This window comes from Hippichthys cyanospilos, chromosome 5 (genome assembly GCF_059441005.1).
Source record: "Hippichthys cyanospilos isolate Australia breed blue-spotted pipefish chromosome 5, RoL_Hcya_1.0, whole genome shotgun sequence".
Classification (NCBI taxonomy): Eukaryota; Metazoa; Chordata; class Actinopteri; order Syngnathiformes; family Syngnathidae; genus Hippichthys; species Hippichthys cyanospilos.
Genome location: NC_142373.1, coordinates 1,584,509 through 1,645,456, shown reverse-complemented (window position 1 = coordinate 1,645,456; position 60,948 = coordinate 1,584,509). Strand labels below are relative to the sequence as shown.

At 39.4% G+C, this 60,948-nt stretch overlaps 1 long non-coding RNA gene across 3 annotated transcripts; it reads left to right on the top strand.

Annotated features, from left to right (window-relative positions):
* Positions 1 to 13,165: 13,165 nt before the first annotated feature.
* Positions 13,166 to 49,877, top strand: LOC148423116 (uncharacterized). 3 transcript variants are annotated; one of them, XR_015865728.1, is made up of 7 exons: positions 13,249 to 13,265; positions 13,379 to 13,406; positions 18,939 to 18,999; positions 19,979 to 20,114; positions 35,904 to 36,073; positions 47,286 to 47,355; positions 48,438 to 49,877. It is a non-coding gene; the product is annotated as an uncharacterized LOC148423116 (long non-coding RNA). The 3 variants fall into 3 exon arrangements; XR_015865727.1 differs by lacking the exon at positions 13,379 to 13,406 and having other exon boundaries at positions 13,166 to 13,265; positions 18,946 to 18,999; XR_015865726.1 differs by lacking the exon at positions 13,379 to 13,406 and having other exon boundaries at positions 13,189 to 13,265.
* The last annotated feature ends 11,071 nt before the right edge of the window (positions 49,878 to 60,948 follow it).

The window sequence follows — 60,948 nt, the reverse complement described above, 5'->3', positions numbered from 1 at the left end:
GCTTATTTTATGATGACAATCCACAGTAACAAATTTGAAAGTGAGCCTCTCAACATCATTTTATATTATGTGAGCTACCATTTTTATAGTCTATGTAGCTATCTTATATAGTGGTATTAGGTTGACAATTACCTTGTTTTTAGTTGTTTTTTTTTGCTTGATCATGAACATGAATGAACTTCTGCAAAACAGGGTTAGGCACTTCCTTACGATTTCTGTATTCGGCGGGGCATTGTGGAATTAGATCAGGAAAATGCACATCTCAAAATATCAAACTTTGTCTTTTGCTTTGCAGATCTATTATAGAGCAGCTAGCGGTGATAACTTGATCAGATGTTGAGCCATCTTCAGTGTTCACACAGAGTGTACCGAACAGTTGGACACTTATTGTTCACGGATGTTAAAGACTGGGCCAACCTAAATTGTGAAAGTCAGCATATCTTTGATGTGCATATATTTGTATTGTCAGAGTGAGCCAAACAAAACAAACAAACAAATGAATACATTAGCGGATAAGTGGATATACGTCACAAATTAGTCTATTCTATGAAAAACCCACCCCTGCAAAAAAAAAAAGTAGGTTAATCCACAGGTGCTGAACCGTGCATATGCAGGGAGATCCACTGTACATATGAATAAATCCTTTACTTGGACATGTATTTAAGCGGCAAAAAAAACAGATCTCAGGCAAGCTTCAAACTATCGTATTATCAGCCCATAGTTATCATAGTTAGGCTGTGCAAGGGGAAGGTCGGTGCAACCTTTTTTATGGTTTGGTTACGTGATGTCCTACATAAGAATGATTGCAAAAAATATCAATTTTTGGTTACATCGATACTCTATCGAAATTGGAGATACTTAGTCCTCGCTGATATTTTATTACCTAGCTTCTTTTGCTAGTCTGCTCAACAGTTCCATACATTGGTCTCACAGTTCAGGGCTTCTTCTGCATGTTTTCCGAGTCAGATTTTTTTTTTTATGTTCTGATGAGCAGATCATTTGCATCAGGTATGTCGGGGAAAGATAACTAGAAAACCGGCCCTCAAGGACAAAGTTTGGACACCCCTGGTCTAAATTGTTCAGAGGTGTTAATGTGAGTGTGAATAGTTCTTTGTCCCTTGTGATTGGCTTACAACCATTTGAGGGTCTACCTCAACTCATGCCCAGTGTCAACACCCGTGACCCAAGTAAGGTTAAATGGATGTTTGTCTTTTGACCAATTTGGACATATGAGTATAATTAACAAAATAACAACATTTGGCTGTAATTTCTCTAAAATGCACTGCAAGAAAATAGTACTTCTGTTGTATTGTTGTTAGAACGCTTTTGAATTTTTCTGAAAGACTTAAGATGAAAACCTCCTAAATGAAATTGTACAGTTAGAATGCAAAACATGAGTACAATTTACAAAATAAATCAAAATCAATTGCCGCCCTCAGTTATTAAAATGGTGCCTACCTCTGCGATAAAGAGGAAAAAAAAGGGAGTGCAAGAATTGCTTTCATAAAGGCTTTTCGATTACAGTGCACTGTGATTGTACGCTGGGAGGGGCGGCTCAATCCAAACGCATTCACAGGGGTCAGGTGGGTCACATTCCTCAGGAAGAGAATGTGGAGACAAGGCAGAAAACATGGGAACTCGGAAACCCACCCTGTAGCCCCTCGCCGCAGCACCGCGTTCACTGTTGCCTAGAAACCATACAGCCATTCTCACATTTTTTCTCTCGCTTTCTTTGTGGCTGCAAAACCTTCAGCTTTCATTATGATTTGCTGTTAAAAAGAGAGGCGTTGAACTGGTGAGGGCGGCAAGTGATCCACAAAAACACTGCAGTGACCTCAACCGCTCCACCCATTCACTGAACTCAGCCACTGAATGCTTGTGTGAAATTCGAAATAAATAAAGACTACCCTGTACTAAGTGTATGGTAGCAGAGAAAATGTCATGATGGGGCAGTCCATCTGGAAGTGCGCAGAATCCAGCAAAGGTGATATATTGCCGCAATTGTGCGTTTTCACACAGCAACACCACAACCCACAATCAGATTATTTGATCACGTCAGCGCCAGTCTGGTGTGATAGATTTTATTCTTATTAATAACCCCAAAAAGCTCTGAATTTGCTCCATATATTTGGATCGATTCGAGTTGGACTGCCACCCCTTGTCAATAGCCAGCGACAGACAGCCTTTGGCAAATATCATTATTATCGCTATCATAGACACTATTGAGAAGACATATTCCATGTTGCAGGTCAGTGTTGGGTGTCACGCACGAAGTGTCCCTAACGATTATATTTTTCTTGTCTCTATCTCTGGTGAACTAAAAGTACTGTAATGGTCTTATGTTCATCTTGTGTACACATTGTCCATATTCAACCTGCCGTTTCATCTCAGCTGTAGTAGATCAGCAAGTAAATGTTTTTCCCAAGAATTTTTTCCTCCAATCTCGCGTTTTTTGGGTGGATTTGGGAGGGAAGAAAAACACCGTTTTCAGGCTAAAAATGCATTGTAATGGATTACTTTACTCTCATTTGTAATGAGTACAATATTACTAATTTTGTGTGTGTAATCTATTAAATTACCGTGTTACCGTAAAAGGTAATGCATTACAGTAATTACATTACTTTTGTAATGCATTACTCCCAACACTGGCAGATGTATTAGATGTTGCAAAGTCAAGCTATTTGTGAAGTTTGTTCATTAGCTCACTAGGGATGTGTCATCAAGCCAGAATTCAGCCACAATTCATTAATATATAAAACAAAATGTATTAATACCAAACCATTGCTTTTGATTGCATTACAATGCATGTCATCCTAAATTGATTTTACAAATAATATACAGTGATTCCTCGTTTTTCGTGTTTAATGGGGACCTTATAGAGTAACTAAACAGTTTTCGCTTTCCATGCTCTGAAGTCTCGTGGCAGCCGCGATCATATTAGCGGCGCCCGGAAGTCAAATTAACGTGAAAGTTGTAGTTAAAGAAACATGGTAACAATGTGAGTTATGATTGAAATGCCATTATATCACAGAAGTAAACTAGGTAAGAGATTTCCAATGGTCCAGGTCTTTGCTCCTCTGCTTTGGCTTTTTCCAACAGCCAGCGTGTTTTACAATTGAGACCGACACTGCTTCCTCAGTCTACCTAAGAGCGAGAGTTGGGGCGGGAGTAGATTACAACTTCTGTCTTCATTGGTGGATGGTCACGCCGGTAGCCAAGGAAGCAGTGTCGGTGTCAGTGTTTGTGAGAGTTATAGGAACATTTTGTAAATTAGATAGGAGCTATAAAATTTAATCAGCCATACTTTTCTGGGATTTTCAGAAATAATTTACAAAAAGTGATAAATGAAAGTTTGACTCCATCAATTTGCATTTCCTGCTAGAGAATACAGTTTTTCGAAATGTGCAATAATTGCCAGAGAAGCAGCATCTCAGGATGAATTTAGATAAAAAGTCACTCATGTACATGCCACTAATTCTTAAATTTAGTGTGGGATACAGGAAAACTTGAATTTGCCCTTGTTTGCCTGCCTCTCACTCTCAAGGAGCAGCCATGTTTCTCAGTACCAGAAATTTTCATCCTCATCTCGGCATCTATTGCAAGCACGTCCAAGCAAGAACAAGTTTGTCAGTGAGAGTCTGACAAATGTTCTCTCAAATATACAGCTACAATTATGTAATGTTACATAATCTAGAAAAGGAAAAAAAAGGAAATGGTGTTTGAAACTCTCATTTTGGCTCAGCCAAACAATAAAAGAGTCATATTTGAAATAAGATCATTGGTGTCTTTGATGTGAGGAGGATGGAAAGGGAGGATGGAGCAAAGGGAGCAGGAAGGTGGACAAAACGTAGGTGTAGAAAGCAGCTGGGAGGAGGAGGCAAAGCTGACACACAAAGGTGGACCAGGTTTTGTTTCCACAGAGAAGTCTTCCCCTAGGTCCACCTCCTCCTCCGCGTCCTCCTCTCCCTTATCTGTGTGCATCCACACAGCTGCCACGCAGCCTCTGCAGCAGGATTGCTGCTTGTTGACTCATTACAGAAAGACAGGTGAGCTCTGAGGTTAAATACACGAGGAGGAAGGGAATCAAGCCTCTGTGTGGAACGCAGAAAGACAGTGCAACAACGTGCTTGTACAAAGCACATAGTTTGGGGCTATAAAGTAACGAAAATTAGTTGCTTCTTAAAACCAAAAATAACTCCACAGGGTAGACAGCTATCGGTGGATCTGGGTGGTACTAGCATGCCGTTTAGACTGCCTTCAGGCCTGACATTGTTCCTGTGACAGAGCCAATGAAGAACGTCCCCAAGCTGGAGCCTACTTGAACAATGATAAATAATGGAGGGGGCCACAATATTGCATCAGCACGACTGGGGGGCTCACATAGGGCCACATACCTAATCACCATGTATGACAAAAATGCCGTTTGTCTGTTGTCAGGCATTATCCACCACGACAGCCACACAACATCCACTATCTTAAGAACTCCATGGTGAAGATTTTTTAAAAATGTAGATATAAAGGGGACAGTTGCAGTTCATAGTCTGAAAAATACGGGAAATAATAATAATAATATTCACTTTGAAATCCTCAAATTTTCTTCCGGCGGCTCGGTGAATGCATACAGGTGTAATGGACTTACTAAATTATCCCGAGGTGTGATTGGGTGAGCGAATTGTTGTTCGGCTCTGTGTGCCCTGCAATGGGCTGGCAGCCAGTTCAGGGTGTCCCTTACAAACTGCCCGAAGTTGGCTGAGATAGGCACCAGCAAACCTGCGACTCTTGTGAGAATAAGCGGCTCCAAAAAATGGATATCTACAGTTGAACTGGCTATTTGTGAGACCAGGTCGGCACACATAACAAAATACAAATGATCGACTCAAACTGTTTTAAAGATACATACCATGATTTCACCTCTCTGGGCCGCTTGAGAGTAGATTTTCCTGTAATTGACCCCTGAGTTAAAATGAGTTGGAAACCTCTGATGTAGGCTAAAGTATAACGGCAAATAGCCATTACAGCTGCATCAATGGATGAAGTTTTGTCTGTGAATTTTTGCCACGCAAATTTTTTTCCCCGAAGTAAAATGATGCAAGACCATCTTGTTCCTTCCCTTAGACATCCGAGAAGTCACGAGACAAAGCCGAGAATGTCATAACCCTACTTGGACTCAATGGAGGCTTAAGAGTCACAGGAGTTAAAGATGGGGAAAACCAGCAGGGGAATTTCTCACTCAAGGTAACAGGAAAACACAAATGTTGTAGTCAACCCCCTTCTCTGATATTGAAACAGTCATTTGGAAATTTGAATGCGAAATGAATTTAATTTGGAAAATGAATGCCAGTTGTACACGTGTGTGCGTACGCATGTGTGCGTCTATGTGTGTGTAGTTGATTGGAACAGGAGAAAACGTTGGTTTGTGGTGAGTGTTTCCTGTCTATGACAAGATGATGGGACCACCCTTCTCTCAGAAAAGGAGGGGAAGCCCCCCCTGCAAACCTCCCGTGTGTCTTTCCTGATATTGAACTCCACTCGCGCAATTCGCATCTTCATCAGGAGTACGCATCTCCTGCTGTTTCCTTCCGAAAAGAATTGTCTGTCCTAATCCAGTAGCTCAAGAAGACTGAGTCCATCTGTGCATGTTGTGCAACCAAACACTGAGGTTTGCAAAGTATTTGTGTGGTATTTTTTTAAGTATGACTAATATTTAATTTAACAGAAGACTTTCTTATGAGTGCCATTCAACGCCTGCCACCTGACCCCTCATGTGCAACGGAATGGAAAGTTTAAATTGAAAAATATTGACATTTACTGTATTTTTTGTTTGTGATGGCATGTTGTTACAATAGCGGATCATTTATAAGAAAGTCTTTTGTCTACACTACAACACTCACAATGTGCCCAAGGACGACTGTATTGTGTGAGCGGCTTCCTGTCATCATCGCAACAAGCTTTCCCAAGGACAAAAGCGCTCACGAATACGACGCCTCTGCACAAGAAGGGAGCAAAAATGATGAAGACAATGAAGCAGCATCCATCACATTATGTGTGCAACAGCAAAACATGCAGACAAAAAAAAATATTGTTTGGTTTGCTCTGCATCTCAACCTCCACAAGTTATTTTTTCATTGGCCATATTCTCATTTTATTCACCATTTCAGATATCTGACATTTTCAAATGCAGTAGAACCGCTTGTTGAGGTTCAGAAACCGGAGATTCTCAGAAACATATCACTCAAATCCAACCATTGCAGAATACCAGACCGATATAAATTGCAAAAGGGGCTTTAGGAATTGGGCATTTCTTTACCAACCCAACTTTTTCACACTGCATGGTAAAGCTGATAGTGGGATTCGGTGTTGCTGTGAAGGTCTACTCAGGTACAGTAGTATGTATTCCACCCTTCCTGGTTCAGTCTGTAAGGCAGATGTGAGTATATGAATCGCATGTGAAGTGTAACAACGGACCCTCCACTTGCACTTACTTTTGTGACAACTATTTTATACACCAAACTTAAGAAAGAAGCTACTATCTGCCGAACAATTGTCACACTATCCATTTTTAACCAAACAGGCTGCGTATACTAACGCCCGGAGTCCTCCCAGCGTCGGATTGGTATAACTAGGCCCCAACAGGGATCATATTTTAAAAAATAAACATCAGACAATAGCAATGACATATACTGAATTCGTTAATTGCGTGATTCAGATTTGCTGCGGTGTCCACCCGCAAATGTCCCTCGTTATTGTTTTCCGTGTAACCACTAACAAGCACACACAAATTAATGTCGGCTACTTGGAGCCACTGAATTTTGTGGGCCCCTGTGCAAAGGAGGGAATGATTGAGCAATTAGCCCCCAGGCCTTGTCACAACCTTGACTGGCTTCACGGGAAGCCCACCAACTGCCACCAAATTGATCAGGAACCTGCTCTGAAGAAAACGACAGTCTTTGAGATGCCAAACCCGGTGCCGCTTCTGAGGATGCCGTCAGGCGCAACTGCCGACTGAACTGGGGGAGGGGGAAGAAATAGACCCTTTAATTAATATTCATGTCATGTGACTGTACAAATAAATTCATGGCAGCTTGGCTGGACGCTTGCCCCGTCTTCCTCACAGGCGATTTTACTCTCCCACAGAGTGACTTCACTCTCCCATGTGTTTGGATACGGCCGCGAAGCCGCCGCCAAGCTAGACAAAAGCTTCATGATTAGAACCATCCAATTAGTATGCATAGGCGTTTGTGTCACTTTGATGCAGCAATGCAGCATGTGCTCATCATATACAACTCTGACAAGGACTTTTAGTGCTCGCTTTCCACTTTGTCTGTGGATGCAACGGCAAAGCCCTTGATGAGTGACAAAAGAGAGAAAGCAAGTGCGGGGAGAAGTGAGCGAGGGAGCTAAAGGAGAGAGAAAGAGGTGCGAGGCCTTCATCATGGATCGCCCACACATATTCCTTCCACTTCTCCATCACTCCATTACCTCTGTGCAAACGGCGGCTTTTCTGTCCCGCTGAGAGGAGAGAGAGGCCTATTAACACCACGGCAGAGAAAGCCCGAGCACTGTTCAGCCCACGCAGAGTGGTCCTCCTTCACCCTCGTACTCCTACACTCGCACATGCACACAACTGGCATAGGAGAAGAGGAGGTGGGCGCACACGATGGACATTCAAGTAGATTCACTTTTACCAAAGACGCCGTTGCACAAGAACGGAACAAGAAGGGATTTTTTTTTTTTTTTTTTTTTTTTTTACAGCTAAGGGGCTCAACAGGCAGGAAGTGTCTGACCCTCATGGGTTATTACCCATCATTCCTTGAGGCTCTCCAGAACCAGTCCTCTGAATGTACACCGTGGAGCATATGGGCACCCATCCATTCAAAGAGAGATGTTGAGCCCTATTTTCATAGACAGGTGCCAGTCGGCTGGGGATAGAAGCTGGCAAATCTTTTTTGTGTCGGCGTAAGGCGAGTTGACCGTGTTTGGGACCGCATTGTGCCTCTCTGGGCGTTCTGGTGGATGGAGATGGCATGACCCCGACAATGACAAGCATCCCATTACTATGGATGTGGAGCCACTCACCTTTGAGTGAGTGGCTTCAGAGAAATCAAATGTCTTATTTGTGGAAAGAGTCATCAAAATTAAAAAAAAAATATGTAAGTGGACAAAATTTTCCAAAACAATATCTTTTATTTAGGTGGCTCCTGCAAACAAAGGAAAAGGACGGTATAAAGAATGTATTTTCGTTTCTAATTAAGAGGATTATTACCAACCAAAACAACCAAGCGATACAGTTCGGGATTCCCTTTTGATGTAAATTGTGCATAGACTTCTGAAAAAACAACAACACACACAAGTGATCAGCTCATCCTTCAACCTGCCCATCGACTTCCTTTCCATAATATTTTGGGCTGGTGGTGGAGGTGGAAAAGACAACAAGAGATGATGAACAACATTACCTCTCACAGCTCCATAACACGTGTTTGGGTTGTTGCTGCCCAACTGAACCATGTTTGGAATTTCTGATTGCAACATACACACGAGACAGTTTTCCTATTTTCACTGCATCCTGAGCAGAGGAAAATTGTTGCTTGTCAGCTCTCGCAGAACCTGACAAGCTCTCATATTGTGGATAAGACCGTTAGACCTACAGGGATTACATATGGTAATGGTGTCCTCCTTTTGAGGTGATTACAGCCCTCAATCTACATTTTATTTTCTTCTAGTTTTTTTTCGCCTAGAAGACTTTTTTTTTTCTGTAGAACCGTTTATCCTCACAAGCTTGCTCGTGCTGGTGTCCCAGCTGGCTTTGGGCAGTAGGGAGAGGACACCCTGAACTGGTTGCCAGCCATTTGCAGGGCACACAGAGGCAGACAACCATTCACGCATCCAATCACACCTCAGGACAACTTAGTAAGTCCATTATACTTCTATGCATGTTTACGGGGTGTGGGAGGAAGCCCAGAAGCCCAGGAGTATATATATATATATATATATATATATATATATATATATATATATATATATATATATATATATATATATATATATATATATATATATATATATGTATATATATATATATATATATATATATATATATATATATATATATATATATATATATATATATATATATATATATATATATATATATATATATATATATATAATGTGTGTGTGTGTGTGTGTGTGTGTGTGTATCTAGCAGTATGGTTGTAGCTTGAGCCAGATCATTACATAATGTACCAACGTTAAGCCGAAAAATGTTCATGCTAAATTTTGAGTTTTTTTTTTTTCTCTCGTTTATTGAATGAGTATTGGCTGAGCATGAAAGTGGCAGAAGACCTTCAAAAGTTGGGTTAACGATAAAAGATATTCATTTATTTCATTATTCTTACCAATTATTCATACCGTTGACAAGTTAAAGGAAATTCAGTCTTTTGCAGTATTTTCAAGGGCTCAGGTTAACTTCTAGCACAATTAAGAGCAATCTAATCAACTCTGCATTTTGACCATGGAATATACACAGACTGAAAAAAATATGAATAGATTTTGTCATAATGTTACAAAAAAATAAAAGTACGAATAATTATCAGCTTAACTGTATAGTTCCAGTTTACAAAAATTGCTAATGCCGAAGTGTTCAGATAACTGAATAAAGAATTGAGTCTGCTGTTGTGCATTTCAGCGAAGTTGGATTAGGAAATTTGACACCAGAATTATGTTGAGAAATAGATGACATTTTTGCATAAAGTTTGCTCAACTGGAAACGTAAGATTTTTTTAAAAAGGTTTCAACTCACTGTAATGTGATCAATTTTCTTGTAGTTAATAATGAGATTCATCACAACAAGAAAGGTTCAAAATATTAGGCAAAGATCCCAGTCCACTCTGAAAACAGAGTGCAAACCAAATTTTCAACAACAACAAAAAAAAGTTAAAATTGGCCAACTCAGGTGGAGTTATAGTCACGATCAATCCTTAGGTTAAAACAACCCATCTAGAATGAATCTATATTGATGTCAACAAATACGAATGGGTAATTTTCAACAAGATATTGTTTAATTTGCCCCCTCCTCCAAAATAATACAATCACAGGGCATGTGTCGATGAATAGCCATTTACACCCAGAACATTTTAGAAAGAGGAATTTAACTACCACACATTAATTGCAGTCTGAGAAGTAGCCAGAATACACACATGGATTGGTAAAATTCTGACCAAGCAATTGGTTAATGTAACCAAATCAATTTATCAAACTAGATTTGTTCTTTCTTTATAAACAGTCCATTTTTAGGGTGTAGCATGCAGTACATACATACTGTACATTCCACACAAGCCACGATTACAAAAATTGGTAAATGAACACCTTATTGCCCGTTACATTCTTTTAAAGTCTTCCAGCGACTTATTTAAAAATTAGATGAAACACTTTCAGGAGAAATTGCGCGTTAATTTTGAATGTCTAATGAAACATAGAAGCATGTGGAATGATGTCGAATGCTTAGAAATATAACAGAATGACTTTGAGTTAGTATATGGAATGATAATGTGACATCGTGTAACGAGGTAGTGAACAATATGGAATTATGAAAACTATGAAAAATTGAAACTGTTGGAATCCATAAATAATTGTGACTACCAGCATCAAAAATGTTCTAAAGTGGATGCTTACTATATCAAATTAGAAGTATATAAAATATTTTAAGCCCTCTAAATGACAATACCTGTATAGTACTTATTAAACATACAAATTACCGTTATTCAAACACAGATTTGTGGAAAAAAAGTTATGCGGTTAAAATGTGGAAGAAAGAATCGATGTACTTGGAGAAATACGGTAGATCAGAAAATAAAATTGGTCAAAAAATGTGCAAATTAGAGGGGAAAACCAGAAAGTTCACATTTTTGACTTTTTTATTAGTAAGTGGATGCTAGATGCTAGTCTGCTTTGTTCTACTGTTGAGGTGGACCTGGTCCAAAACCCCCCAACTCAAGAAGGGCAGCGAACTCATTTCACTCTGACAGCTCACCTACAATGCCTGCATGTGTGAAATCTGGTTCTCCATGTGGTGAAAAAATGCAAAGCAGAATGTGAGTGAAATCCCCCTTGAGCAACTGTAGAGTTTTGATTTAAAGAAATTACCTTTTTTTTTAAATCACGTATGGGGAAATCCTCAAAAAGGCATTTTTTTTTTGTCCCATTTTCAAGAGACTGTTAAAACACACATATCAATTTGAATAGGTGCCCCGGGCACATCCATCCACCTATCCATTTTCTGTCCCAAATTGGTGTTGCTGTCTCCAAAATTTCAAATAAATTTTACTCATATTACATTATGTAATAATTCATGGTCAATTGACAACATCATTTGTGGGTAAAGAAGCTGTTTTCCCATTATTATTTTTTTTCTTCCATATTTTAGCATTCGCCTCCCGTTAAATTTATTGATGGATATAAACCATTCAAACTCCAAGATATCCTTGAACCTCATACTACGATTCAATAATTTCCTCCTTCCTAATTTAGTTTTCCCACAATTCATTTCTCAAGGGTAATCCAAAAATTTATAAAGGTTCAGCTCACTCAATTCACCCTGTGATCAATTTTTAATATTCCTGCAAATCATACAAAGCAAAAATAAATAAATAAATCCACATTTTTCAAAAGCACTTTTCAGATTTTTCACCAACAACATTATTCAGTCATCTTCTTTGAATTGAGTTGGTTTAAGCTGTGTTTGTTTTCTTAGTCAAAATTCAAAACATTCAGCCAATTCAATTCATCTTGGCAATAATTTTCTCTATTCCCACAATATCTAAAACTAAAAATGAAAAATTTTCACCGTTATTTTTCAGCAATATCATATTTCCTATGTCATAGTTTTTTGTTCTCCCACATGAGGTGTTAGGGTTGTATTAAAATCGAATCTCTTATTGGAGTTGAGTTGGCACAGGTAGAGTCACAAATATATGTTTCTTGAAATACATCACTTCTGGCCGAAGTTCATGGAACAACATGAAGAAGAACGAAGGAGGAGGGTGATAAGGTGGAGGTAGAGGGTCAGGAAGCACATCAACACACCGGGATTCTACTTTTCATTCATGTGTTATGGGATTCTCATTAAAGTCAACAAATGTTAAGATTAATAAATACTGGAGTTGCAAATCCATTCCAATGGACGTTCTAAGAAGATGATCAAGAGGAAATAAACCCACCATTCTGGTTAAGATAAGATATTTTAAACTCCCTCTCTCTCCCTATATATATATATATATATATATATATATATATATATATATATATATATATATATATATATATATATATATATATATATATATATATATAATATATATATATATATATATATATATATATATTTGTCTAGCTATATGCAGCGCAGGCTGTTTGACGGGTCCAGAAAATAAGAGCAACTACCTAAAAACACCTGAAGATGGAGACAATACAACACAAATACAGCCAACCCCTAGGGTCATGACAGTTGTTTTTGTCGTAAAGCGGGAAAAATACCATAAAGAGGGGATGAAAAAACATTGCAGATCACGTCTTAAGCTGAAAAAACGTAAGGGATGTCGTACCTCCGCCGGATGTCCGCTTCACAATTACAGGGACCCAAGTTCAAATCCACTGGGCTCTGGGCTTCCTGTGTGGAGGTCGCATGTTCTCCCTAAGCCTGCGTGGGTTCATTCCGGCCACCCCGGCTTCCTCCCGCACTCCAAAAACATGCATGGCAGGTGTATTGGACATACTAAATTGTCTTTAGGTTGCCTGAATGGTTGTTTGTCTCTGTGTGCCTTGCCATTGGCTGGCAATCAGTTCAGGGTGCCCCCTCGCCTACTGCCTGAAGCCAGCTGGGATAGGCACCAGCAAGTCTGCGACCCTTGTGAGGATAAACAAACTGTAAGTTTCTCAAAATATGGTGCATTTCAGCTCATAAATGCACTCCCTAAACTTGCACGTACACCCACTTGGCAACTGTTGAGCCAAATGCAGTTAGCAAGAACCGGGAAAACTTTATTGACTCAATTGAGACAGTTTGCTTCCGTAACAGAGAGGGAGATATTTTGAGGGGGTGAGAGAGAGCAAAAAAGAGAGAGAGCGAGGGGGAGGGTGGGAGAGTAAGGGAGGGAGGAAGACATGAGGAGAGACGCTGAGCGACAGGCAGATGGAGAAGCATGCGAGTCGAGCAGCAGTGAGACAAAAGCGCGTGGAAGGAAGTGCGGCGCGGCGTGCCATGTGCTCAGGTAGCGCTCACTCTTTACACAACAACAACAACACAACATGCACTTGTTTTCACTGATTTTCTTTCTCTATAATTGCATCCCTTCTTCTGCTACAAAAAAACTTCATAAGGTAGGAAGGCCTCTTGTTGCTTATCAGCATTTGTAAGCGTTTGTATTAAGTCGCATGTCAAACTTTCATTTCTCATTCAAGATAGGTGATACAAATGTGGTTTAATGCCACATGCTGCAGGATTGTTCTTGTTTTTCCGTAGTTGTGGGCACGATCCCCAACATCCTGCATTTTGACACGGGGATGTTTTGTATGTGTGAATTTTAGCTGGTACACAACACATAAATATTGTTTGGGTATATTTAATACGTGTGCGTGGTTGCGTGTTCTTGTCTTCTATATTTGTGTATTACAAACATGATATATCACTTGCATGGTGGAGACATTTTTTACAATGAGGACAATTTGCCAGATCAAAAAAGTTAGGTGTGAGTTTTTTGTACCCTGTGTGTGCGTGCGCGTGTGTCTGGAATTGCAGCAACAGCGATGGTGCTTGGTAGGATATTGGCAAGCCTGTGGAATGTGTGAGACTTCGCCCCAGATCTCTTTGTTCCCTCGCACTCATTCTGCCTTTTCTCTCTTCTTCTGGGTCCAGGGTTGCACAACACACACACACACACCAATCCACGCTTACACACACAACCACACGCACACACAGGCCGAGTGCAAGCAACTTTCGCAGAAAACCAGTCGCAACTTCCCACTGGCGGGAGAGATATGCATGGAATGTGATTATCATGTATTTGTGTTTATTTTATCGCTGACAAAAAAAAAACAACAAAAAAAAAAAGAGGAAACCAGATCTGGCGTATGCCCGGTGTGAAATGTGTGTGTGGTGGGTGGTGAAGGAAGGGGATGCGGTGGGTGGCTCAAGAGCGAGCGCTGTTTGGCAGTGCACGTGAGTGTGTGGGTGGCTGTGTGGGTGAGTGGGTGCAGAGCTCTCGTTGAGCCAGAGCACATATTTGAAATGTGTGTGTAGGTGTTGATTTTGCTCAAGGGCCAAAAGCTTGCATGTGCAAAAATAGTGACAATTCACCTCTAATTTCCTTACCTTGTTTTACCATTATTTTGTTTTTAAGCTGCTTATGCACACACGTACGCACGCAGTTGAGCCGCGCTTGTCAAACCAAAAGTGCATTCCGGAGGTCTCACACGAACACACGCATACACATAATCGGAATGGGATGAATGCAGGGAAACTTCAGCTGAAACGTGAGGACAAAAGGCAAAGGGGGACATTTAAGAGGCTTTAACTCAGAAGCCTGGGAATGAGGGAGGAAACACACATGCACACACGTATGTACGCGCACATACACACGGCTTTGCACACAGGCAAATGTACAGCTGCGGCTCCGAGAGGGGAATTCCCAGTGAAGGAGACAGTGAAAACACCTCAGCCCTCACACGGTCTTTCAGGGATTGGGAGCAAGTTGACAAACATGCATATGAAAATGATCAATTCAATTATCAGTGGAAGAAATGTCACCAAATTGTAAAATCCCGCGACTTTTTTTTTTTTTTTTGGGGGGGGGGGGGGGGGGGTGTTGCGTGTTCAAAGTTTGGGGGTAAAACACATACGCCCTGCTTTTTATTTGTTGTTATCGGGAGCTTGAAAGGCGGTTGTCAACGTCAGAAAAGGTTAATTGACATGTTTGTCACAGGTCGAGTTCAGCCATCTCTGACCACCCGTAACCACCCGCTGCTCGTTGATGTGGATTTATGGTATATTCTTTATCTCAAATTGTGTACAAGCGTGTGATGTATGAACAAAACATAACAGGGTTTAAGTTGTCCTTGAATCTTGTTCACAATGCCAGTTTGAGGATTTTAGTCACATCGCGTCTTGATCACTCAGAGGTTCTTGTTTTTAATGCTCATTAGTAGGATTTTATTTGTTAGTCTAAAAACACTCATGTAATTCTGTACTTTCATTAGGTGTTGTTGTGTCATCTTGTCAATGTATTTATTTTTATAGTCAGCCTCGTCTCTGTGCTTTCTTGCATTTTCCTATCAACTCTATTATTCAAGCTATTATTCAAGCTATACTTTTACTTGGTTTTTATTTAATAATTATATTTCATGCTTTTATTTTGTGTTCTAATAATTTAATGTGACAATATCTAGGCTTGTATTTGGTGGTTTCTTCCAATACCAGTATATGCATTTCTTTTGTCTTATTATCAAACAGTTAAATCTGTCACTTTATTTTCACTTTATTCTCATATTTGTGTTCATCCGAAACGTTGTCTCGCCTCTTATGTTTTTTTTATTTAAATATGTTGATATCATCCTACAGTACATACTGTACTTCCATCTTTTGTTCTCTATCTCGTTTCATACAAGCCAATCCCTTATGTTTTAATGATAATTTTCATAATTGTGTGTGTACTAAGTTAATTCTCATATTCTCCTATCTTTGTCCTATATAATTTATCAATCGTCAATTTGTCAATTATTATCCAGTCACCCAGTGTATGCAATTCCCATTAGTGTTTGACTTAATTCATATGAATGTGGTCATTTCTGTCTTTATTTTTGTCCCTTCACAAATTGTTTTTTTTTTTTTTACTTTGTTTCGTATTATCATATTCAATGTTCTCCTGATTTTGAGTTTTGACTGAGTCTTATTCTCATATTGACCATATCTCTTAATGTGTTCTTTCCTACACAACTGAAATGACATCATCCCTACATTATTTTATTCTGATCCTTCTGAAAATATGAATTGGATTTCTCAATGTGAAAAATAACATGAGAGATAAATGACAAATTTTCCAGGTCGATGAGATTTCAAAGGTTTTTTATGACAATGTCTTCAGGAAATTAGATGCAATCTTCTTTGACTGAGGCGCAACTGTGTCCTTGTGGTTTTCTCTTAAAAATCGTCATAGTAATGAGCTCAAAAGGTCTGCTGAGACCAAAAAAAAAAACCCCTAAAACCTTCCCTGTACTCATAACCAGACAAGAACGTGGGCTACCTCAAAATGTATTCAGGGAATTTCACATCCTGTGTCTATAGCGTCGTAGGGCCTTCTCCGCCGCTCTTTGCACTTATGCCAGCCGTGAAGGAGATGCATGCTGGTGAATCAAAGTGAGAATGACAGGCGCTTGATAGGGAAAAGTCACGACTTTTTGGTGTGGAGGGACGGTGAAGTCCCGTGGCAGGTGTATTTCCCCTTTTGACGCCATCATCGCAGGCCACTATGATTGTTCACTTTCACTTTGAATTACTACACAGATGATGCTGTAACACATATGTCCGCCGTCATCAATTTACAGTTAAATAGGTCCACTCCAGGAATGATCATGTAACCACGAATTGTATTCTAATTTGCCATCTAAAAAAATACACTTCTATTATCAAATTAAATCAATACACTGTACATTGATGTTTTTCAAACTTAAAATATAAATATATAGTAAAGTAATTAGAAAATAAGAATAACAGTAAACACTTGAAGGAAACGTGAACAATTTGTCAAATCTGATGAAAACCTTGTTCTTTAATGGGCATTTTGACTAATAAATATAATGGAAACAATTAAAAATATCCTTTAAAATTGTGCATTTTGTCAGTGTCTGATGAAAACCAACAATATGCACCACTGCTGATTTTAACGTTTACAAAAAATTTGATTCTTTAAGTTCTCATGCATGTGCTTCAAAGGTATGTAGCTGAACAAAAAAGAAAGTATGTTTTACATACCACCATGTTTATAATCACATTTTTAGTTGTGGCCAAAATGTTAGTCAAAAGCATCACATTAAGGCATCCTAATGTGTCAGAAAATGGGAAAAAAATCTACCAAATATAATGATCAAAGAAAACTTTGATTGACGTATAAAGAAAATCCTGTCTCTCCACTTAGTGACTAATTTGAGATTTTAATAAAATGACATTTTCCAGCAAGCGCTGGATAAATTGCGCAACTAAAGAACCAATAAAAGCATGTTTTATAATGCAATGTGTATAAAAACGGGCCCTTATCTGCAAGCTCTGCCGTTCAATGCACGCAGCACTTTCTATTATTACTTTGAGTTAAGACATAATTTTGAGTGGTTGGTTGACAATTCATTCATTTTTAACTATGCAATGCAGGTTAATTACCTAGCGACCTTCAGGATAACATAATTAAGCGTCTGGGTCCAAGCACTGAGTCCAGATAAGGACCAGAGTCCACCTCATGAAGAACCGTAAGGTATGCGGACACTTAAACAATTTAATGAGACCAAGGACTACAAATACTGGACTTTGGACATAAGCTCAGCAAGTTCAGACCTTCCAAGCAGAGATCTTTTTTTTTTCTGCATGTCCTCACCCAGATGTGATAATGTGTGTGTTAATGTGCGAGGAATGAGATTCACCTGCCAAGTCGACAGTGTGATGATAAAAGGAATTCGGCAAATGTCTCATGGAGTTCGGAATGCCCCCCGACAGACCCGGTACTTCAAAAAATTATTTACAATATCAATTCAGAGAAAGGGGCAGATTAAAATAATCATAATGTCACATATAATAACTCCTAAGGCTTAATCAATACCAGCAATAAATATGAAGAAGCATGAATGATGTTGAAAAAATTGATATGGTGAAAAATTGGTCAAGGGAAACGAGGAAGTCCGTTTTTTCTTCGATAAAAAATTGTGATTTGATCGTGTTTTAACTTATTTATTATTGCACATCTGCTCTATTTTCATGCCATCATTATCATTGCCATATTGCCATTTCCTCTCATTGCTGAGCTCTCAGTTTTTTGATAAAAATCAAATACGAGCAGTGTGCAGACACAGAGTGAGACGTGTGTGTGAATATAATTGCTTAATTACTTAGCTGAATGTTGCAAATGTATAATGACTGATAGTTTGACTTTTAATGACTTATTTGTTAAGGTTTCGTATAGGGGAGATGGAGGCAGTTTCACCTTATTGTGCCTATAATACACAAGATCATCCGACCAAAACTGCTTTTGGCATTGTTCATGTTTTGTTTTGTTTTGAAAGCGTGGAATACACATCTGTCAAGATACTGAAGGAGGTGCGTGGCTTCGAGGAAAATGTTTAGGGAAAGGCTATAATATGCAGTATGAAAGGCTATAATATACAGTGCCCCCTGACAGGCTTTGTGGCATTATTTTGGGGTTCGTTTTGAGGGAAATGAATGAGTTACACCTGGTCAAAGATGAGGGAACTTTGGATTTCTTTCTGATGCTTCTCTTTTTTAAACAGGAGACTAAAACTATTTTTTAAGGTTTAATAAATGTGGATTGCGTTGATGTATTCCGTAGCAGCACCCTGACAAGCTTGTGTTTAGTTTGTTTCTTATTTATTTATTTATTTATTTATTTATTTATTTATTTGTTCATTTATTTTGCGTTTCAATTTTGAGCAGGCAGAGTGATGCCGCACCCTGAATTGGCTGTACATCATTAAAACTGTGAAGAAATGCTGTGATATATTGAGTGACCTTCTTGTGCTTTGTTTTGACTTATTTTGTTTTGTTTTGCGGGGGAGGCAGTGCGCCAACTCTGTTGAGATGCTGGAGTGGGCACATTGAAATAAACTGTAGTATATCAAATGACCCTCACAAGCTATATTGTGACTGTCTTTTCTATGTGTGTGTGCAGCTCACAGATCCTGCAATGCTGCATCCGCTGAAGGTGTCTGACTAAAGACCAAAGAGCACAGGTAACACCATCTTTGTCTCAAATGTGTGCATAGCCTTTTGCAGATCAGTCGGCATTTTTATAGGACCAATGAAATTCATATATATATATATATATATATATATATATATATATATATATATATATATATATATATATATATATATATATATATATATATACAGTTCTATATAGAACAATTCAGTGTGGCATTTGCATGTTTTCCCGAGCCTGCCTGGGTTGTCTCTGGGCACTCCTGATTCCTCCCACATTCCAAAAACATGCATGGCAGATGAATTGTCCTCAGGTGTGATTGGGTGCGTGAATGGTTGTTCGTCTCCGTGTGCCCTGCAATTGGCTGGCAATTGGCTACACAGCTGGGATGGGCACCAGCAAGCCTGAGACCCTAATGAGGATACTATTTATATTATTTATATTTATTTTTTTTATATTTACTTATATATATTATTTATATTTATATTAATTATATATATATATATATATATTATATATATATATATATATATATATATATATATATATATATATATATATATATATATATATATATATATATATATATATATATATATATATATATATCGCAACAATCAAACCAAAATAATTCTGTCAATTTTATGTTTTTATATTTATGTTTATTTATGTGAAGGATATATTTTTGCATTTTTAGTGGGCTTTATAGCTGTTTTGACATATATCACTTCCAAATCACAATGGAAGTTGTCTTTTGAAGTTCTTTGTCTGATGTTCCTGATAGTTTACATTGACAAGAGATTACAAATATGAATTTCCCATTATGTTGATTACTTATGTAACTTGGACCGACTTGGTAGCGGACAGATTCGGCGGGTCAGGACCTAGCATGGCGTTGGATGGAGAATGAGTGTTCCTGGAGCTTGCTGGGAGGGGGCGGTCTCGCTAAACGCTCGCCCACGCGCAAATGTGAAATATTCTAATGAGCAATCTGGCCCCTTTCACAGAGCTGCCATCCCACAATGTGTGACACCCAGCCAATCTTAAAGATCTCACCGCCTCAGTGTCAGGATGGGGTGGGAGTGACATGCCCCTCCTCCACCTGTTCTTCAAAATTGACCCTCACTGCTTCCCGTCTTGCTGGTAAGTGTCATAGAATTTACAGAAGCACTCGAAAGAAACACCCTCTAATTCAGTCTTTATTTTTATTATTTCAACATTTCCTGAATTCAAGACTAGTCAGCGACAATATGAAGACCTACTGATGGAATCACTTGATGAAGAAAGCAGTTAGACAAAATATACAATTTTAGATGAATGCTTGAGAATATGTGAATTTTAAAGTCTTTCCAAACATTCGACTCATACTGGAGTGACTGGACGCGCCATTAAGCAGTACCTAGTCAGATGCAAAACAAGAGACACTGGCATAGAGCTATCCAGTCAACACTACGTGTGTTATTGTGCTTGTTGATTGAAGCTATAGTAAATCATCGTTCTGTACTAATTATAATATACTTATAATAATAAGTATAATATAATAATATCATTATAATATACTAATATACTAATTATAATTGGTTGCACTTATTATAATGGCTAGGTTGGTAAGTTGAATGACTGAAAAACGATAGTCAGTTGATACTAAATCATAAAACTCTGCATACACAGAGAGAAAGGCATGTGTTGATAGACTATGAATATTAAAGAGTGGCTGTTGTCATGCATTTTTCATCAATATATAAGAAATATGGATCATATATCGATATCAAATATACATATATTCTGTACACATACACATATATAAAATAATTCTAAAAGTAAATATGACATTTATATATATATATATATATATATATATATATATATATATATATATATATATATATATATATATATATATATATATATATATATATATATACATGTTTGTATATATTTAGTGGGGCTGCAACTCTGAAGGGTTTACAAAAGATGAACTCAGTTACCTCATTTCTATTTAATTTCTGTGGTAGTTGAATTTTAACCAAACTAAAAGGTGTGTCACCAAGACAGACAAATATGACATTTTACGTAATTGTACTTAAAAGTTGCTCAACAACTTGTTAGAAAAACAATAAGTTTGAACACTTTCCGAGCTCAAGTGAACCTCCAAAGGGCCCCGCAAATGCTGCAAGAAAAAGTAGAACTTAGCCGACAGGTGAGAGGTTTTGCCAATTCTTTTCTTTGAGAAGAGTATCAGAGAAAATGCCTGAAAATATCAATCTTGGTACTTGGTAGTTTTGTTCTGAAAAAGAATCATAGAAAAGATTAACCAAAAGCTAGTAAATATTATTATTGATTCCAAGATTTTACTCAAGGAAATATCTGTTGTGAGCACTGTAGGAAACAGTTGATGAAAAATGCAATTAATGATGAGAAATTATGAAAAATATTGTGATTCGTTTGAAAAATGAATTGCTTGAAAATAATAATACATGTGTACATGAACACGCACATTTGTAGCATATAGTATAGAAAGCATTAAATGTCATCTAATGAATATATTCATCATCTTAACGGAAATTGGGCAGCAACCCTCACTTTGATGCACTGCAAGAACAATAACAAATATTTTGTTCAATGAATCCTTTGAATTCAGGATTAATATTGTTATTGTTAGAATTATGGATGTGTCTCTAGCGTGCGCAACTGTAATGTAGTGTAGTGCAGCTAATCATTGAACATTTCTCAGTCTTTCCTCAACATGTGTGTGTGTGTGTGTTTGTGTGTAACAGTAGCATTGCATTTGGTGTAGCGCCCACACACTCCCACTTGTTTCCCCTGCATGATCCCTTCACATGTGTGCACATGACATCATTAAAGAGGTGCTTTAAAAATCAGTGTCGGTACCGCATGTGGGCTGGAAGTGTGTGTTAATGCGTGCGTGGGTGCATGAAAAAACGGGCTCCGGAGTTGTGGGTCCATGCTGGCTGGCTGCGTGAGTGTGTGTGAGCGTATGTGTGCGCCTCGCCCCAGGCTCTCTTCTGGTCCCGGGCCGGGCTTCCTCCCACGCTGGGGTACGGCCGGGGTTGAGCTGAAGTGTAGGAGGAAGAAGAGGAGGAGGCGGGCGGTTGTAGTGATGGTGGTGGTGTTGTTGTTGAGTGGGCCAGCGCTTGTGAGTCAGACAGCCTAAAATGAGAGGACGCTGCTGGATGGCAATTTGGAGCAAGTGCTGTCGCGCTGATGGAGTGGAAAAGCACACTTTAGTCTGTTTGTCTGACCACGAAAGTCCCCCAACATGTCACATCGTCGCTCTTTTTCAACCAGGAAGTAGCCTTTTTGTTCTTGCGTCACGATGGAAGCGTTCCACCTCCAATCAGAAATGTCACAGTTCCTCCGTGTTGCATCATCCTTTGTATGCTACGTTTTATGTTATTTGTATATTTTTGCCAATAGATGTATCTTTTAATGAAAAATTGGGTGTATAGTCTCTGTTTTACTCAATCGCCACGTTTGATCAGAAGATGGACAAATCTTCTTACTTGTTTATTTGTTGTGTTGTCGACCAGTGCATACTTTGCGATTAATTAGTTTGAAAATTTGATAGATTTATGTATATATAAAAATACTGAATAAAGGAAAGCTTGGATTCTTAACAAAGTTAGCCAAGAACGTCCTTGTAATCAGTCGGATTGCGTTTGTTGTAATGCATTATTTAGCGGATCCGATCAGACATTACTCGTTGGGCTGTGTAGGGTGCAGTACTTATTACGGGCCCACCACCTAAAGCCTCATCCGTGTCGTAGTGTACTCAGCTTATTGAATTAACGGGCTTAACTAGAGAGCTTCGCAATTATTTAACAGTAAAATCTTGGCAAAGGCCTGCGCCATAATGGGGTGCTGTTTTTTTGTGAGATGCCAGTTCTTTATCTTCATTTCTGGTCCATTCAAAGACATTTTTTTTTAAACAGATGAGGCCTCTGCTGGAACCGCTCACTCCTTTTCTCACATTTAATTGCTCATCGTCGGAGACAAAACCGCCAGCTAGTCTAATCTGCCGTGAACGACGCGCTCACATGCCACACATGAGCATGTATTTCTATGCTAAGTCGTAAACAATCAGGAGTGACATCAGGGGGACTTACTATGCTGGGTCGACACGCGCTAAGACAATTTCACAGGCGGTTCCTTCCCCCCGCGCGCTATCAGACGTGACTTTCATGTGAGGTGGAAACAAGTATTTCTCTGTTAAAACTGCTTATACAAGGTGACTATGCATGTTGGAAATGGAATTTAACATAGAGGCATGAAACGTGTGATTTGAAACTGGATTTTTGTGAGTTTGAAAAAAAACAGCAAAAAAATGTTTTTCTCTGTGTTTCATCCAAAAGGAAGGACATTATAAACATAGAGGATGGCCTTTTGCAACAAAAGGTTCAATTTGTGATGACCTTCTTGTTTTGACATTCAGCACAAATTATTACAGGTGTTGGAATCACCAGGTTTTCGAGATTTTGAACGTCTTGATTCAAATAGAATAATTAAAATAGGTTTTATAGTCTTTTTGGGACAGCTAAGTGATGGTTGCAGACAAGCAGGCATAATTAGTTAATGAACACTACATCAACAAATTGTTCTATTCACTTACTTATGTGTTAACATCCCAAGGCCCAGTACGCTCGCTGCCTTCTATCACATGAAAGTGGAGTGTGATAAAATTACAATAAAGGCATATTGTAAACTCCACCAAATTGCACCTCCCTGAAACCAAATCTTATTATGTATTAGCATGTTACGAAACGGGTTTCACGGTGGAAAACTGGTTAGCACGTCCGCTTCCCGTTGCAGAGGTCGCGGGCTCAATTCCAGTTTGCCGCGTGAAGTTTGCATTTTCTCCCTGCGCTCGCTTGGATTTTTCTAGGTACCCCTATTTCCGACCTCTTTCCCAAAAACATGCATGGTAAGTATTTTGGACATTTCAAATTGCCCTTGGCTGTGTTTGGGAATGTGAATGGTTGATCATCCCTCTGTGCCATGCGATTGGCTGGCAACCAGTTCAGGGTGTCCCCAGCCTACTGCCCGAATTAAGACAGCTGAGACAGGCTTCAGCACGCTCGCAGCCATAGCGAGAATTGGATGGATGGATCTTATGCAATTGTTGGAACAAACCAAATTTAATCTGCAATTTCATTCATGCAATTTTTTAAGGTCATCATTAAAAATGATCTGATATTGTGTATTTTCAATATTATGAGAAAATTAATTCATTGGCAAACAAAAATATAATAATCAGAAGAGAATGTTTTATCATTTAGATTTATCAAAGTAGGAACTTTTGTTCAGAGAACAGCTCTGGATTTTCTCTGTTTCTCAGTTCACCGTTTTCTCAGTGACATGGATGATGCTTTATAACTTAAAGGGTAGACCTGAAGTAATCGTAGCTAAGCGTTTATGGGTCAAATTTCTTGATTTTTGATGTATTTGAGACTATTTAAACTAGATTGTGTTTCCAAACGTTTGACTAGTTCCGTATAAAAGTCGTCTCATCACTGCGTATTTCTGCGTACTTCAATCTAGCGTTCTCAGAAGTGGAACTTGGGCTTGGGGCCAGCAGCACAACCCAGTGAGCTAAGCGGCGTTTGTGGCAGCTTCCTGGGTTGCGCCGGTCGTCAAGATAATGGAAGGCGGTGCTCCGGGAAAGTCGCAGGGAGTCCACCAGTCTGGGGCGTGGGTGTCGGCGCCAAAATGGGGGAGCGGCCTGGGAGGGAGTGGCAAGGAAGTGGCGGATGACACCGTGGATGTGGAGGGGCGCGGGTTGGGGCGGGGTAGGGCCAGGTGGAAGTGAGAGCAGACAACACCCTGAGAAGCACTCCCGCCTAGAGTCATGGCAGACACTCACCACCGGGGGAGCCGTAGAGCAACGCAGTGGTCCTCGGAGACCACGCATTCCTGGCGGCGTGACCCCTCACCGCCTTGGCAGCGCTCAGGCGCTCTCGTGTCCTGCGAAGCAGCACAGTCGCTCATTCACTCACTGGAGATGTTTTCCCTCTCGCACCTCTGAAGGGAAGAGGAAGAGGAAAGGGGGAGGATGGAGGAGTTGGGGGTTGTGCCGCGGTGACCAAGTGGAGTGTCGTTCTTTTAGACGAGTCACATTGCCATCATACCTTCACTGACGGTGTGGACACTGTGTGTCTCTGTACAAGCGTTTTTAGTTTTCACAGTCACTTATTGTCGTGCTCCGATTCATACTGACTTGACTTAGCTCTTTAACTGCCCAATTTTTGTTCAGTCACATGCTGCCATTGACAGAGAATCAATTATTTAAATACATTTGGCAAACATTTTATGGCATCCCAGGATTTTATATATATCCCATGCCTGAGAAACTCCACAGAGGAAGGCCAGAACCTACGAAATAGCTTAAGATGCAAAGTCCACTCAGATTTGTAAATTCATTATAATCTATAATATCATATCATATCATATCATATCATATCATATCATATCATATCATATCATATCATATCATATCATATCATATATAAAGTCATTCTATTTTATAAAGCATCATCCACATCACAAAAGCTATTTCAAGAATCTACTATAACATATTAGGTTTTTGATTTGTTTCTTTTTTATCAAAGTTAGGGATTAATCTATAAATCAGGATTTTTTTTAAATAAAAAAAACTGAATGAAAGGAGGTTAATAAACATTGGCACAACATGGCACAATCTCAGCTTTATCCACGCCATCAACTGGCAGACTGCCCCAACACACTTTTTTGTGTTGTTTTTGTGTTGATTGTTTTAATAGTAAGAATGTCATTAAGTGTTGTTTGATGATGTGATGCTTCATGGGTGTTCACATGTTCCTGGTCAAACAACTCATCAAACATGACTCACTCTGAAGAAATGTAACCTTTTCACCCCGTTTATCACCTGTCTTTAAAACGCGAGGGTGGGAACCACTCAAACATGCCTGTGAAGTGAAAGAATGAGATGACAGTAGAATTTACTGGTTCAAATATAATACACGTTAACTATGTGCAAAGATGTGGTAAGATTGCAGAAAAAAAACGTAACAGCAAAAGGCAAAACTTTCTTTTGGCTTTGTGTGTAACAGAACTCACCCTCAAGTTAAAAAACATAAAACTAGCCAAATTAGATAACTGCTACTGTAAGTGAAACTTGAAACAAAATTGAATCCGTGGATGAGGCTAGCTAGAAAATGCTCCACGAGGAAGATGCTAGCATAGATGCTAGCATAGTAACATTTAAAGCCTTGTATGCTCACAAGCCTCTGTGCTTGTATGTCTTTTATTCTTCTATTTAACTCAAATTTCAATTGCAGGATTGGTGAAAAATGTCATTCATGCAGCACATTTTTTTTTATCGCTCATCTACTAGAGCAAATATATTATTCGTTACAATTGTGAGCAACAATACTAGCAAGTATTGAAAGACAATTTACCAAACACAGTATTGCTGGTTGTATCATACATCAATGTTGATTAATGTGAAAATAATAACAATATTAATAATAATAATAACATTATAAGTGAGAAAATAGGCTTGACTGACATTTACAGTACTAACTAGGCATTATTTCATGTTTGGCACATTCATAAACTTCACCGTATGGAGATATTGGTGGAGAGTGGCTGGTGATTGGTGGAAATCCAGAAAATGAATATTCCTCACTATTGTAACTGGTTTATGGGTTTGTGAGCCGGATCTCCAAAACTAGAACCAAGCAGGAAACTTTGTTGGCCAATAATACCTGAGCCCCAAAGGCCCAATGGGCCGCCTGCATTAAATAGTATCAAATCTTTTTTGTGGTTTAAAAATAGAAGTGCATGGGTGTGGTGTCCTCGTTACAATAATCATGGAAAATTCCTACGTCAACCAAACGCATCACTGGTGAAGCTACAGCGATTTACCTGTTTCTCCAGGGTTACTAGCGGATAAGGCACTCACCACACGCACACATATACACACACGCACACACACACACACAAACAGAGTGAGAGTCAGGGTCGGACAGACAGCAATGTAGCGCAAGCCCAGCGGGCACAGATAAGACATGCAGTCATGCCTCGCCAGCATGACTATGACATCACAGTTGGATTGAGTACTTGCAACAAACATACTGGCCTAATATAGTCAGTGTGGTTCCTTTGGGTATGCCCCCCGGGCCCCTTGGGAAGTTAACACCACAGTGATTCCTTGAACTCAAATAGCACGCAGACTACTGATCTCCAAGGTCGTGCAATGTAATTTCAAAAAAACTCCTGCTGTACTCCTGCAGAACTCCTCTACAACAAAATCATATTTGCAGCCAGAAATGTTTTCGCAACAGGGGACTTTTCACCATAGAGAATCTATGTCTCGGATGTGAATATAAAAAAAAAAAAAAAAAACGTTTTGCGCAAGCTACAATCTGACTGAAGTTAAAAACAAAACCATCCAACATTTGAAAAAAAGAAAAAGGAAAGAAAGAAATAGCCAAATCTACATTAAGCGTTCATTTACATACTTACAGCAATTTCCTGCATACTGTTTTTCACTTTGCTTCATCCTACTTTCATTTGTGTTACTTTTATTCTGTCTTCAAGCTTGGTTTAAGCTTGACTCTTGCGTGAATTCCACGCGTCAAAAGACGTTATTCCTGCAACCACGCCCCTCCGTGCGGAGTCCACGCGGAACAGATTTTCAACAATGCCTATCTTGCGAGATTTGTTCACTAGAGGAAAAGATGGCGGACAAACTATCGCTGATGGAAGTTCACCGGTACAAACATATTTATGACTTGTTTGAAAAGGAATACCGTGAACCACGATGGGGAGATAAGAGGACTCTGCTGAAAAAAACTTTGAAGAATTTAGATCGTTTGAATCCCAAATTTTCAGACTTTAAAAAATCTGTATCATAATGAGAACAATCTTCTTTTATCTTATTATAACACACATTTTTTTTCCCCTAAAATAAAATCCAAAAGTATGGCTTTTGGATTTTTTTTTTAAGATTTTTTTTTTTTTTTTAATTTGGTATCATTCAAGGAATATTGATCTGCCAGCTACATAAATTGAGATTTGAGGCACAGTTTTGCATTTTTATACTAGCCGTATTCTTACTTACATTACGCACTTTTGTTTTTTACACTAGTCCTGTAGTTGCAGTAGCTTCTGTTGGATAGATTTGGTAACAGCATTGGCTGGCCCCAATGAAAGTGGACTGTAACCACAAAACATACAAATGAAGTGGAATTTGGAATACTTGAAGTCATTGTTTGGAAGATCCGGCAGTCCTCCTCACAGTGTCATAGAAATGTGTTGCATATTTTTTCGTATTTCTGCTTAAGCAGATGCTGAACAAAGCGCTTCATTTTTATCGAAAGCCCTTTTACATACAGTCGAAATGGCATTTTGTCATAAAAGTCCAGTTAGATTGGGTGACATTTTTCCATTATACATTTTACTGCGCTAAAAACGATTTTGTTAAGATCAAGGGACGTCGTCCTCTCATTTGGCAAATTTGGGATAGTTGGATAGTGGGATAAGTGAAAAATTACCATGTAATTATTATGATTCGCTTTGTAAATTAGACATAAAAAAATGTAAATTAGACACAAAAAAGACAAGACAGCAAACCTGAGAAGTGGTGAGCTCTAAAATAATTTCTTAGCAGCTATCTTCACAAACATCCCAAATATTTTAACGTCGTCTTTATCTGTTTCATCCCGCCCACCGCAGCTTTACTTTTCCTCTGTTGTTTGAATTCTTTGACCTTATCTGTGTAAGTCTTGTTTATCTGCGGCTGTGTCACCAGCACCTCTGTCAGCCATTAAACTGCTACCCGAGCGCGCCACGGCAGAATTCCCAGGCTGCTCGGCTGCCCGAGTTCACACCTTTTTGTCCGCAGGAATCTCAGGAATCCCCAGCTTCCGTTCCATTGTGTGAATGTGTGCGCGCACACCAGCATGTGTGTGCGTGCGTGCGTGTGTGTAGTAACATGAAGGAAGGGCCGCCGCCTGTTGAAATGCACATCTCCGCCCTTGTATCCACCCAGAGAAAGCGAACAGGCGGCTCTCACAATAGGCTGAGTCACATTCTAAAATGGCAAAAACTGCTCATTTATGCTAACAACATCAGGAAAAAAAATTCAAATGTCACATTTAATGGTGAGTACAAAAGGGCTCCGGATGATTCATAGTTCCCAGCTTTCCACCTTGATAGAAGCCTGCAGCACAATTAGTCCAAATATTATTTCGGCATTATTGTGGTTAATCTTGATTTTCCAGTGTAAATTAAAGACAAAAAAAATAAATAATGAAAACAAGTTTGGGAAAAAAATGATGAACATCTTTGTACATTAATTGCTCTACCATATGCACGTTGCTTACCTTCACCAAAGTGCAAATTACCCATGGGCAATAACTGGACCCCGCCCAAACAATCAAAAATGCTGGCTTTTGGGCTTCATGCTGATAACGATCCATATGGTCCCTTTCCTCCATGTTTCGGATGACAGGATATCCATGATTCATAAAAACAATTAAAAATATGGGATCGTCAGACCACACATTCTTCCATGTCAGACGGAGCTCGGGCTCATCGTATTGATAAATGGCTTTCCCTTTGCATGGTAGCGTTTTTGCATTTCCAGACTGTTTTTACTGACAGTGATTTTCTGACGTTCGTTCGCCCACGTGCGTAAACCCTTTCCACAATCATGTGAATTTTAATGCAATGCCACTGGGTCAAAGGTAACAGACATTTAATGATTATTCTATTTTTTGGACCTTGCCACTTACGTGCTGAGATTTTTCAAGGTTCTCTGAATCTTTTGTTGATATTATGGACCGTAGATGATCCAGTCCCTAAATTCATTGCAATTGTACATTTCTTATGAAAAGAAACATTCTTAAACATTTGGATTCTTTACAAATGCATTGCACGATTTTCTTTTCAAACAATAGACAGATATTTACTGTAAACCTCAGAAATTAATGGGGAATAGGTACCAGGCCGGCTTGTGACCTAATGAAATGCATTGAGAGTAGCAAATGCTATATTATTCATTCAAATTTTTTAAATGAATCGGCCTATTAATTGGTAACCAATATTATTTTCTGACGAAATATGACACTGGTAGTGTTTGGACTCTAAATTAAAATACTATATTTACTTCCTAAAATACTTATTTATTCCTTAAAGAAAAGGCATATCTTTCTATCAGTAAGCTATTTTGTGCAAAATCCAACTAAGTGCTAGTGACAGAATGCTGAATAACGAGGGACCGAAGACTGCGTTTATGTGACTCCTGATGTTTTTTGGCAGCGCGGGAGTCATTTGAGCTACTGCGGTCTTGACTCATCTCCTGTTCGAGCGCTGCCTGCTGCCACAGCTCAGCAGCGCCTGTCGGACCCGACGCCGAGCAACATGCAAACACAAACCCGTTCATTCATCGGATCGACACGCGACAGGCCATGATTCACGCACACCCACTCGCTCTATGTCGTCACATTGAGCCAGCGCCGCGCCGGAGGCTGAGGCTTTTTGCCAGAATCGGATCACTGTAGAGTCCCAACCACAGACTCTTTGAAGTCCACATGACATCCCGAATTGGACGTCTTTGTGCTAATCTCTCATAAATGTAAATGGTACCAAAACAAGTCATCTAAGCCATAACACTTTTGGACACTCTTCTTTGGGGTATCGACAAAATTGGCAGGACAGTATTCTGCTGTATACAGAAAATATAAAATGGCGCATTACGTCTTCTGTTATTTAAAAGGAATCTTTATCTAAATAAAACCCTCCCCTTGCTATGTAATATTAAAGATATTGAAGGCGAAATTCTAAATTCACACCCCTGGAAATGGTAGGTGGGAACTGAGGATGAGAGCAACTGATAATTAGCTGAATTATGACTAAATGCAGATCTAAAGATATTTTTTTAAGTCCCCCCCCGCAAAAAAAAAACAAAACATATTGCTTTAATTTGAGGAAGGCAAATTTATACAATTTTAAAATTAATTGACATCACATTGTAAAAGTGCCAAGATCATGTTCACTTCCCCGTGAATTTAATTTTACATCCGATGCAAAAGTAATGACGATAGGGCACGTGTCAAACTCAAGGCCCGGGGACCAGATCCGGCCCACCACTTCATATTTTGTGGCCTGGGAAATTCTGATTTCTCTTCAAATTTCTAGTTACAAACTTGCAAAATGTCTTCAACTTGTGCTTCAACACCTGTGCTTTACAGCAAACCACAATTTGGTTTGCTGTAAACCTCAGGTGTCAAACTCAAGGCCGTGGTGCCAAATCCGGCCTGCCACATCATTTCATGTGACCCGCAAAATGCCAAATATGACTTTAAGAATTTAACTAAAACATTACATTTGTAAGTTGTCTTCATTCTTTTAAACGGTTTTTGAGGACACAACAAGCATTTTTTGCGTCCCAATCTCTCCTTTGAACAGTTTTTACCGGCCTGTGCCTTTAAAACTGTGTAAGTGTGTGACAAACTTTAAAATTGATTTGACTTCACTGTCATTTTGGCCCTCATACAGAAACTATAACTGCAATGTGGCCCACGATAAAAATGAGTTTGACACCCCTGCGATAAGAGATGGTCAGGATAAAAATATTAATAAAAGTGTTTATAATAAACCAAAACAATGGTCCCCTATAAAACCTCTCTCATTCATGTTCTACCCCCAAAAAGAAACATTATATTTATACCTTTAATGGGTAATTCAAAATGTTTTACACTCACTGAAATATGAGGCCACTTTTTTTATTAGGAACCTTTGTTCAAGACCGAATAATAAATAGACAAAAGCAAAACCTAATCAGACATGCAACTACAATTGTACTAAAGACCTAATCTTTTCTTTGATATGTATCCCTACAATACGTGCCCCTAAATGCTGACTTGTACCTTTGGTACTGGGATAACCTTTAAAAACAGGATTAGACAACCCCATAAGTAAAATTAAGTTTCGACCAAAAGACCACTTGGTTGAGCGCTAAGAATAGGCTGTGGATAGTTTACAAACGTTTCTACGCTGTGCAGAGCGTTCATTTCACCCCTTACAATATAAATATCATATTTCAAGATGAAAGAAGGGAATCATATCATTCTTGCCCCCTTACAATGTTAATTTCATTTAAAGACGACACATCCACAACCTGTTAATTCCTAAAGACGAGAATCCCTCGTGGACCAAAAATGACTGAGGCATGGTGTCGACCCGAAAATCGATGCAAATACACAACAACGTCGCTAAGTACCTTCTGCACATGCGTGAAAAGTAATAGCCCTCTATACTATCATCGGCAGTATTCACGATTCCAAATTGTTAATAAAAGGTAACCGGGAAGGTCTTTATGGGGGCATGATATAAAAACATAAATAATGCATATAGCAACATTTTTTGCTTATGATGAACCCTCTCGTGAAGACAAACACGTACACTCTTGACAAAGGGCAATGCTGACATAAATTCTACCTGCTATATCCAGTTGCCTTGTCTTCCCATTATGTGGTTTTCTTCACTTAGCCTTCACGTACCCTTATGGTAATATCATACAATTTCCATCCCTCTTGTACAATAGTGACAAGGCCATCTTCTCGTTGCTGGTGTGCAAGCAGCGAAATTGTCCAGCCTTACTGTTAATCTCGTCACTCCCTGTTTCTGCCCTTATTTCACTAGCTAACAGCCAATCAGAGTGATTCAATGTAACAATGGTCTGACGCATATTCAACCAGCTGAATCTGCCGAAAATGACATCCTGCCAACTTCTCCGAGAGTATTTCTTTAACTAGACGGCACATACCGACTTCAGGACGTTGGATTGCTGTATAGACCTTCAAAAAATCAATTTTTTGACCAACCTGTAGCTATAGTAAGTAAGAGGGTAAACAAAGTTAAACTTTGCTCTGAGCAGGCCACATTTACAGTAAGTTCATAACTGTCAAAGACTTTGGTCAGACTAAATTGAAATGCTGACCGTACCATAGAACAGGGTTGCCAAACCTTTCGACGTTTGTATTTGAAGAGGAAAGGACAGAATTGATGACATGCACGTTTTCACACCCACTGAAATTTTATCTTGCATGTCGATTTAGGAAAAATCTTAACTAAATCTAGACCAAGATAGCTTCGCTTCAACCAAGCCAAAATGAGGTTGAGACCAACCCAAAACAGAATTGGACGAGACTGCTTCTGCATGTCTGATGTATGTTGTGAGGTCATCATGAGGCTGAAGACGACGCTCGCTTACATGCTCAAATGGCTTCGGTTTAGTATTATTAGAAGATAGAGGTGATGGGCGCATGTTTGTGAAAAGGGGCTGTGAGAATTGTCTCACAGTGTTGTTTTTAAGATCAGTGGTGATACAATTTAGATCAGGACCAACGCAGTCTCATTAGCTCATCCTAGCCAGGGTGGGAAACAAACGTCATTCCCTTTAAAAAAAAAAAAGAAATTGGGAGAGGTCTACACATTTGGATAGAATTCATAGCTTGAGACTTGTCTTTTTAGCGGGAAAAGAACTCTGCCTATTTGGGTCAAATGTCCTGGGAAGTGAGTCAGAAAGTGTATTTAAAAGTTATGAATGAAGCCCGACAAAGGCAATGTGTGTATGTTTGGCAACGTGTGTGTAACATGGGTGCAGCAGCGTTGCCTTTGATGAGTCACACAGCCTCCTGTGAATAAGCGACCAGCTATGTCATTCCTGAAGGTTTGAAACGCCCACCCTCTGCCCGGAACCCCCAGAAGCCAGCAAGTGGGTGGAGAAGGGCGGGTAAGGGTGTGGTGTGGTGTGGAGGGTCTGCACTCGTCGATAGGTGTGGTTGGCAGCGAGGGCGTGCGTGGGGGTAAAATGGCAGGAAGTAGGTGAAGGCCGCTGGAGGATGGGGGACGCCGCACCAGAGGCGAGGACCAGGGTTGTTCTCGGGTCAACACATGGCAGGGACCTCCGCCCGTGTCGTTAGCAACTTCCTCTTCAGGCGCTGTGGTCGCGTCTTTTCATGAGGTCACTACTTTGATTGATCGTGTCAAATTAGAAGTGAGGCTCGGAGATCAGCTCTTCGACGTTTTTTGTTTGTCAGTTCGATTTGTTGTTTTGCAAGATTGGGTAGAAAAAAAAAAGGCCACAATGAAACTACAATTGTGCCTTTGTGTAGGAGTAAGACAGTGCCCCGTGAAGATTTTACTGTTTTGTTTCTCACCTGTGATATGAACCCTTTTATATAAAGGCATGTGGAGACATAGATGCATGGGCAGAAGACCCATTACATTTCAGTATGAACATAGATTCTCTCGACCCATACCAGTCCTTATTTTTTTTTCCTCGATAGAAAAGTTAACATGTTGAACTAATTTTTTGTTCCACAGTAAAAATGCATATAAAATACTTCATAAGTCTGGCAATGGGGAAATCCAGTTTTACAACAGCAAAGTAAACCGTCACATGACAATTCAGATTTTTACAACATTTGGTAGAATTCTGTATATATTAATATTAGTGAATTTGAAAAGCAGCATCAATAATAGAATCCGATGCATGCATTCTATATATGCGTCATATTATAAACTACTATTAAAAGATACCTTGTGGGAAGTTTTTTGGTCCTGTAATCACAGGTGTCAAACATGTTTTGTTTTTGTTTTGTATGGGCTGAATGGAAGTTGAAGGACCGTTATGATTGGGAACCCATGTAAATGATTGCCTTTTTTTTTTCATCGCAGAAACTGTATACACAACAAACTGATGGATCATAAACCTGTATCATTACTTATTGATTTTCAATCCTTTAATATGAGGTACAGGTAACAACAATTGCTTCCGATATCTTTTATCTCATGGAGACAATTTGCAAGAAACATGAGGTCCACGAAAATATGTGGTGGGTTGTATCTGGTCCTTTAGTTTGACACCTATGGTTTAGATCCATGCATTTTTTGGTGTCACAATAACCCGGATGACAAAATTTAGGATTTGGGTATGAGTGGTATACAATCTGGTAAAGTTCCAAATGATCTTTTGGCCTTGATGGAAGTCTCTACTTCAGGCATCTTGTGTCGCCCTCCACCCAGGTCTATTTCCACAGGCTTCCAGGCTTTTTTGCCGGGGGTTTCCTAACAATACACACGCATGCACGCACACATTTTACCCCCTCCCCTCTCGTTCCTCCTTCCTTCGTGTTCCCTCCTCTCAATTTTTTTCTCAATGGATGTCCTCTCTCTAACCTCAATTGAGAGCCGTGTAACAGGACACTCCCCTTGCCCCCCCTCCCCCCGCCCTCTCTTTTTTAAGAGCCACGCTATAAAGAGTGCTGGAGCACTGATCGCAAGTATGCGTGTGTGTGTGTGTGAGAGAGTGTGTGTGTTCAGGGGGCCAAGTGAGGGAGATAGAGAGGAAAAATGTGATAGCGCTACTTTGGCTCATGGAGTTTTAACGGCTGCGATGTCTCCTGAGCTCTGGGAAAGCACCTTTAGCCCAGAGGGACTCACACACACACACACACACACACACACACACTCTCACGCATACCACACACAGACAAGCAGACACACACGTACGAACGAACACGCACATGCACGCATACACCCCCTACACACATAAAACACATTTCATATATATATATATATATATATATATATATATATATATATATATATATATATATATATATATATATATATATATATACTAGTATGCCTGTGTATGTTTGTCTGCTACTGACTACGCTTAGAAGAATGCAACAGCAAGAATAAAAGGCAGACAAGTGAAGATTTTTTTTTTTTTGAAAGAGAGAGTGCGTGATTTGTCCAGGCGAGGATGTGGGTGAGAACTAGTTACCCAATCGCGTCTTTCCTCCCTCTCTCTTTTTCTCTCCCCTACTCCTCCTCTCTCGCCCACTGATGGACCAGGCAAAAGTTTAAAGAGTGACGCCGGAATCCCACTCGGAGGCAGAGGAGCACAGTACTGCGCCGGGACAGTATGAAATGGACTCTAGGAGGAAACGACTGGGAGAGGAGGAGTGAGTGATCGGGGGGGGTCCCCCCTTCATTCCGAAAGTGGCCAAGAGGAAGAAGCTCGGGTAAGTACAAAAGAAGGGGAGGGGGTTGAAAAGTTCCCAGAGAGGGGAGTGCATGCTGCTGTTGATGGCTATCATATGTTCTCTGTTAAGCTTTAACATTGAGAGCCGGGTCTCAAAACTGAGGGTTGGGACCCCAGAAATGGTCCGCCGGTTATTTTTTTTTCTCAAGACGTCAAAATCATTTCGAACCGCAGAAGGGCTTTTTGATATTCGGTCATATGACATTGAGTCCAAGAGTTGATTTTGACTTTCGAAGTCCCAGATGGAGGTGCCGCTTCCTCTCTCGGTCATGCCGAACAGCCCCCACCCCGCCGGGCCCTCCCTTCTCTCATTCCTCCCTTCATTTGACACACATAGCGCTCATTCCGCTCGGCGGCGGTGGCGGCATGAATGAAGCGGCTGGAGTAGGAGGCGGGAGGTAGGAGGGGTTGTCATATCACAGAGCTCGGACTCTTTATGAATGGATGCCGCACATGATTGGCTGCGCCGAGTTTTGGCGTGCTTGTGTTTGGGCTTTTTCTTGTGAGGGACAGCGGGTGGGTTTAGTCACCAGCTGACCACCACTCTGTGTGCATTTCTGATGGTTTTTTTTTGCAAGTGTCTAACACTCGTCCTGACTGACAACTGACATAAATCACTCGTTGTTTCGCTATCGCAGACTTTCAATTCTCTTCTTTTGAACTGGAATGTCAAGGTGTCACTTAAGCATATCATGGGGGTAGCTTCCGCAAATTGCATTGTCAGGTGTGTGTTGCCCGAGCACTTTGACAAGGCTCCCTTCGTCAATGGAAATTAACGGTGAGATGCTTCGAGGAAATCTCGATGAGATTACCGTGGAATCTGTCCCACGTTCCCTCCGCTAGCCCCCCCCCTCCGCCCCCTAGCCTTATCATCACTGCCTTATGGAATGAACCCTGCCCTGTCTTATTTGGCAGGAAGCAGGCCTGACGCCTTCCTGCAGCCACACAGGGAGGAGGGGGGTGGGAAATACCAGTTAATACAGTTGGATTATTTGGGCATAATAAATCTAAAATATGCACACACAAAAAATAGCAGCAGGTTATTATGACAATTTGTAAATGTAAAAAGAAATGTACATTTACAAAAGTACATGTACATTTTCAAATTTCATTATTCTATACATTTTGACAAAAAAAATGTTACTTTTGTTTGAATGGAATGGAAAATCTACAAACCATAATTTTATTGTTGCATTATATTTCATGATTTTGTTATGGGCCCCTGGGAAATTGAATGTAAGAATTTCCTCGGAAACTCTGAAGACAATTGGGCTCTGAAGACTCCATTAAATGGTAAAAAAAAAAAAAAAATGGGTCACTTTGATCCAGCTTTTGTTTTTTTTTTTGGTTTTGTTTTATAAGAAAAAAGAAATCCTGAATGTTAGGTCAAATTGACTCAAATATCTGGTCGGTCCATTTGCGTTGCAAAATCGGATTAATTTTAATCCACGTTTTCTTAGAAATAGCATTTAATCACCACTTGGTCTCAAATGGTTCACAAGTGAACACAAAACAAAAAACAGGATTCACAGGAAAAACTCTAAACTCCATCTAGGGAAAAATAAGAAACCTTGAGAAGGGACCATAGTGGGTTGGAGCCAGACTTTGGACTTGATTTGATTATTTGTTAACATGCACCAATCATAATATTTTTTATATTCTACTGTAATATTTTACGTTATTACTTGAAAATTTAAAAACAATGTGAATGTTAATGAAACATTTTATGAAAGGACAGGGGTATTCAGGTCCTCAACTGCAGATAGTGGGTGGCGGGGGGAGGGGGGCGGGGAATATATAATGCATTAGAAACATAGTAAACAATTTGTAAGATAATTACTTTTAGAGAGAGGAGTCATATGGGATGGACTGAAAAAAGAGGCACTCAGTGTTGTGGAAGGACCTCGATTCTGGTATTTTTTCCACTTTCCACAGTCAAATATATGCAAATTAGTTACATTGCACACAATGGCAAATGATTTTGTTTTTTTTAGCAAATATTAATTTTCTACTAATCATTATGTTTACAGGAGCTGCAGCGCTTACTGTGTGGCCACCCCCTTTATGACCTCCTTCAGTGCTTCATTTTAACCGCTCATCCTCACGAGGTTCACAGGTTGTTATAGCCTACAAGCTCTAAATGCTGAGTAAAAGAAGGGGCCAAAATAGCCATATTACTGACATAAAAATGCAAAACCGTGTTGTGACCGCACTAACTCAGAGTCATTCCTCCTATCAAATCAGTCCCATGGAAAACCAGTATTGATAGCAATAATTCTGCCAGTGGGTGAATTATTTACTACTAGCATTGATTGTCTGGCACAAACAAATTTTTTCACCACTTTGGCATTTTCCACAGTAAAAAGTTACAAATAAATTAAATTTGGCTCTTTAGTTGGCCGACTCGGTGCAAAATTGGCCTCCCTCAAATTCTGAACCAAAATGAAACTAAAAGGTGTGGTTGGAGTGTATTTACTTTTGCACTGTGGTATGAGGGCTTGCTATCATCATCAGGCCCCTCGCATGTCATGTTTATCTGCTTGAGTGGGTTGCTGCTGGCAGTGCATAATAAGAAAGGAATGTATAGAAATGCATCAATGAAGGAAAAAAAAACATTAGGGTTTTTAGGATGCGAAATGAACATTGTAACATGGTTAAAATCCCCCAAAAGTTGAACTGCCATGATACAGGCCCTTTAATTACTGTTGCGAAAGTTCACACTTCATCTGGAAGACTGTTTCCTCACCTCTGTAGGTGCTGCTGTTTTGGTCAGCAACAGGCTTCAAATGCCATTTTCAGACCTAAGACATTTAACATATAACACTAAGCGCATTCAAGATGGCCCACAAATAATAGGCCAAAGTTGAAAACGCAAAAATGCACTTTCCTGTTGATTTGTAACGATACATCATAGCCATCTTGTTGTTTTAATGTCCTCTTTGTTTTATCTAGAGCGTTGCTAGCTATTTGTACTTTCCTATGTTGACTTTGTTGAGTCATCGCATTTTCAACAATCAAGCCATAATTTACCTGTGGCAGCCTTTCATTTGACCCACATTTTTGCTCTCATTGAAACGCCCCCCCCCCCCCCCCCCCCCCCCCCCACCAAGACACACACATACACACACACACACACATTCATTGAAGGCTCTCTAAGAGGTCATGTCTTCCCTGGCATGCCCTTTTTTTCCATAGTGGAGTTATGCAAGTAAAAGTGTGCTCAGCAGCAGAACAATGTCTACTATAAGAGCGCTCATTCCTTCCTTTGTTACTTTCCTTCACTTCGCTGGCCGCGTGACGCCTCACTTGTTTATACAGCAACAGGCTGGAGTTAAGAGCTTAGAAGCAACGTCACGGTTACACTTTGTGTGTGCGCGATTGTGTGCACACACACACACACACACACACACACACACACCTGGCCTGGTTCCTCCTATGCCCATATATGGGCATAGCTTCCCCTACCTGGGCCCCACTGAATTCCAATAAGCAGTGCGTTCAAGTGTGTGTGCGTCCACGGCCGATGCACGTCATGGAAAAGTAGGATGAATGGGCGGCCTGTTCTGAAGGTGTTCCTTTTGTTTTCTGAAGGTAATCAGTGAACAGCATGACTCAGCCAGGTTGATTATTCAAAGTGGAAGCACGTCAGTCGGGATAGTGCACTCACCTAGATAGCTGACCGGACGGTCATAACCAAACTGTGACACCTGCTAATCAGGTTCACACTGGAATAGAACGCAAACAGACAAGTCCGTTTCACCGGTAGAACTAACAAACTAGACTTTTAAGACACTTGTGCTGCACGCACAAAGAATATTTACGCTGAAACCATTTTAATATCTTGCAAGCGGACTGAAAATTTTATGGGATTAAACAGTTCCACAGTTGTGCCTTGAGATATAAGTTTATTTGTCCCTTATCTACAAATATTTGTCCTATATCTACAAATAAACTTAGAATAACTTATTCTCCCCCCAAAAATAGCAGGGATTTTTCTGAGTTTAATGTTGTTCTCAAGCCCTAAGAATGTTCTTAAAGATTACTCACATTTTTTATCTTTTTTAATTTGTAGACTCGTCGACCTTGAATGAAAGGAAGTTAAATTGTTCATGTTCCAGATTCAATATTCATTTCAATTATGTTTAACACGTTTTTATGATTATCATAGAAGTCTTTCAATAAAGATTGTTTTGAAGAAAAAGAAAGGAATTATGTCACCTTTATAAACTCATTAAAGTGTATAAGTATATTTAGTGTGGTACTCTGACAAGTATTATATGTTTGTTTTTTGTTTTTTTCTTGGTGTGGTCAACTAAGACAAATGAGTTATTGTAGCTCAACTAAGAGGTTCACGTTGAAAACATTTACACTGTCAGCTTTTGTTTTACGGTAGTGCGATGAAGACGTTCACATTGTTGGAACTTGACAAAAGCTTTTGTGTTGTCGTAGTTTGACTAAAGGTCTTTTCACACTGCGCTTAGCAATGCGCCATTGAAAATCCCATACATTGTGTACCAAGTGATGCGAGGACGTGAGGATGGAACGGCATGTCGCGTTGCAGTACGCTGCGCAAGGTTGCCGTTTGGTTGCCAGTGACGTGAGGCACAATTTAGTTCAACTCGAGAGTGGCGTCGTAGTGACTTCAGAAGACTTATCCAATAGGAGAAGGGCTTACCAGAAAAGACAATCAAGCGGAAACAATGACCTGATAGGCTGCTATGCAACAAGTTATATAAGTTTTTGTAAGCTCGACTATGGCAGCCAATTTTTCATGGCTCAGGTAAAACGGTCATCTTGAGTATATTGTTGTTGTAGCTCATCTAAGAAATTTACACAATCTTACCTTTACTAAGATATTAGTGTTGTAGGACTTCAGTGAAGACAGTTAAGGACCTTATACAGGAAAATAGGAAGACTTGAGGGCCTTTCTGTTAGGATATTTTTGTTTTCCTTTTAACTTATTAAACACTGCAAAAATCAAATCAATCCATATTGTTTATGTGTGATGTGTTTTCACAAAGTTAGGTTTAATATAGTGGTGATTAAATTCGAGTTATTGACAAAAATACAAATTTTCGACAAAATGTCCATTTTGGGATTTTTACAAAAGTAAATTCATTAAGGTCTCAACATGCATCTTCCGCCATCAAAAAAACATAGCATTGTAAGTGGACAAAAATAAGAGTGGACAATGTGCACCAATGAAAGATGAATGTGCCAAAATTTTATCTAAATGGTAAAACGGACTTTCACTTATATAGCGCCTTTCTACCTTGGGTACTCAAAGCGTTTTACACTAACTAGTCATTTACCTACTGATGACGCAGCATCAGGAGCAACTGGGGGTTCAGTGTCCTGCTCAAGGACACGTCGGCGTGGTCTTGGCGGTCAGGGGATCGAACCCACAGCTTCTCAGCTGAGAGACAACCACTCTACCACCGAGCCACGCCGCCCATATCTGTTATCTGTTTTTCTCATAAAATTTAATTTCAACTTGGAAACATTCAAATTGTTTGTTAGTTTTTGAGCTACCTTGATGTATTATATCTCATTGTAAAGGGGATTGAGTTTAGGATCCGAAAACATCACTATATCATCTCAATTTTCATTTTTGGAGCCTGTTTTTATGAAAACTCTTCACGTATATTTAAGTTGGTAAAAAGAAAACTGCAACATGAACGGTTTCTGTTACTTGGACTGCGGCAAATTTTGTTTTTAATCAAACCTTTTTCAAAATATATTTTTGTATTTGTTGCGGGCAACTAAAATGTGGATGGTGCACCGTAAATGGCGCCCGGGCTGTAGTTTGAACTTAACCCTTGAATTGTTCGGGTCTGTGGGACCCATTTTCATTTTTTGTCATTGGGATAAGGTAAACATGTTCAGTATCGAAGCATAAAAGTGTTTGACTTAAGGTATTAAAATCCACAAAATGCAACGGGTCCATCTGACCCACAAACACTGGCTGAGTAACAACAATATCAACGTAACGGGAGTAAGACAATCATGTAGTTGTAGCTTGACTAAAGCATTTTTTTTGTTTTTTTTTACATTCAGTTAAAGACACTGCTCTTTTAGTACTGTATTTCTCCGTGCACAAGTCCCCCCCCATCTTTTGTATTTCAATTTAGGTGACTTTTACAAAATAAAGCAAGTATACTGTAAGTCTACCCCTGACTTTAGTGGTTACTCATATCATGGCTGTCCAATTGAAATGCATGGTGTTTGTTCTTAAAACGACGAAATTACACTACTTTTAGATGCATTTCTTCATCGTATATCGAATAACATACTGTTGTGGTTATGGGGGTGGGGCGGGAAGGAGACAAGACTGGGAGGTAAAGTATGTGTGGGCGTAGATGCAAATGCTGAAATTAATGTTGCAACAACAAAATGATTTGAAGTTTCAATGCTTTAAGTTTTGACACAGATGAATATTCATTTGTCAAAAACTCTAAAAGTTATCATCATTATCTGGCATGCCAAATAGCTCCTCCCATTTAAATCCCGGACGTCCTCTCCTTCCTGCTCGCCCTTTGCACAAACATCCTTGTTACGGGTAGTCATCTTCGGACCCGTCCAATTTGTTATAAATGGGGGCCGTCAGAGATGATTTGCTGATCATCTTACTTGGGACGTTCTTAACCAAGTGACAACTGTTGTGAGATCAGACCGTGGAAGTTTGCCCTTCATGATTTCTCCCCCCACACACCGACATCCATACTGGCTTGTTCAAGCAAACATTCAAAGGCTGAATGAGACAAGTCAATCGGTCTTTTCCTTTTAATAATGAATCAAAGTCCACCTGAAAAAATATCTTGCCTCGTTGTTGACACCAAAGAGGCAATAAGTCAGCGCTTGACGAAAGTGCATTTGAAAATTCACCTTAACCATATCCTGTTGATGTAACTAAGTGAGACATTTATTTATATTATCGTACCTGAAGCCTGACAAGCATTTATGTTAAAGACATTCATGTTGTCATAGCTCAACTAAAATAACCAGTGTTGTAGCTCATTGAATATATTTATGGCGACGTTGCGTTACAAAGTTTCACATGCTTGACTGAGACATTGACATTGTACTAGATGGCGGCGTTGTCGTGTCCATGTAAACGTCCTGACTGTCCCGGTCCTCTATGGTGCATTTATCAGTGTGGTGTTAGCATTCCGGGTGGAGGCAGGTCAGGCATGTGCAGCCAGGTTATAACGCCACAAACAGAGCTTGCATTATAGCATGATAGCTGCCACGCTGCCTTGTGTTGGGCCTAATGAAGCAGATTTATGGCCGCCGGGGTACTCTGACCCCTGAAAGGTGACGGGGGACACAGGAATTTCTTGTGACTGCCGATCTGTCCATCTCTCATCTCAGCGTGCATTGCTAGTTTCGCCCTCCCGCCGCTTCTTTTCGCATTTGCAAAAAGCGGCTTAAGGAAGAAGTTTGCTTTTCCTTGGTCAATGTGCCAGCTCCTTCCCATTAGTCCAGCCCCCTGAAAAGGCCAGGAGAGGGTTGTCCGCAGGCCGGGGTACGAGGAAAGGGAGACTCTCCTTGGCTCAGGGGTGACGTGAGACCCTCAAGACCCACCGCTTGGAAGCATTCTGGGTTCAGGTTTACTGCGGCGCTTTGAAAGTGAGCGTCACGAGAAAGAAGGAAAACAGACTTCGCCAACCTGTGCGGCAACGGCCATCTGCTTGATCGACTATTCTGAGATAGCGAAAACCTTTGGACGGGAAACGGAATAGGACTCTGTAATCCTTCTTCCATCGTCGGCGACTAGAGCACCTGAATATTTCATTGCCGATATGTCTGTTGGCTGCTGGCCTGATGGAAAATCCTCAAAAGCATTTTGTAGAGTTGACGTTCAGTTTAACCACCATTAACGAGCGTGTCATTGTGTCACACATTTTAAATTTGAATTGTTACTTTTTTTTACTGTCTTTAGCATATGTTCTATAGCTTTGCTTAATAAAGTGACCCTCTTGAAGCATAAGCTGCTTTGTAAATATTCTAGCTTTATAGGTTCAAACGTGTGTATATTGTGCGTTCCGTCCTTCCTACCTCTTCCAGACGCCACAGTTACAACTTACGCTTTGCAGACAGCCACAACACGTGGACTGAAAATGCTTTCCACAAACATTCATCCAGAGACTAATTTCAAGTTTGCATATCGGCGGACCCAAATGCTCTTTTAATGCTCCTTTTTTTTCTTTTTTTTTTTAATTCTAGTTAAAACGACATTTGTACATGTGTTATAGTTTTAAAATAACATGTCTACCATTTGTTTTACATGTTTATTGACATACCACAGCACAAAATACTCTGGTGTCATGAATAGAATTTGGGGCGTGGTGTTCCATCCACTTAAAATTCTACATTAATGATTGATGAAGGTTAATAATGACATTAATTATTAGACAATAGTTTAGGTTACATGCAGTCGATTTCCGGGTTATGGTCAGGTTATGTCAAATTTCGGTTCATGATATCTTCATTTACACGCATTAGTGAATAGGGTTATGTTAAGTGTGCTCCTTCCAATCAAGAAGGCGGATAACCTCTTGACATCCAACTTTCTTCACTCAAGAAAACACATTTATGATCAGTAATTGTTTTCGTCCTCTATTCAAAATCGAAGGTCTTTGTACCTTCTGAGGTTCGACCTGTTTGTTTACTTTACAGAGAAATCAATGCTTTGCACAACGTCTCTTCAGATGGCTTTACTTTACAGATGGCGAGGTTTTAACGCCATCACAATACACATTTTAAGTACTTTTGTGGAGTAAAGACCCAGTTTCCTTGCGATTAGCGCATGTGCAGAGCACAAAAAAATCAATGACACATAATATGGAGCTAACCTAAATGAATAAAGGCAACTGCCTTGGTAGTTTTTCTTAATAAGTGAACGCATTTTGTTGACCAGCAGTTCCATGTCTCACCTTTGACCCCGGACACCCATTCAGCTCGAAATATGAATATTTCTTTCATTGTATCCAGATCCCTTCAGGTCATCGACAGCACGTGAATTTAATTATAATTAACATTTACGATCTTGGGGTCAATTATGAGTAATTTCTCCTCAGTAAATCGCATCATTAAACAGCTCAGTCAAATCGGAGTGGATCTTCTGACTGCATTCTGAAGAGCTACTGTTTGATCATTCTAATAAATAAACATTTAACACTAACCCTAAAATAGGAGCTAAGAACATTCCATAAAAGTAAATAATGAATGACAATATTACGAATAAAACAATTCCTCAAGGAAATATTGGTCATATTGCAGTGGTTGCCTGGCGGATGCAGATGGGCATCTCAAAGTTGAGGTTTAGCTTTTATAGAATGACACGTACTATTATTAATTTGTAAGTTCACCACAAAGTCTCTCCATTTTCTGTACCTCCCATTACATTAAGCACCGAAGTGCTTTGGAGAATAAATGTACCACATACAGCAGATAGAAAGAGAATGCATCCACACCCAGCTCACACATCTTACACACCCACCCACACACACATGCCTACACACACACATGCACACGCAAACCAGCGTCGCTTGAAACAAATATGCAACGTACGTTTGCCTACACACGCACACACACACACACACACACACACACACATTTTTGTCCAGTGGTCACCCCCTACTTTGAGACTGAGGCAGGGTAATAATTCACTTCCTCTTTGCTTCCCCCACAATGTGCTCTCGTGTGCGTGTGTGTTCTCAGCAGTTGTCACTTTGTGAATGTGTGTGTCCGTGTGTGCGCGAATGTGGATGTGGTCAGGCCCAGTCATCTTCCAGGCAGCTCAGAGGAAACCCACATCAACTGCCATTCACCACACTCTAGGAATAGACTTGCCCAACGCAGGCAGGAATGGAATGGCACGCCTGGCCCCGCCCCTCTCTAGTCTGCAACTTGAAGCGCATAGCAAAAGTTGTCTCAACATTGATTATCGATGTTACCAAATTGTTCAAAACATCACAAATTTGAGTTTTTGAAATCTTAAAAGAAAAAAAAAACTTTTTTTTCTAAAATTTTTACAAGCTGTATTTTTTCTACTCATCAAGAAAACAAAACTGTGAAAATGAAAAAAACGTCCAGTTTGGTGGTCTTTTTATCCCCAAATTAAGGAAATTCAGAATCTGATGAAGCATTTTTAGACTCCTGGTCTTACAGCAAGAAAAAGTTGAGAACGTTAACACAATGAAGAAGAATAAAAGACCTATTTGGAAACTCAATGCACAATGCTTTTATTTAGATGGGTTTCTCTTCTTTGTTTTCTTAAGAAAATGTTTACCTTTTTGATATTTTCATATATATATATATATATATATATATATATATATATATATATATATATATATATATATATATATATATATATATATATAAAATTTGTATATTTGTTTTATCACAAATTTAAAACATATACGGTATATTAGAGATGAAAATATCAAAAAGATAAACATTTTCTTAGCGGACAGTGGCAGAACACAAAAGGAAGAATATACTGTACTGTATATAACTTAAGGTTCTTAATTTTCAAAATTATTAATATATATTAAAACTTAAAATTATAAAATTATACTATACAATAATAATATTATTATTATTATTTATCAGTAGTTACTTAAATTTTAATTTGTATACTACAAGTATTACAATTATACGTCCTTGCATTTGGGCGAAAAAGGTCATGATATAAGTGTGTGGAAATTCATGTTTGTAATAGTTCCCGCCCCCGGTTGAACCTCGACCTCAGGCCGCTATCACCACTCCACTCGTCACTTCCAGTGGAAAAAAACGGGATTGTTTCATGTGCCGGCACGACAGAGGTGTCAGCATCACCAAAGCATGGAAAGAAAAGTCCGAGATAAGACGAAGCTAAGAGATTAGCGCCTTTATCTCTCTCTCATTCCTGAGAGCAAACTCAACCTCGACGATCTGGCCCAGTTAATATCACACCTGAACCCGATATCTTCAAGACAACATTGTAAAGCATGTATAGCCGTATTTTGAGTTTTGAAAACATGTTTTTTTTCAAGGAAAGAAAAAAGCAAGAACAGAATAGTGGAATTTTATGGGAAAAGTAAAAGCTCTTCTGCAAAGAGAAATGGTTTCACAGCGGCAATTATTATCATTATTCCTGTTAAAATGTCAGGTACTGACCAATTTTTGTGTGTTTTTCGTTTCAGGTCAACGCAGTCAAACTTGTCACAGTTTCTGACAAGAGAAACATGATGGATATTTATGGGCATTTAAGAGGTAAATATCCACCTGCATGCTCATTTTGTCTGTGAAGGAAAAAAACATTTGTTTTAGATTTTAGGGTACAAATATAAACATGTATCTTTAATTTCTTTTCCCTTTGTCTGTTTGACATACTAGAAAGCAGTAAGAGGATTTAAATATACATGAGCAGCCTTGCTGTTGAACCTCCAAATAGTATGATTTTTTTGGGGGTGTTCTCTAAAAGCAGAGGGGAAAAAAAACGTTTTTGTGTCACATTGTTTTCATTCCGATAGATATTTAATTGTATTATTTTATTTATTTTTTAATCCATATCATAAAAGTTCTCAGGCTCAAAGCAAAACCAAAAGCATTTAAAGATTTTAGATTGCCAAAATGTTATTTTTACTCGGAAGCGCATATCTTTATTATTACTTTACCATTTTTTAGGGTTCAAATATAAAGAGAAATAGTAACAACTCATAAATACATGGCTTTCATTACAAAGATTTCTATCTTTTTCCTTTCTTTCATCTTCTCAAGATGAGGGCTTTTATTGACGGTTAGTAAGAAAAAAACCAGCAACATTTCTACAGCAACGTCAGAAATGATCTCCGACCTCCTTAGAATTGCTCTCCATTAAGAACGATGAATGTCCACATGTTGTATTTCCCCCTTTCCACAGATCATGACAGTTTTTGCATTAAAAAAATACAATCTTTTTGAAAAACAGTTTTTCTTACACATTCTTGTGAGAAAAAACCTCTCAACCATTTAATAAAAAGCATGTACTGCGAACCCCTGTGTATGTCATCCTCAAAAATTGTTTTTTTTTTTCATGCAGTTTTACCCGTCACACTCTGAAAACATGTTAAAATATGTTAAAACATGTTGAAACGTTTTCACACTTATCGCCTGTTTTAAATTGACATATTAAATATACAAGAATTAAAACATTGTGTATTTAAACTGCACAATGTTCAATCAAACTGAAAACCTATCAAAGGGCAAATGGAAATGTTACAGTTTTAATAATAATCATTATTGATTTTATTATTATTATTTATTTTTCTTTTCATCACAATTTTCATATGTTTTCTCCTTTTGTTATGCTGCAGGTCTTCGAAGACGCCTCAGCACGGTGCGGTGCGGCTCAGTGGTAAAGTGCTGGTCTCCCACCTGACAGGTCGCGAGTTCGTTCCCCCGGCCATCGCGACCATGCCGTGTCCTTGAGCAAGACCCCCAGTTGCTCCTGATGCTGCGTCACCAGTAGGTAAATGACCGGTTGTGAATACCAAAGGCGGAAGGCCCGCTATAAAAAATGAGAGTCCATTTAGTAGTTACTCGGTGCTGCTTGGTACATTGCACCATCAAGTTGTGCCTCATTGATCAGGAACTACCTAAAATGAAAAAAAAAAAATCAAATCAAATGTTTAATCATCTACTACGCTGTAGGTCCTTTAGCCGCTGGAAGAGCAATTATTTAAAAAGCATAGCAACATCCTAGGATCCAATGTCGAAGGCTTTAGCTTGGCTTCTTATAGCATTCCATTATAAGCCTTGAAAGCTTTTTCGGACATTCCTCCATTTGGCATGAGCCTGGTGCGAGAGTGCAGCGTGACAATGACAACGTGACCAAGGAAGAGCCTTAATGGCTGGAATGCGCGTCGTTCGGGGAGAAGCCCAGCACATTCGGTCCTTAATAAAAGCTACATTGGAGTCAAGTGACCGTCAGCTGGCCGCCGTCTATTTGATCAACGTGGCGGTCACGAGCTCTCAGGTATGCGGCGTCGGGCTCCTCACCTACGCGCACGAGTGATATTTTATTAGGATCGACTCAGTGCTTCCATTATGTGTCATAGCCGGAGCCGGCGTGGCCTCCAGGCTAATGGGAAAGAATGACAGGAATCTGCGACTGATAATGCCATGCTTGGAGATGTTCGTCAGAGGATAATCTCCCATATCCTTCCCCGCCCTCGGGCTGCGCTCCGTGAGTTGTATTAAAGGGATGTTCCGTGTTCTTCCCCTGCAGGCGGACTCAGCCCCAGATCCCTTTGCGCACGGCGGCCGTCACTTGCTCAGTAGGCAGTGTAGATCCTGTATAGCAATCAGCAGCTACATCTGGCTACTGGGTCTCTGGCAGCCCGGCCGACTTCCCGCCTACCTTCCGCACCCATTGGTCGCCAGGCGCGCTCTGAGCCTCCCGATTGGCCGCGGGGGCTCTGTCCTGTGACCCCCACAGGCAGGATGTTCTCTGTCACGACTCCACAAGGGGCCCTTGTCAGGGCTTTTGTCCTTCTCCACCATCCTTCTTTCAAGGCTTCCTGTTGGGCCTCCAGAAGCTCATCGATTTGCTTTGTCCTGGACCTGGCACACAATGTAGATTTCTGTGTGCTACAATTCTACAGCTACATTGTCTGCTGGGTTTCTGGCTAGCAATATAATCGGCGGTAGGGTCATGAAACTTAATAGCGTTTGCATCTGCGTAGAAGGTAAGCTAGTTATGATGTAATGAAACAAAAAGATTTTCCCAATAAAAACAAAATACTGCACATTCATTGTGGCTGCTGCTTTCATTTCTTTAACTTTGCTTAGACATGGGCCCCATAACATCAAAAAGAATTCTCTTTTTGCGCTTGCGCAATTCAGGAATCAATTGAGTGCGCCACACATCTCATTAATTAATTTCCTGAATAGTAGCTAGGTGTGTCAGAATCTTACATCATTTAGATTCTTCAAGAGTAGGCACAGCTTTGCGCAACTTTATTCTCTTGTCATTGTTATGATGTATTCGAATGTGTGTTTTCACGTTAAATGTCTTAGATCTCTTGATGTGTCCGTGACCGTTGGAACGTGTTTCCAAACGTTTGACATGGTACTGTGCGTACAAGTCACAGTTTACCATCTTTTTTTGTTCTCATGAAAGCACGTTTTCTCAAGACAAAAAAAGGCAAAAGAAATGTTGAGAATTGAAAGAAACAGATTCATTGTTTTGTTAGGGGTTCTTTCTCGTACCGAAATAATTTCTCCCTTTGATGCCGACATTGCTGGTAAAGTCCTTTAAGGGCCATTTCAAAAATATTAAACAGCAAAATATGACTCTTTATTATTATTATGATTATCATTATTATTATTGGTGGTAGTAGTAGTAGTAGTAGTAGTAGTAGTATTACAGCCCCAAACTCAAAAACCCGACTCAGAAATCAAACTTGTCGAAAAAAACATGACCCAGACGTGGAAACTAGACTCGAAAATGTTAAAACATGAAATGAAACGTTTTATCATTTTATCATTTCATGAAAACATGGCAGCTTGAGAACTTGATTTGGCCTTTTTACGATGTGCCACTGACAACTTGGAGCTTAAAAACTCAGGTATCGATCCTACATGATATAATGAAGAAACTAAAAAAAATTATTTAAAAAAAAAAAAAAAAAGCGGGCAGTGTGTGGAACAGCGGTTAGCCGTCTGCCTCACAGTTAAAGGACCCGAGTTCGAATCCAGCTGGCTATGGCCTTCCTGTGTGGAGTTTGCATGTTCTCCCTAAGCCTGCGTGGGTTCTCTCCAGGCATTCTAAAAAGAAGCATGGCAGGTGTATTGGACACACTAAATTGTCCTTGGGACAATTACGTGCCCTGCAATTGGCTGGCAACCGGTTGAGGGTGTCCCCCGCCTACAGCCGGATATTACCTGGGATAGGCAACAGCGAGCTTGGCTCTAGAAACGGATGGGGAAAAAAAAAGACACTTTAATGCCCACGCTTTGACTTTCGGTGAGGTTTTGGAATTGAACCATTTTGAACAAAAATGATGGATTTTAAACTATATTTCATGAGCATTTAAAAATTGATAATACTATATAGCTCCTATACATAATGGCGTATCAACCAATACTGAAACAAACTATTTTGGTACTTACCAATGTGTTACATTCACGACAAATGAGAGATTGGGCTCTGAGTTTTTTTATTCTTTTTTTTTTTTTTTAATTACAGGATTGACGCACACATGACAGACACTCCATAGCTTACCCACGCATGATCTTAAAATGGATTCCCGTGCCAGACAAAGATGGCAGACGGAATACAAAGAAGTGTGGCGAGAGGGGTGGTTGTCTGTCAAGGGGTTGCCAGACTGCTGTCACCTTATTAGCACGGCAATAATGTCTTTTCCGCGCACACGGATGCGCACACACGCAGACATTTAAAATCACTGGTTTTTGTCACATTCTCCCTGACATGAAACTTATGGAACTTTGCCTTCTCTCTCCTTTTAATTTCACTTATATTCCAATATAGCCAAGTGTTTGTTCAATTGTATTACACTGTTGTTTACAGCTCCCCCTCCCCATAAAAAGAAACACAAGACAACAAGGCAAGACCATGTGCCATTGGCCTCGGAGCAATAAAAGGGAGCAAAAGATCAACAGAGGATGAAAATGAGTCAATACAGCAGGGAGTCATGTCAGCGCTCTGCCAGTAACAAAATAAAACAATTTTGAGATGCGGACGCTTGCAAGGCTTCGATTAGAGACTTGGAGTAAAATGAGGTCACAGACGTTATAAGACCTTCAGTTCCCCAAAAGGAGCACACCTGAAAATGCTGTTTCTAAAAGACACCCAGTTCACCGAAACACATTTTTTAATACTAGGTGTAGGAATCATGTTACCAAAGAATGAATGGAGGGCAGCTTGTGGCATATGGAGAAGTACCAAATATTGGTTCATGCTCTTATTTGTTATATCATGTTTCATTGAATTTCCAATCGCCCATTGTATAGAGTATGAATGGCTTTTAATGGAATGCCACTGAATAGCAATTAATTCTCAGACAAATTCATACACAGCAAAAAATCCATTACACCAACAAAATTAAAAAAACATCCCACGCTCACCTCATAAAAACATTCAAACAAAATCCACCTCTTACCAGACAACAAACTATCACACTCACTGTTGTATGCATCTGGAATATTTTGCACCCGTCAATAATTCAAAAGAAAAACAATCAGAAAAAAGAAAGAAAACACAATCCACAATTCACAATCCATTAATTTTCTTCAAAATTGACTATTTCTAAAGGCTTTACAAAAACAATGCGCCTTGTGTTTGAAAATATTTTTTAAAGTTATTAACATTGCGTCTAATAATACGGCGCACCCATTGTTAGGTCAAATACTAAATGATATATAATAATGATGATGATGTATAAAGTGGTTCATGAAGGCTTTGAGATGGATCGTTTGTGACATGTGAAGTGTGACCGTTTGGAGGCCATTTTGTTTCAGAAGCTATCAAGGCCGCTTGCTGAAAAAACACAGGCATGTTGCCGTTAATGTTTGCACAGTCAAGGTCCTTTGGTCACTTGAAAAGTCACTTTGATATGGATGTTGTTGCTATGGTTACACAACGTTTGTTGTCTGTATTTGAGGGTTGGTCCATCAAATAAACAATGCTGTATTATTGTGTAAAGCTGATGGTGCTTTATCTTTTCTATTATGAAGAGACAATAAAGGTAAACATGATTTATTTATTACATCAATAATAAAACATCCATAGGATGAAATACGATGATATATTGAAGGAAATTTTACCATTTGAATAAAATGGATAGTTCAGCATGAGAGAGAGAGAGAGAGAAAGAGAGAGTGCTCATTTTACTTCAGGAAAGTGTTGGGTCCACGGGACTCGCAATACTAAAAAACTATGGGTCCCGACGGAAATGAATGGAGTCCCAAAAACTGACCAGTAAAAACCACGATATTGGGAGAGTGAATCTTTTTTCCCGCGATTCGATTTTTGGGGTCTTTGATTCAATTCAGAATCAATTTTCAATTCATAAGGATTTTTTCTGCTTCAATCTATTGATGTGCAAAGACACATAACACAACTTCAGTCAGCTTTGCATGACTGAATAAAAAAGGGAAAGAGTGTCTTTTTTAACATTTACTAGGTTTTGAATTGATTAAAAAAAAAAAAAAAAAGCCTTTTTCCCCAAAAATAACATATGGACAAGTGCTACTCTTTGAAGTTAGCTATACATGTAATCACTTATACATTATAAAATAAGATTAAACAAAAATTTTAATGACAAGCGTGATAGTCTGTTCATCTCTGAGCATAGTGGGAGAATTATCAGTAATAATTGTAACATCTTTGAATAAATTCAAAATCATATATATATACATATATATATATATATATATATATATATATATATATATATATATATATATATATATATATATAGAGAGAGAGAGAGAGAGAGAGAGAGAGAGAGTGAGAGAGAGAGAGAGAGAGTGAGCATGAATTGAGTGTGCACATAAAAAGAATAAATACTGAATACCTCTCTGATAGTGTTCATTAAAACTGGCCTTCATTTTGTTTATCAAGGCTGAAATTGTATTGAATTCAATCTGAATAATAATGGTGAATTTAATTAACAATAATAAAATGTCAAAGTTAATAGTATCCAATCCATTTTCCTACCCGCTTAAAAGTTATTATACTGTATGGAATTGTATTTGCTTGTAATATGTGTTTAGTTATTCCTGTTAAGGTGATGCCTTGAGATAAGAGTTTAATTTGTTAAAAGGCCACGCCTGATAAAGTGAATCACTCATTTCCCAAACTGTCTTTCTCCTTTAAGATGAATGGAAATGCCATTAACCTGTTCCAGCCTCCCCGTCAAAAAAAAGAAAAAAAAAACATATTTTTAAGAGGAAAATACCAACCCATAGTATCGGAATGAAATGGTTTGTTACACTCACGATCAATTGAATCGCTTCATATCTTGGCCATCCGTGGGCAGTATATATTGTACAGAGGGATATACTATGTACAAAAACTGAAAGTTATATTTTTCTGTAAGTGCTGTTGTGATAAATTTGTAGTGTTGCCCCATTGTGTGTTTTTCTATCAGCTTTTTAAAGCAGCAGTCAATGTAAATTCAACAACTGTTTTCAAAATTAGTTAGAATTACAGTAAATATTATCTTTGCATTATGGCTTTACGGGTTTAAAAAGTCAGACCAAGTCCTGTTCCTGTTTTCAAAATGATTCAGCAAATAAAAAGGAAAAAAAGGTGCATGAAATAAAAATAATAAACATGGCTGAGCACATCCTTGTCTAAACAATCATCCGTTTCACTTAGTGGGTGTGCTCCATTGATGATACACATTGACTCATCAAACGCTGTGGTGACTAAACATCACTTTGGCAGCTATTTTCCAAATAACTATCTCATGCCTGCATTGGAGCTGGTATCCACTTCCACTCAATTTCTCAGGTAAGCATGGCGAGGAAGGCATATCAAGGCACATCTCGTACCCGAAACGTTGACGTCAACAAATGCAACTTCGACTTTGGGCTTGATTGCATGCCTCGATGTTACTCGACAGTTGGTGGTGGTACTTTTTTGCTGCCAACGTGATTTGATGCATCTATTTTCACTAATGTACCCACTCCCTGAGAATTAGGGTTTTTTTTCAGCCAATTAGCCTTAACCAGTGCATTTCTAGAGGGAAAAAAAATACTTAAAACAGAGTGCTGTGACATCCATTTCTGATTGATTAAATTTAGGAACTCAATCCTGTAGTGCTATCTCTGGACATATTTTATTCAACAACTCCAAAAGACAGATTGTGTAACATTATATGTTTTATTCCGGACTTTATTTCAGGCTTCATTGTCGAAATATGCTGTTATGCAAAGATGTCACCAAAGCAAAAGTTTGCAATGTGTTTCTTATGTTCAAATTAATTTGCTCTTAATTTGAAAAGAAACCTGTTCTATTTCTGTGACAGAATAAAAGTAAGGTTGCTCAGATACCATTTTTTGGGCGCCGATACCTGTCTGTGCACTAATGGTTGATACAGATACAATAGCTATACCATCCCATTTGTATTTTCTCTCTTCAATACTGAAAAATGACACACTCACTAGGATGTGGTCGGACACTGCTTAAAAAATCTATTTTATGAAACGAGAAAGCAAAATCAAACAATCAGCCAGTAGAACTTTTTCTATTGTCTTCTTATTATGTTCACTTCCCTGAGCAGGCTACATTAAGTAATCAAGCAAATAATAAAGTAGGCAATAAAAAAAACAAAAAGCAGTAATAGAGCAATGAGGTCATTAATATTGAACCACTGATAAATAAATAACTTACATTCTGAGCATATTATGGAATAGATGGAATGGAAGAAAATGTATACATATGAGAAGGATAGTGCGAAATATCATGTAGTGCAAAATATTATGTATTTAGCAGCTTTCCTGCACTGTGCAGGGTTTGTAAGGCACATGTGTGCATACGTTAAAGTGACTGGTGATCAAGCAGATAAGTGCTTCAGGTAAGCGTCTAATTAGATTAGCTTCCAGAAACACATCTAAAACCTTACCCACCTCCCTGAAGTGCCTTCACCTACACTCGGAGATAGTCGTACCCCCATTTGAGAATTGCATTAATTAAGATAATGCATGGGTGGATGGATGGATGGATGGATGGATGGATGGATGGATGGATGGATGGATGGATGGATGGATGGATGGATGGATGGATGGATGGATGGATGGAAAGATTGAGGTTGGGGGTTTTGAATCCAGGCTTCATGTATGTGGACGTTGAATATTCTAGCTATAACTCTTTGATCGTGTCAATCAAAATGTATCTTGATGATATTATCGTGGCTAATATTTGTATGTTCGTGTTGGCCAATGCTAAAACAAGAAATGTCATGTCGTCATATGTTCTACGACTAAATATAGCGGGCTTCATCACCATTTGAGACTGACCAAGTGACATCGTGGGTATTTCTGCAGAGGGTAAGCATCACTGCTTTATGTCAGGCTGGCCAAAGAAAGCCACCAGGAACGCGACCCACTGACCGCTGAGGTCAAGACCACGCTCCTCGGATTGCGTCGCGGCTGAAGCTGTGCAGGAAAGCGCTGATGGCGCAGTAAGAGGGGGAGAGAAAGAAAACCCGACTGCATGTCAGCTGTCAGTGTTAGACAGATGGACGGACAGCCATGACCTCATGTCATGTGACATGTGACACCATCAGGTCATCATGGGGATGCGATGCATTGACTGCGCAATGAGGAGACGGAAATGGAGCTCACATGACACTACAGAATGTATGTGTGCATGTGTCTGTGTTTGTGAGCATACTTCTTTGCTTTTGCGCGTAACTTTGTCTTTAAAGGGACAATGTGTAGAACTTAGCCCGGTTTTCATTAAAAAAGAATGAATCAAATGATTATAAATTTCAAAAGCCTGCAAATAAATGTCTTGTTAATGACCAACAGTATGTTTTAAATATAATCGTAGGTCTAGTTATCATCAAATAATATTACATGGGGGGTGGCACTCCTCTGGGGGCTACCATGTCTGTTATAGCTACGGACAATGGTAAATGCAGCACCTCCTGCTGTATGTAGTGAAAAACGGTCTAAATCTTACACACTGTCCCTTTAAAGAATTTTTTTAGTGAGTATGGTAGTCAGGTCCAGTCAAGTTCATTCATACAGCCCACATAACGAAGTTTCAAAGAGCTTCACAAGTAAAAGAAACTGAGTACCTAGTATTATTAGTAGATGTTAGAAAACTGGAATAAAGTTTCAAATGTTCTTTAAAAAAATCATAATATTCAATTACAACGGTTGAATCATTTTATGGGGATGGTGACATTGATTGTTCCTCGAGTAATATTCTTTGAATAAAGGTGTTGTCTATAGTAATAGTGTATATGGCAGCAGAAAATGAGTAGAATCAAATTGTTATTTAAAAAAATTGAAACTGATAATATCAAAGGTATAAAATCTTAAACTTCAAGAAAAAAAATTGGAATTTTGTGATCATAGTATTTTTTGGAACATTATAAGGAGTTTTTAGAATTTAGAAAACATTTAGTCAACAATACTGTACAAGAATAGTAGCATAAAAATGCCTTTTTTTATGAATATAAAATTGTCATTTAAAAAAAAAAGTGACATGAATATTGTCTTAATATTGAGGGAAGAAACTAATAATAGTTGAGAAGAAAACAACATTTCTAAAAATACTATCTTAATTTGAACTATGGAAAGTTTTTTTCATTTTGCGTGTGCACCAAATATTGTGTAGTTCAGCATCTTGCTAATATTACCCAGCCACCAAAAACGATGACAATGAGCCATCTCCTAGAAGGCTGTTTTGCTAATATTTCCAACAACAGAATAATTTTACAATGAGAAACAGTTTCATTTCATGAATGTAATTTTGGAACCTGTTGGACTTCCACTTTCATTTGTGGTCATTCATGCTTCCAAGGCCAATGCGCACTTTTTCTTCTTGCAGCCATCGCTTCACTTGCGCATCCAAACGGGGAGAGCGTCACATATGTTCGAGTGTGTGTGTGTGTGTGTGTGTGTGTGTGTGCGTGTGCTCGCATGTGCGTGTATGTGAGTGTGTGTCCACCAACAAGCTGAGCACAGTTTTTCCACTGATGTAAATTTGCTTTACTTTCATGTGGAAATCCGTCACACATGCACAAATACACACACATACACACACGCGCATGGTGTAAATTCTTCATTCACAGAGGACAGCACTTCCTGACATTGCATAAGCGTGAAAGCCGATGAAGAAACTGAATGGAAAGTAGTGATAAGCAGTTGACTGCTGTGTCACAGGGACACAGCCAGTGACCATGAAAGTTCCACAAGTGTTAAAATGGGGAAAACACATCCGGTTAGCACACAAGCCCCACTCCGAGGGTGGTGGTGTCATCATTAGTGAAAGGCCAGTAAGGCTTTCTCTGCTGACCCAAACGCAATCAAAAGCTCTGACCTGCTTTGACAAATCACATTCTGATATTTGTTCCATAAAATGTTATGAGTATTTTCTTCATTTGATAATGCTACTTTTAGTATACTGGTTTACAGAGGTGGGCATTACGTATACCCTTTTTTACTGGTCCGTCATTCATCATTTTTCAGTGGCAATCATTTTCATTTCTTTTTTTTTTTCAAGCAAAACCAAACTGCAATCGTCTTTTTTTTCTGTCTAGTTCACCCACATTGTGTCACCATACCATCACCACCAGACAATGGTCAAATTGCGTGCGCATGTTAGCGTGCACACCGCTTCTTTACGCACTTCGTAACTGGGAAGTTCTTATTCCTCACACGATGCATGAGTCCATAAAACAAAGTTCACACATATTCACAACACATCTGCCTCACACATATGACCAAGTCCAAGCAGAAGGCAACACAGAGGGAAAAGTACAACCAAAAAGCTGAGTCAAAAGGTAATGTACAAATAAAAGCACGGCACAGTGTTCTTTAAGTCTAGTCATATTGTCTTGTGATTTTCAGTTTAATATTGTTTACCGTCTTGTTGATTATGTACTATGTTTGGTTTCTGAAAATGAAGAATAAAATAATGACGAAAAAAAAAACGACACAAAAACTGTACCAAAATCATAATACACACCAAAAAGGGCGAAGATGAAAAGTAAAAGCGACACAAAATCTGCCTGTAACAAAATATACCTCTAAACAGGAGGAGGGGAGCAGAGTCCAGAGGAGAACAATCGATCTTGCAAAAGTAACAACATAAAGGTAAAATCAACGAGGAGGAATCTCAGAACATGAAAGTTCAACTAAAAGACAACAAGGCATAAACGCACTAGAAAAACTGCTGCAAAGAGCAGAACTGGAACCAGTCGGATGGCGAGGAATAACCCGTCGTCGTTCTTCTGCTCCAGCCGCACTTAAGAAGGCCCCTGAAGACAGATGCGAGTCAGATGTGACTCCACCCCATCATCAAGGATGGTACCATCCCTCTACAACCAAAACAGACAACATGACAATTTCACTACCATGGAAATTCTACACCCATCCTGGCTGCAGCCATGAACGCATTGAAGAGTTAGAATGCCTGATAAATGCGCTATTTTACTTGATTTCTTTGCACTTGGCACAGTTCTATTATTGCATTTTGATTTCGTGTCGATGCTTTCGATATTACCAAATGCACGCCAGCGCCAGCGTTCCACTTCTTCTCCTTTGCCCAAGACCGACTTTACGGTTGGACCGCTACCGCTACAGACAAGCTTCTTTCCCCTGCGCTGTTAAAGCCCAGGAGTAAGCATTTCCCACTTCCTGCTCTGCGCTGAATCAGCCACCAAGAATGTACGAGCACTGACTCACACTTCCTCCTGGACATGACAGCGCTTCCTCTCGCCTGCCAACTGATTTAGCCCCTCTCTCTCTTTCTCTCTCGTCTCCCTTTCGCTCCCCCGCCTGACTTCCTTCCTCACACAGTTCACGAGGCGACCCGGAGTGGAACAAGTGACTCCCGCTTGTTTGCTGACGGGCCGAAGGCCGACGGAGCGGAGCGCCGTGGTTAAGGGGGGAACAGTCACTCGTCGCGGTCATTGAGCGTCTGAGTCATTTGAATTTAATTTGTGGCGACTATATTTAGCGTCCGTCTGACTTGATGATCATTCATGAGGCGGCAACAGATGGCTCGCACGGGCAAACAACCGGCATGCTGTCGACGTCCACTGTCTGAACTTGAGTGCAACCTCCACTGGAAATTAAAGCATAAAAACAGAACACTCAAATAGTTCATGTAAAATCAGGGCATTGATACATTGATTGTGATACCAAAAGGTCTATTTACTTGAAATCATGGGCTGTATTCGAAATTGAAAGCTGGGCTCATGGAAACTGTTGACAAAAACAAGCATCGGTTTCATCAGAAATGGAATTGTCTTCAATGTTAAAGAAAGCACAAGTTGGCTTCACAGAAAGTGTGTGACTTACACTGATTAAAACATCTCTTACAGCTTGGCCCAAATTTTCAGATTTTTTCCAGACGCATGCAACTGTCACTGAGTGAGTATTTCTCTGTAAATCGCACTGTCACGCATTATTTTAATTTTTTCAAATCATGAAAAAGTACCTCTGGAAAACACCTTTTGTCATGCAATTACTACTGTCAGTTTGACTAGTCTATGATGCTGAATTGGCTCCATTCATTTTCCGAGATGCATTGTCGATGGCACACCTCTACACGTTCAAGCTATCCTGAAAGCCAGAATATGTCAAGATTTTAGTTTTGTAGGCACCACGGGAATTGGTGTGAATCCCCACGGAAGTTTGAAATTGAAAAGTTCCTCCGTCGTGTGAAAAATTATTAAAATGGTTTTCAAGACATGACCTGATTCACCTACGCGACCTACAAGAATAATATAGTGTGGAAAGCACACGGCACATACAGGAGGTAGGTTTCCGCTAATTCAAAGCACCCCGGTTGTTTTTGTTTTGTTTTATTCAGAGCCGACACCGATTATCGGTAGCCGAAGAGGCTGACTTCCAGTATTTGAGGCCGAGTCATTTTCTCCACCATGTTAACATGTATGTTATAGCTGTCACTGAGTGAGTATTTCTCTGTAAATCGCACTGTCACGCATTATTTTAATTTTTTCAAATCATGAAAAAGTACCTCTGGAAAACACCTTTTGTCATGCAATTACTACTGTCAGTTTGACTAGTCTATGATGCTGAATTGGCTCCATTCATTTTCCGAGATGCATTGTCGATGGCACACCTCTACACGTTCAAGCTATCCTGAAAGCC